The 72089-nt window shown below is 44.4% G+C and overlaps 2 protein-coding genes and 1 pseudogene across 3 annotated transcripts; all 3 read right to left on the minus strand.

The window, feature by feature from the left end:
* The window catches only part of LOC103302537 (SCAN domain-containing protein 3-like), a 5715-nt pseudogene extending 5461 nt beyond the window's left edge, over positions 1-254 (minus strand).
* A 21323-nt stretch (positions 255-21577) lies between these two features.
* AMER1 (APC membrane recruitment protein 1) lies at positions 21578-24967 on the minus strand. Its single transcript, XM_008160952.3, has one exon. It carries the CDS (start codon positions 24965-24967, stop codon positions 21578-21580), a length of 3390 nt encoding a protein of 1129 aa, XP_008159174.1.
* Positions 24968-63355: 38388 nt separating this feature from the next.
* ASB12 (ankyrin repeat and SOCS box containing 12) lies at positions 63356-65199 on the minus strand. 2 transcript variants are annotated; one of them, XM_054716204.1, is made up of 3 exons: positions 65157-65199; positions 64000-64849; positions 63356-63601 (listed from the first exon to the last, which is right to left on the minus strand). In XM_054716204.1, exons 2-3 carry the CDS (start codon positions 64793-64795, stop codon positions 63468-63470), a joined length of 930 nt encoding a protein of 309 aa, XP_054572179.1. In that variant the 5' UTR covers positions 64796-64849; positions 65157-65199; the 3' UTR covers positions 63356-63467. The 2 variants fall into 2 exon arrangements, with proteins under 2 accessions (XP_054572179.1, XP_008159173.2); XM_008160951.3 differs by lacking the exon at positions 65157-65199 and having other exon boundaries at positions 64000-64875.
* Between the last annotated feature and the right edge of the window lie 6890 nt (positions 65200-72089).

Consider the following 72089-nt stretch of genomic DNA (forward strand, 5'->3'; position numbering starts at 1 on the left):
ATCAGCATCCAGATTAAGTTCCCATGGTACAGGTTTTTTTTTTTTTTGCAGTAGTTGATGATTTTACAGTACATGATTTTACATTTACCCAGTAATTATAATTCATGAAGTGTCGTTTTACCTCCAATACTGCTGCTTTCAACACAGTAGCTGCTTTTAACAGAGTAGCTGCTTTCAACACAGCAGCTGCTTTCTACACAGTAGCTGCTCTCTACACAGTAGCTGCTCTCTAGACATGTGTGACTGGTCCTCATAAGTACATTATGGCGCCAACCCTGTCACATACACCTGTATTTGTACGGGGTGTATGTGATGGAGTTGGCGCGATGATATCATCATGCCGGGTACTCGTAAGTGGGCGTGTCTGCATGTGGGTGGACCCGCCTAAAGACGGATAGAGGAGCGGTATCTCAGTTCCTAAGACCATCGGAAATATGTGTTTTCCAATGGTCTTAGGCAACCCCTGTGAAAGGGTCTTTCGACCCCCAAAGGGGTCGCGACCCACAGGTTGAGGACCGCTGCTCTAGGCGATCTCTGATCTTTCCATCCATGCATTGCCTCACCAGCTGTGTTTAACTCACCAATTCTGGGTGGATGTTGTACGATTCCGCTCTTCCTTCTATCTGCTCTGTGAGAAGGTGCAGGGCCCATCCGCATATTCGGCACCACTTTGTCTCCCCCTAAACAAACTTTATAGGCTCCCACAGCCAGAGAGGCTGGAGTCTCAGTGTCGTGGGTTCACAGCTGAGGCAGCTGGTCCCTTGGCATTGAGGTTGTAGGGTCCCATGAGGTATCCGAGATTTCCCTGGTTGAAGGTAAGGCTGGGCTTCCGATCACAGCTGCTCTCCTCTTCAAGATGGTGTGGTCTCTCTGCTATCATTTTCTTGTTCCAGCATAGTTTAATTCAGTTCCTATCTCCTCCTTTATATTGTTATTATCAAATATATTGCAGTACTTTATGTTATAGACCCCAAAGTATAATTTAATACATATTGTTTTATTCAGTTGCTTTGTAATTTTGATGTAATTGAAGTACTATAAGACTCACCATTAAGAGTACAATTAAGTGATTTTTAACATATTTACATAGATGTGCATCCATCATTACTAAGTCCAGAAAATTTTCATAATCTCCAAAAGAAATCACCTACACCTTCCCAGCGACTCTCTGTTTTCTCTTATCCCAGCCCCTAGCAACCACTAATCTGCTTTCTGTCTTCATAGATTGGCCTATTCTGGGCACTTCACACACAAGTAGAATCATATAATAGGTGACCTTTTGTGATGGGGCAATTTAATTTAACACAATGTGTTCAAGGTTTAGTCTTTTTGTAGCATGTATGAGTATTTCATTCAATTTTATGCCTGAACAAAATTTCATTGCATAGATATACCACATATTATTTATTCATTTTTTTGTTTATGGACATTGAGCTTTTTCCACCTTTTTGCTATCATGAATAATGCTGCTTTGAGCATTTGTGAACAAGTCCTTGCATGCACATAAGTTTTTAATTATTCTAAATATGTATGTAAGAGTGGAAATACTGGTTCATGTGGTAAATTAATCAGAAATAGTACTTTGGAAACTATTTGAGGAATAGTCAAAGTGTTGTCCACAGTAGCCATACTATTTTCCATTCATATCAGCAATGTATGAAGGTTCTAATTTCTCTATATCCTTGCTAATGTTTGTTATTTACATTTTTTAAAGTATAGCCAAATTATGAGGGTAAAGTGGTACCTCTTTGAAACTAGATTTGTATTTCCCTAATGAATAACTGATGTCAAATATATTTTCTTATTGTTTTTTGACCATTTGTGTATTTTCTTTAGAGAAATGTCTATTTAAATTCTCTGTTTATTTTAAAATTTGGTTATTTGTCATTGTTAATTAATTGAAATATTTCTTTATGTATTTTGATACAAGGTCCTTATCCTATATATTATTTCCAAATATTTAACCCATTTGTGGGTTGTCTTTTTCTATTTTTATAGTGTCCTTTGACACACATTTTTCATTTTGATGCAATCCAATTTATCTGTATTTTCTTTAGTTGCTTTTTTTGATGTCCTATTAAAAAAAACCATTGACAAATCTGAGGTCATGAAGATTTACTCCTATATTTTTAGAAGTATTTTACAGTTTTAACTTTTATATTTTAAGTCTTTTATCCATTTTGAATTAATTTTTATATATGGTATTATGGTATATGTAAGCAGCATTCTTTTGGATGTAGATATACAGTTTGCCAGCACCTTTTATTGAAAACAATATTATTTTCTCTATTTAAATATCTTGGTACCTTTGTAAGAAATTAATTGACTAATTACATAGATTTTTTTCCTGAACTCTCAATTATATTCCATTGAGTATATGTATATTCTTATGACAGTACCACACAGTCTTAATTACTGTAGCTTTGTAGAAACATTTGATATTGGGAATATGAGTCCTCCAAATTTGTTCTTCTCTTTCAAGATTATTTTGGATGCTCTGATTCCCTTGAGTTTCCATATGAATTTTAGGATGAACTTTTCAATTTGTGCAAAGACTCTAATAGGGACTGCACTTAATCTATAGATCATTTGGGACTTTAATAGGGACTGCACTTAATCTATAGATCATTTGGTGGAGTATATTTTGTCTAATATTAGTATATTCACTCCCTTTTGATTATTGTTTGCATGGTATATCTTTTCCCATCCTTTTACTTTAAATCTATTTGTGTCTTCGAATCTAAATTGTGTCTCTTGTAGACAGTATGTTTATCATGTTATGTTTATCAAATGTCAGTATTTTACTTTTAAAAAGGAGAATTTAATCCAGTTATATGAAATGTAATTATGAAGAAGGTAAGATTTATTCCTGCCATTTTTTTTGTTTGGATTCATATGTCTCTTGTCTCTTTGTTCTTCCATTACTGCATTTTTAAAGTTATATAGATACTTTCTATATAAGTATCTTCATTTTAATTCCCTTGTCATTTATTTTACTATATACTTTAGTTTTATTTTCTTAGTGTTTTTCCTGAAGATTATAACTAACATCTTAATATCTAATGATATAATTTGAATTAATACCAACTTAATTTCAATACAAAGTTATAAAAATATTTTGTATCTATGTCACTCCATCCCCTCTTCATAATGCTGCTATTGTAAAAAACTACATTTTTATACATCATGTGCCCTTAAACATATTTATTATTGTTGCTTTATATAGTTGCTTTTTAAAATCTTAAAGGAGTAAAATTGAGTTACAAAGAAAAAATACATTTATATTGTCCTTAATATTTACCTATCTTATTTAATAAAAGAGTAATATGCAAATTGACCATCACTCCAACACACAAGATGGCTTCCCCCATGTGGTCAAAGATGGCTGCCCCCATGTAGACACAAGATGGCCACCACAAGATGGCCAGCAGGGGAGGGCAGTTAGGAGGGATCAGGCCTGCAGGGGAGGGCAATTGTGGGTGATCAGGCCAGCAGGGGAGGGCAGTTGGGAGAAACCAGGCCTGCAAGGGAGGGTAGTTGGGGGCAATCAAGCCTCCAGGGGAGGGCAGTTAGGTGTGACCAGGCCGGCAGAGGAGGGAAGTTGGGGGCAACCAGGCCTGCAGGGAAGAGAAGTTTGGGGGGACCCAGGCCTGCAAGGGAGAGCAGTTGCAGGGGGACCAGGCCTGCAGGGGAGGGCAGTTAGGGGTGATCAGGTCCACAGGGGAGGGCAGTTAGGGTTGACCAGGCCTGCAGGGGAGGGAAGTTAGGGGCAAACAGGCTGGCAGGGGAGCAGTTAGGCATCAATCAGCCTGGCAGGGGAGTGGTTCAGGGGTGATCAGGATGGCAGGCAGAAGTGGTTAGGGGCAATCAGGAAGGAAGGCAGGTGGGCAGTTGGGAGCCAGCATTCCTGGATTGTGGGAGGAATGTCCGATTGCCCGTTTAAACGGGCAGTTGGACATCCCTCATGGGGCCCCAGATTGGAGAGGGTGCAGGCTGGGCTGAGGGACACCCCCCATGCACGAATTTGGTGCACTGGGCCTCTAGTGTAAATATAAAACTCTAGAATTTCTATCAGTTCCTTTTTATAATTTCTATCTCTTATTTGGTAAGAACCCATTCTTACACTTTCTTTTATGAGAAAAGAAAGTATTATTATATTAAGTTTTTTAAGCATTATTTTCTTATCTCTTTGAATACATTTAAAATAATGAAATTAAAGTATTTGTCTAGTAAGTCCCATGTCTGAGTTTCCTCAGGGACAGTTTCTACTGATTGCCTTTTTTCTCCTGTATATGGGCCATACTTTTGTCTTTACATGTCATATAATATTTAATTAAAACTCAACTTTTGAAATAATATAATGTGGTAACTCTGGAAATCGGTTTCTTCCTGCTTCTCAGGGTTTAGTTTTGTTGTACTTATTATAATTGGGTTTTTTTATTGTTGTTATTGTTTCTTTTGTAAATTTTATAAACTATTCTTATAAAGTCCATATTCTTTATGTGTAGCCACTGATGTCTCTGCTCAGCTTATTCAGTGGTCAGCTCATGATTGTACAGCAATTTCTTTAAATGCCTAGAACCAATAAATAACCCAGACTTTTCTCACTATCTGTATTTTGGGGAATTCCTTCAACAGTCAGCCAAGCAGTTTACAACTCTATTTTAGCTTTCAGTTCCTACTTGTATGGAGCATCAAGGTCTGAGGTGAGAGCATTTGGCTTTCTCAGGTGTTACCTGAGCATGGACACAGTCCTAGGCATGTGTGTGGCTGTCTAGATTCTTAGGAATATGATGAAGTTTTTCAAACTCCATATGTACCTCTCAATCCTCAGCTTTTACTTTTAAACTTTTCGTTAGTCTACTGTTTGCTCAAAATATTATCCATAATCTCAGCCAGCTGCAAATTTAAAAGACTTGTTTGTGATTGTTTTCAAAAAACACTTGCACCCTCCCAGAGAGAAGACTTTAATCAGTGGGTGAGATTTGAATCAGTCAAGTAAGGGGGATCTTCCAGGATAAGAACAGAAATATAAGATAATGACAAATCTTCAGGGATAAGGCTTTGAGAGAGTTGCAGGTTTATTCTGCTCCCCTAATGCTTGGGAATGTGGGCTATTATTTTTTTTTAATGTGACTGCATAACTGGAGAGTGGAGACTGGGACTAGGGTTAATTAGAATGCCATGAAGCTCACTATTTTAATTACGACTTAGTTGTATTTATATACATATGACGTGGGTTGCTGCAAGCCTTTGGTTAACTTCAAGTATCCTGAAAATTTTACCAAGTTTTAGATTGCTCTTATGAAGAGGCAAAATTTTAGATGTCAGTTCAACCGACCCTTTTCACTGACATTATTCTGTCAGTGATTTTCAACTGGTGTGCTGCAGCAGGCATACCTGAGTGCCACAAGAGGCACATTGGCGTACTGCAACAATTTTTAAAACATGCGGTACCTGAGTAGGGTGTTTTGAAAACATGCAGTACCTGAGTGGGGTGTTTAGTCAGGAAAACTGACCTCTTTCCCCTTAGATTGTAAAAAAAAAAAAAAAAAAAAAAAAAAAATGACAACGGCTAACACAACAATAGCTGTTGGTGTGAATTAATAAAAATTATACCTATTTTGATGTAGTCCCATTTGTTTATTTTATCTTTAGTTACCATTGCCCCAGGAGCTATATCTGAAGATATTGCTTTGGTATATGTCTGAGATTTTGTTGCCTGTGGATTCCTCTAATATTGTTATTGTTTCCCATCTTATGTTTAAGTCCTTTACCATTTTGAGTTTATTTTTGTGTATGGTGTAAGTTGGTGGTCTAGATTCTTGTTTTTGCATGTATCTATCCAATTCTCCCAACATCCTTTACTAAAGAGACTGTATTAACTCCATTGTATGTTCTTGCCACCTCTGTCAAATATTAATTGAGCATAGTGAATGGGGTCGATTCTGGGATCTGTATTTTATTCCATTGGTCTATATGTCTGTTCTTGTGCCACTACCAGGAAGTTTTTAGAACAGTAGCTTTGTAATACAGCTTGATATCTGATATTGAGATCCCTCCTACCTTGTTCTTCTTTCTCAGGATTGCTGCAACTATTTGGGGTCTTTTTTTATTCCAAATGAATTTTTGGAGAGTTCATTCTAGGTCTGTGAAATATGCCATTGGTATTTTAATGGAGAGGGCATTGAATCTATAGATTGCTTTGGGTAGTATGAACATTTTAATGATGTTGATTCTCCCTATCCATGAACACGATATGTTCTTATATCTGTTTATGTCTTCTATCTCTTTTTTCAGTGTCCTGTAGTTTTCTGAGTACAGGTCCTTTGCATCCTTAGTTAAGTGTATTCCTACGTATCTTAATTTTTTGGTGCGATGGTAAATGGGATTGTTTTTTAAATCTCTCTGTAAGTTCACTATTGGTGTATAAAAATGCCATAGATTTCTTGGCATTAATTTTGCATCCTGCTACATTGTCGAATTCATTTATGAAGTGTAATAATTTTTGATGTAGTCTTGAGGGTTTTCTATGTACAGTATCATGTCATCTGCGAATAATGACAGTTTTATGTTTTCGCTTCCAATTTAGATACCTTTTATTTCTTCTTGTCTAATTGCTAAGGCTAGCATTTCCAAAACTATGTCAAACTAAATAGATACTTTTCAAAAGAGGCCATAAGGAAGGGCAAGAGACATATGAAAACATGCTCAAAGTCACTAATCATCTGAGAGATGCAAATCAAAGCGAAAATTAGGTACCATTTAACACCTGTCAGAATGGCTATCATCAACAAATCAACAAATGACAAGTGCTGGCGAGGATGCGGAGAAAAAGGAACCCTCGTGCACTGTTGGTGGGAATGCAGACTGGTGCAGCCACTGTGGAGAACAGTATGGCGTTTCTTCAAAAAACTAAAAATGGAACTCTCATTTCACCCAGGGATACCACTTCTAGGAATATAACCCAAGAAATTAGAAACACGGAGAGGAAGATGGTGGCTGGCAGGACTGAGGTGAGGGAGAAGAAGTGAGTGAGTGAGGGGATGAAAGGAGAGTGTGTGGATGTGTGGAGTGAGTGTGTGAGTGAGTGAGGGACAGTTAAATCCCTGTAGAAGCAGCAGGGACTGGCAGACCAGGGTCTATTGGACAGGGAGAGACTACCAATACTGCTGGCACTCCCCAGACTGCAGGACTCTGGCACGGAGACCATGCCATCTTGAAGGGGAGAACGGCCTCTTTTAGGAACTCATCAGCACCACCAACCAGACAGGCCTTGGAACTGCACCACGACCCATCAGCCACCCCAGCCAAAATCCTGCTGCCCCACCCCCAGACACGTGGACCCTGGGACCTCCACCTCCAAAGGTGCACTGCTCGGCAGCAGTAAGTGCATCTTTCTCCCTCCCCAGCAACAGAAATCTGGATACATTAGGTCATTTACAGGGTGCAGGCATCCAGGGAACACCACTCCATAGGCAGCATCTGGGAGCCACTGGGAGCCCCTGCAGGTATGATTTTGTACAGACAAGGGCACGTGGCCCTGCAGTAGAAATTCTGACCTCCCTCTTCCTGAATAACTGCCCACGGGCACGCCATCTGTGCAACTTCAGTGCCAGGGCTCCGCAGAGTGCCTCATAGATCTGCACTAGCAAAGACACCTCCACAGATGCTCATTTCCAACAGGCAGGCCCCTGAGCCCATCTATCCACAGAGTGCTCAGGGGAGCAGCTGTGAGACTCTGCTGGGTGTAATTTTTCATAGACAAGGGGGCACTGCCCCACAGTAGAAATTCTGAATTCCTTCTTCCTGAATAACTGCCCACGGACACCCCAGCTGTGCAACTTCAGTGCCAGGGCCCCTCAGAGTGCCTCAGAGCTCTGAGGCAACAAAGGCACCTCCACAGATGCGCATTTCCAACAGGCAAGCACCCTGAGCCCATCTATCCACAGTGCACTTGTGGGAGCCACAGTGAGCTCTCCTTGGGTGTGATATTGGAAAAACAGGGGGGCATTCCACCCCGGCAGTAGAAATTCTGAATCCACTCATCTTGGATACCTTTCCACAGATGCCTCAATTATGTGGCTACACTGTCAGGGCCCTTCAGAGTGCTTCAGTGTGCCTCGCTGGCAAATGTACTGTGGGTGCCCTTGTGAGCTGCCACTGAGAGCGAGCGTCTAGCCACCACAGGTGCAGCAGCAAAAGCTGAGTCTGCCCACCCCACAACTACAGAATTCTGGACACCACAGTCACTCCTTTCCAGAGTGAAGGCCCCCTGAGCCCCATCACCCCAACAGATGATTCCTGGGTGCCACTGTGAGTCCCCGCTGGGCACGCTTGATTTCAATCAAGGGTGCAAGACTGCAAAAAGTGGGACATGCTCCTCCACAGCAGCTGACTTCTAGACACCGCAGTTGTACCTTTACAGCTCAAAGGCCTACATCAAGACAACACAAATAGCTCAAGTAGGGAGCTACACTAGATTACCAAACCCAGGAGACATGAGATATCACACTAGTAGCACCATCCCCAAAAGAACCTGGGTAGCAAAGCAATCGGATCTACAATTAAAACATTACAGAAAAACATGGGAAGACAAAAAAGCAATCCCCAAAGGAAAGAAAAAGAGGAATCACCAGAAAGGGAGTTAAATGAACTTGAGGCTAGTCACATACCAGGAAAATAATTCAGAGTAATGGTTCGAAGGATGCTCAAATAGCTGGATGACAAATACCGACAACTAAATGAGAAGTATAAGGAGCTGAATGAGAATGTCGCCAACATGAAAAGGAATCAAGAGGAGATGAAGAAAAACATAGCTGCAATAAAGAACACAATGGAAGGCTCTAACAGTAGACTAGGAGAGGCTGAGGACCACATCAGCGAATTAGAAGACAAGGTAGGAAAAAACACACAAACACAGCAGCAACTGGAAAGAAGACTTTAAAAGCAAGAGGAGAGACTAAGGGAGCTTTGGGACAACACAAAACGAAACAACATTCGCATAATAGAGGTACCAGAAGGAGAGGAAGAGAAGCAAGGAATAGAAAACCTGTTTGAATAAATGACAGAAAACTTCCCTGATATTGGCAAGAAAAAAACCATGCAAGTCCAAGAAGCACATAGAGTCCCAAACAAGATTAACTCTAAAAGACTGACACCAAGACACATCATAATTAAATTGGCAAACACCAACAATAAAGTGAGAATCTTAAAGGCTGCAAGAGAGAGACAGAATGTTACCTACAAGGGATCTCCTATTAGAATGTCAATGGATTTCTCAACAGAAACACTCCAGGCCAGAAGGGAATGAAATGAAATTTACAAAGAGATGCAAAACAAGGGGCTGAATCCAAGAATACTATACCGAGCAAGGCTATCATTAAAAATTGAAGGTGGAATTAGGAGCTTCACAGACAAAAAAGGGTTAAGAGAGTTTATCACTACCAAGCCCGCAATGCAAGAAATTCAAAAGGACTGCTATAAATGGAAGAAAGAGAAAGGCAAGAAGAAACACAAACATTAAGGAAAAATATGACAACAAACGTGGACTTATCAATAATAACATTAAACGTAAATGGATTAAATACACAAAACAAAAGACATAGGGTAGCTGAATGGATAAGAAAACATGACCTATATATTTGCTGTCTGCAAGAGACCCAACTCAGAACAAAGGATTCACACAGACTGAGAGTGAAGGGATGGAAAAACATTTTTCAGGCAAATGGAAATGAGAAAAAAGCTGGGGTTTCAATACTTACATCTGATAAATTAGAACTCAAAGTAAAGGCCATAACAAGAGATAAGGAAGGCCAATTCATAACACTAATGGGAGCAATTTAACAAGAAGATATATCACTGGTAAACATATATGCACCCAATACAGGAGCACCCAAATACATAAAACAACTTCTGGAATATATGAAGGGAAAGATTGATAGCAATACAGTCCTAGTAGGGGGCTTTAATACCCTACTGACACCACTGGATAAACGAAACAGAAAATCAGCAAAGAAACAGCAATCCTAAATGACACACTAGATCAGATGGATTTAATTGACACTTTTAGAACATTTCACCCCAAAGCTACAGAACATACATTCTTCTCCAGTGCACACAGAAAATTTTCAAGCATAGACCACATATTAGGACACAGGCAAAGTCTCTTACAATTCAAGAAGATAGAAATTATATCAAGCACCTTCTCAGATCACAATGGCATAAAACTGGAAATCAACTACAATAAAAACAATCCAAAAAGTTCAAACACCTGGAGACTAAATAGCAAGCTATTAAACAATGACTGGGTTACCATAGAGATCAAAGAAGAAATAAAAAACATTATGGCAAAAAATGACAATGAAAACAAAACAATCCAAAATCTATGGGAAAGTGAAAGCAGTCTTGAGAGGGAAGTTCATAGCTCTACAAGCCTACTGCAAAAAACAATAAACAATGGTAATCAATTACCTAACCCTACAACTCAAAGAGTTAGAAAGAGAGCAACAAGAAAAGCCCAGTGTAAGCAGAAGGAAAGAAATAATGAAGATCAAAGCGGATATAAACAACATAGAGACAAAAAAAAAAAATACAAAAGATCAACAAAATTAAGAGCTGCTTCTTTGAAAGGATAAACAAGATTGATGAACCTCTATCCAGGCTTACCAACAAGCAAAAAGAAAAGACCCAAATAAACAAAATCAGAAATAAAAGAGGAGAAATAACAATGGATCCCACAGAAATACAAAAGATTGTTGAAAAATACTATGAACAACTCTATTCCAACAAACTGGACAACCTGGAGGAAATGGACATATTCCTAGAAAAATATAACCTTACAAAACTCAATCAGGAAGAATCTAAACATCTCAATAAGTCAATAACTATGGAAGAAATTGAAGCAGTCATCAAAAAGCTTCCAGCAAACAAAAGCCCGGGGCCAGACGGCTTCACAGGGGAGTTTTACCAAATATTCAAGGAAGAACTAAAACCTATCCTCTTAAGACTATTCCAAAAAATTCAAGAGGAATGAACACTTCCAAGCTCATTCTATGAAGCCAGCATCACCCTAATACCAAAACCAGATAAAGACAAGACAATGAAAGAGAATTACAGGCCAATATCCCTCATGAAGATAGATGCCAAAATTCTCAACAAAATTCTAGCAAATCGGATCCAGCAGTACATCAGAAAGATCATACACCATGACCAAGTAGGATTTATCCCAGGGATGCAAGGATGGTACAATATCCACAAATCAATAAACAGGAACAAGATAGGGATGCCCACTCTCACCACTCCTGTTCAACATAGTATTGGAAGTACTAACCATTGCAATCAGACAAGAAGAAGAAATAAAAGGCATCCAAATTTATTAAATCAAGATGCTGGCATAAGTAAATGTGGTAGTAGCATTTTCCCACAAACACATCAAAATTATACCTAAACCACTGAACAACCATCATTTAGAACTGCCTGAAATCTGGCTGAATGAAAGCCCTACAACTAGAGAATTAAAGAAGAAGCCATAGTGAAACTGATAGGAGGGGTGAGATGTGTGGCATTTTTTAAATCAGGAGGGCTATCTCAGCTGGGGAGGCCTCCTGTGAGGAGCAAGAGGTCTCAGCCCCACACCAGACTACTCAGCTCAGGGTTCCAGTGGTAGGAAGTAAAGTTCCCATAAAACCTTTGGCCATAAAAACCAGCGGGAAATATGGCTGAGTGCCACATTCTTGCAAGAAGGATTTTACAGTGTAGAAAGCAGAAGCAGGCTTTCTATACAGAAAAGTGACACAGAGGCTGCTGGAGTCCCAGGCAGTTCCTCATAAAGGGCCCATTCACGGACTTACTTGGATTCACTCCCTCTGAGCTCCAGCACTGGGGCAGAAGCTTAAAAGGATCCATAGACATATAGTGAGGAACTAAATTGGAGCATTGTTCTTTTGCTGAGACCTCCCTGACACAGTACTGACAGTCAGTCACCATATCTGAGTCTCCATCAACCTGGTCCACATGTTCTCCTGTCCCTGGTGACTTCCTGAGGCCCCACTCCACCCAATATGCAGCCCCACCTAAGCTATTTGCAGGGGCTTTTCCCATATGAATGGCCATCCTAGCTCAGGCTTCAGACTTTTCTAAAATCTCTCAAACAAACAGCAGTTGGCCTCAGTGTGCCCTATATCTCTCAATAAGTGGGCCCAGGCCTGGCACTAGCAGCAGCCTGCCTTGGTTCACAGCTTGGCCTCTCCTGGGCACCTCCAAGCACAACACTAGTAGCAGCCATCTACAGATCACTCTGTGCCTCATGCCAGGTGGCCCCAGGCATGGCACAGGCAGTAGCTGACTTTGTACCTCTCAGAAGGCCCCAGAACCAGTACACCCAGTGGTCAGCTTCAGACCATGCCAGATTGCAACCATACCATATCTAAGAATGACACACTAAAGGGGCAGACTTAGTGAGCACCAAAGCCTGACTGAAGGAAGTCCTGATCCATAGGGGCATCTCCTGCACAACAGCTCTTCCACTGTAGTTGCAGCTGGTTCACACAGCCGATTGGCCTGGGGGTGTCAATCCCTTCCAGTGATTCCAACAGCAATTAAGGCTCAACTACAATAGGCACGCAACCCACACTGAAGCTCACTTAGAGTGCCCAGCTCAGATGACTAGAGAGGCTTAGCCATTGGGCCCTATAGGACAACTACTACACAAGGCCACTCTACCAATTCCAGGAGACATAGCAGCTCTACCTAATATATAGAAACAAACACAGGGAAGCAGCCAAAATGCAGAGACAAAGAAACACATCACAAATGAAAGAACAGAGGAAATTTCCAGAAAAAGACCTAAATGAAATGGGAGCAAGCAAGCTACCAGATACATTCTTCAAAACAATGGTTATAAGGATGCTTAAGGAACTTAATGAGTACTTCAAGGAACTTAGTGAGAACATCAACAACACAAAAATGAATGATAAACTACCTGGAATGAAGAATAATTTATAAGAAATCAACAGTAGAGTCGAGGACACTGAGAATCAAATCAGTGAGTTGGAATATGAGGAAGCAAAAAAAAAAAAAACAATCAGAACAGCAAAAAGACTGTCACATCAGATAGCAATTATTCTCTCAGAGAATGAGACCATTTCCCATTGTGGCTATTAAGTAATTTACAATTAAGTAACTCTTCATGAGGCAATGCTCCAACTAATGGTGAAGGCCTGAATGGCAGGAGACCCATTCTCCAGGCATCTAAGTGCTCAAATTAACAGAAACTTTTCAGGCCAGAAGGGAGTGGCAAGAACTATTCAGAGTGATGAAAAGCAAGGGCCTACAACCAAGATTACTCTACCCAGAAAAGCTATCATTTAAAATTGAAGTTCAGATAAAGAGTTCCACAGACAAGAAAAAGATAAAGGAGTTCATCATCACCAAACCAGTATTACATGAAATGTTAAAAGGTCTTTAAGAAGAAGGGAAAAAAAAGATTAAAAATATGAACAATAAAATGGAAATAAATACATATCTATCAACAATTGAATCTAAAAATCAAAATAAATGAACAAGATATCTAATGAACAAAATAAACTGATGAATAAAATAGAATCAGAGGCATGAAAACATAGAACAGACTGAGGATTCTCAGAGGGGAGGGGGTAGGGGGTGGGAAGAGATTAACCAAAGAATTTATATATGCATACATGCATTATCCATGGATACAATGACATGGTGAAGGCCTGGGGTGAGTGGAATCTGGGTAGAGGGGTACAATGGGCAGGGGGAAGGACATCTGTAATACTCTCAACAATAAAGATTTTTTTTAAAAAAAGTTCTTGTTCTTGTCCAACCATATCTGATGTGCATTTTATTTTTGACCCCTTGAAGGACATAACATTACTTATAATCACAGCATCTTTGGCCATGCAGGGCATCCACTTCCTGTTGGTATTGGTTGCTGCATAGGGTCCCTTGGGAAGCCTCGTGAGGTGCTCCATGGGCTGGGAGAACCAGCAGGAGGGAAACTGTAGGGCCAGAGGAGAGCAGCCTTCAAGAGCCCATCAGACAGCAATTATTCGCTGAGAAAATGAGACCGTTTTCCACTGTGGCTATTAAGTATACAATTAAGTAACTCTTTATGAGGCAATGCTCCAATTTATGGTGAAGGTCTGAGTGGCAGGAAACCCATTTTCCAGGCATATAAGTGCTCACATCTATTGACTCATTCTGCTATTCATCATCTTCCCAAGCCACTTATTAGTAGGTGTAAATGGGAGGAGGGTAGGGCCCACCTGGCTTGGAACAATTCCCAGAGATCCAAGGCTGGAGGTGGAAGTGGAGTAAGTCTGTCCCTCCCTGCACTTAAAGGACCTTGGAGCTGGGAGGCTAGGCTGGGCCCAGTAGGATAAGGAGGAAGAGCTTTAAGAGTCTCTGACTTTGGGCCTGCTGCTAGGGGCATTGCTGGTATTCACACCCTAGCACCCATAATGTACAACTAACCAGCAGCCTTACTCAAGTGCAGTGGAAAAGCAGGAAATTTGGAGCCCAGTGATCTGTCCGTGAACTTTGGCAAGGGTCTTAAGCTAACTAAGGCTCAGTTTTCTCATCTAAAAATACAGATAACAATGTCAACCTCATAGAGTTAAGAGCTACAGATGATAATGTTAAAGTGTATATTGCCTGGAACATATCAATGATATTATTCATTCTGCACTTGGAGAATTATTAGCAGTAATCTTTATCTTCCACCACTTTTTCCATCCCAGCCTGCCCAACATCTTTCTCTCATTCTGACTTGCAGTCAATGTTCTATATTACCATGAGCAAGTCATTTCACTTCATGCCTTTATTTCCTCATTTGTAAAGCAGAGTTAAAATCATCTGCTTTGCTCACCTCTTTCAGGGGCCTTTTAGGTGATAATGAAGATTGCCAACTAGAAAGTGATACCCTCATGTCACTTGCACTTATTGACTAGGTGTTGCTCCTAGAAACCATGCAGTACAGACTAAGTCTAGGAAATATCTAGGGAGAAAAGAACACAGTCAGTAGGGTCCCATGCCCAGTCATGATGGGGCAATGGAAACTAGCAACGTGGCCACAACACCCTCCAAAAGGCTTTCACAAAGGTCTCTTATCTGTTGAGTTTACATCTGCTCTAACAGAAACTGGGAACCAAGGCAACCAATTTGCTAGACAATCCCGGCCCTCAGATGGACCAGCAATGGATCTGACTGTGGTTATTTTCTTGATGATCTAAGGAAAGTCTTAAGAAGTTCCCTCCACCAATGTCCCTTCCAGCTTTGCAAAGTAATGCTGGTGGTCTTAATCCAGCATCTTGAAGGGTTCAGGAATCTGGAGAAGGTGCTGTGTAAATGAATCAAGAGTCCAGAGATGAAACATAATTTTGGAATGCATTTTGGGGAGCCAGAGAAAACTTAGCTAAAGAAACCAAGTTCTCCTGTCTGTTTGGACCCCTTGTTTTTTAACACAAATTGTCCTAAAGCAAGGTAGATACACATATCAAAAGCCAGGGTTTAGTATACAGGATCCATTGTCAGATTGGGGGAAACTGCCTAGGGCTGTTCAGGTGTTTGGCCAGCAGGAGGCATTAACATGTAGATTGAAATGCCTTCAGCTGTCTGGCAGCAAGCAATCATTTATGCATCCTTTTCAGGTTTTGGGAAATGCCCTCAGCCACTCCAGAAGACTCAGCCCTGCTGACATGCTGGAATTAGCTTCCAGCAGCAAAGAACTCCCCTGGTGGCCACCAGTCACAGAACAGGAAGTGCTCTTACCCCTCAGCTCATCCAGCAGGCCCAATGTATTAGTCATGTGGGGTACCACCCCAGGCCAAATGAGTCAGAATCAGGGTGGAAAATGGTGGACTTAGGTGGCTGAAAATTTTTCATGGGTCTGAGGTAGCCCAATCTTCTAACTTGGTTATGAAAACTAGTGTAGTCAAATCTATGTCCATGCCACTCATATATTATTGATAGAGAAACTGAGACTCAGAGGTGAAATTGTTTAATCCCCCATAGATTAATGAGGGGCAAAAATTAGGGCATAAACCCAGGCTTCCCTGACTCCAGAACCCCTGTGAATTTCAAATGGAACTAAGATCCCTCCTCCCCAAGAAAGTGTTGCTCCAAAAGATCCCAGAGCAAACCTGACTTTCTTCCTCCTTCCATGAGCAGCCCATGGCAGAGTATTCAATTTCTATAAATTATCAACTCCCCTCTCAGGGGGTTCTCTTGATAATTGGATTTATTTTGGCTTTGCTTGACTCATGAGGTCCTGGAGGCCACCAAGCTTCTTTGCTAGTCTGGAAAGGGGCCTCAGGCAGCCCTCCAATTGTGTCTGTGGCAGCACTGTCCACAGCACTTTCAAGCAATTGCTATTTCAGGCCTTCTGGCTTTGACATGGCAATTGGGAGGAACTCAAGAAAGCCCACCATCAAGTGTCAGACACCCTTACTTATCAGGGGCCAAAGACAAGAATCTGGATTAGAGAAACCAAAGCCATTAGCACAATCACCTTCTCCTGGTTGATGGCACAGGTAGGCCTTCTTGATGATCTAAGGAAGGACATGATCCCAAGGTGACTGGGTTATTACTATGGTACATCTCTGGTGCCTACCAGATGAGATGTCCTACAATAAGAGGCAGAAGCCACATGCTCCCCACTCAGCCCCATGGCTGAATAGTTGAGGCAAGCAGCTGCCTGGCCAGCCTCTCATCTCTGCCCATAGCGTGGTGAAGGATGCCATTCCTATAGCTTGGCCTGAGAGTCCCACCATTAGACACATCCTTTTGATGGGGCCATCAGTAGGAGGTTCACCTCCTTGTTGCCTCAATTTCCCTTTAAGGACAAAGCCAGAAACTATGGAACACAGGCATGTTGCTATGGAAAAACAACAAGAATGCACTTTAGTGACTGGGGGGTCCCCCCTGAACCCAGTTTATTAGCATTCAGCAAAAGAAGTATGTTGTTACAAATAGGAAGTGCATAAAGATATCCAGATGTCAGTGAGAATTAGGATTGGAGAGGTCACAATCCAAGCAACTCCATGATGTCTCAGGAATAGAGAAGGGGAAGCTAGGGCACATCTAGGGGTCATGCTCCCTTTTCGCAACTGAGAGAAAGACCTCTTAAACCTGGGATTGGGATTTACTGCAGTTCCTAATTTCTTCCCTCTGTCCCCCAGCCATTTTATTTAACATGAGCTAAATATACATTCCTGGTTTCTTCCCTCCCACCCCACCCCAGACTACAGCAGGGAAAATAAGCACCAATAGTAAACGGGAATAATTAAAGCCCCGCCTCTCAGTAAGCCCAACCTTTATACATATACATGCCATGTGAATTTTCTTCTTTGGAGTGACTATAGGATGAAAAAGTGGGGATCAGGCCAGTAAGCCATCACCCTGACAGTCACTATTTCCCAAAGTACCATCCATGTGTGAGCTGGAGGAGGGCAGGGGAACAGGAATGGTGGTAAGGGGAGATATTTCCCCAAAGCAGCATGAGGGGTCAAGGAGGTCCCCAATGTCTCTTCTGGGTGAATGTCCCAATCAACCGAGCTCCTGGTAAGTCCTATGCAAGGGTTTCCTCAAGAAGATGGCTAATTCCTGATGATTCAAACATCACTGCCATCTGTCTCCCTCAACTTCCTGGGGAGACAGGATGTGGTTGAAACCCTCTGCCCTCCCCAATGAGTGGAGAATATTCCTGTCCCCAAAATGTTCCTTTGGAAAAACTCAACATGACAAACAGTACAACATGAGCACTCTGGTTTCAAAACAAAATCACAGAACATAAAGAGTAAAAAAGAGAGAGTGAGACAAAGACATGAGTACTTCCAGAAAGTCTACAAAGAGGAAAGGGGCAGGGTCTATAAGAAAAAAAAATAAAGCCATAAACAACACGCTGTCTACCAGGTTCCATATGCCTGGCATTTGTCTTAGTACCTGGGCATCTTCTGCTGCCCCTATCATGGAAGGAGGGGATGGACAGTGCGATACATCAGGGCTGGGGAGAGGGGGAGAGTGAGGGCTCTGGGCAGTTGAGATGCCAGCCCTCTGCACAAGCAGCAGCAATTTTTGTGTCATCATTGTTTTGTTTAAAACTGTAAACAGCACCACTTAAAAGTAAAATAGATCAGAAAAGAACGACTGATAAACATTGTTTTCCATGATTATAAAATGCAAATAATACAAAAATAGATAATTGACTTTTGATATATTTATATTTATATATATATATATATATATATATATATATATATATTAAAAACAACTTGAATGCAACATAGACATGGGTAAACTTGAAGTCTCCCTGCTAATCCCCCCATGCCTCCCTCTAGCAATTGGGTCTGGGGGCTGAGGGAGGGCAGGTTGGGTGGTGGCACTGGCAAGGGTGGGTAAGTTGTTGGCAGCAGGATATGGGAAAACATAACCTGCATGTGAGAAGCTACCTTCCTCCTTGGTATAGCACAGAGGAGGGAGACTAGTGTTGACCAAAGCCTTTGGCTCAGGAGACTCATAAACTGGTGCCCAAGCTGGGCAGAGCAGACCCTATCTGGGCAGGGCTTCCTCAAAGGTGCTAAAGCACTGAGAAACTGGCAGCCCTAGGAGAGGCCTCCTGGGTGGCCTTGTCCATCCAGTCACTGGTCCCCAATGGACCAGTCTCTTTTGTGTATTATCATGATCAGAGCTGTCTGGCACTAAATAAGCCTGCTGGGTATAGAGATGAGGGCAGCCACCTCTACTCAAGTCATATCTTCCCTTGAAGTCTCATCCAAAAGCAGTATCCCAAGACCTTGCAATGCAGACATGGTGTTTGTCTGGTCACAACCTAAGTATGGACTGGACATTGACACCTATATTCAGGTCATATTTGGTGTCAGCCAAGTAAGCACTGTTCTATGCTTGGGAAGAGGACTGGAGCTTGGCTGGCTCTCCCAGTGTCACCCTGCATTGCCATCACATGTCCCTAGGCAGGTCTTTCTTCCTCTTCTACCTGCAGCTGGAATTTGGCCAGGAACTACTTGGATCCAGAATGAGATTCTAGAGGAGTCTGCTTCTGCAGCCATGACCTCTAACTGCCCCACTCCTGGTAGTGAGGATCCTATCCCTGGGCTGGCCAAGACAGTGAAAAGACTTGCAGGCAGCAATGTCCAAATAATAAGCTGCTACTCAGTCCTAGGCCTCACTCTGTGGTATGCAAACTTCCAAAGCCCAGAAAAGTATGTCTGGGCTTGATGCCCTCTTGTCACTGAGGGCAGCTCTCAGCCTTTGGCTAAAGGCTGAGCAACTAATTTTTCTCTTCCCAGATAGGCTGGTGGCCCAGTGAGTTCTGGAGGCTAGTGATGGCTCTATTACCTGCTGTGGTTGCCACAGTCCACATTCAATCAAGAGCTTGAGCTGCCCTAAAGCACAAGCAGAGGCAGAGGAGGCCAATTGGTGGGTTTTTCCCTATTGTAAAGGCATTTGGTGAGTGTTTACTTCCTGACAAAAAGTCAGGCAAATTTCAGCCCCATATTCCTAGGGCAACTTTGGTGGACAGGTTGGAATTTGGGCACTTCTCTGCTGGAATGCTGTGCTTGGTGTAAGGAGGGCCTTCCTCACCCTATTTCACTCTCCAGCTCCATAACTGATACATTTCTTCATGATGCAAAGTCAGCCTAGAGAGCTGGTCTGGGTCCCTTGAGTGGTAGTATTAGTGCCATGCAAACTTATGTGATGCTTCCAGGGTTACAGCTACTACCAGCCAAGCCTGATTTGGGGGGAGGGGCACTGGGCCAACCCCAATCTCAGAAATGGTGACAAAGATCAGTACAAACATATCTCCTGGCAAAGGAGCAATTTGCATACAAAGTAACCTTTGTGACTGGAGAGGGGAAGGCAATGGCATCTATTCCCAAGCCAAATTGCCATCTCAGGAATTTCAGGAGCCCTGTTGATCTCTTCTCATAACAGGCAAGGAAATGGGTGGGGGTAAGTGCAAGAACAGGCGTGGCCATGGGAGGAGCAAGGATCATAATTTGGGTGGGTCAACACATCTAGACAAAAAAATGTTCCATATGCTATTTCCAATAAAGAAATTTAAAAGGAACCCTCTCATATTGGTGATTGAGAGGCTGAGCCTGGTAAGATCAGCCTGCTGCAACGTCTTCCTGACAGCAACTTTTCCCCACCAGTATTTCCAAGCTAGTTTAACAGAAAAGAGGATGCCATTCATTCCATAAAGGGCTTGAACTGCCATGTAAATGAGCATCTTGAAGCTTGGCAGAGGGCAGATCAAAGTCTTTCCTCTCAAGAAGCCTGGTCCTTTGATGATGCTAAGGACTTAGATAATTGGAAAATGAAAACTCTTGAGTCCAGAACAACAGCCTAGATGCCTTTGTTATCCTCTCTTGGGAGTGCTAATCTGGAGCCTCTTCACAGCATATAAGTGAATGGGAGGGCAAGGCATAAGGAACTTTTTGTGTTTGGGGGAAGAAGCAATTTTCCCTTCTAAGAAGCTGGGTTGCCTCGAGCTCTGCAAAATCTGAAATTCTCTTTCCCACTGTCTGGGACAAATGTACCTTCATTTCCTAACCTTCCCTTGGAACCTGCAAAAACCCTAACTCCTATAGCCAAGCCTAATTTAGGCTGCTTCTCTTCTCATATCTCAATTAAAAGAATGTATTCTTTGTGATGACATTATGAAAATTTCCTTTGGAGGAAAAACAGAACCAAAATTTAAAAGCACCTGCAACTCCATAAGTCACAAGCTTAAGAGAGGAAAAAGAAAAAAATCCTATCATTCCAGAGCTCAATACTTACAGCAGTGTCTATAATAGAACCCTATTTTGTCTCCTGTTTGTAACTGGATTAATTTGATCAATCCATTAAGGGGATTAGTATTTTTTTCCTTCAACCCAAGCTATGGCAGGCCAGGTTTAAAGGCCCCCATCTGGTTATGATGCCAAAGTCCACAGCAGTAGGCAATGAAATATATGCCACATGATCCTTTCTAAGGACAGCTAGCTGGGACAAATATAGTCATTTGATGTAATGGTGGCAGCTACGCCAAGACAGGATGGAGTGGGGAAGGGGAGGGTCTGTACCATAATTTCACATTACTAACAGCAAACAAGCCCCTTGTCCCCACATAGAAGGCAGTGCAGACCTGGCTGTTCATCATTCACTGGACAGTGGGGGGTGGCAGGGGGCACTAAGGGTTCAGCCTCTGTCAAGGATGCATGCTATATATATACTCACTAACTTGGCAATTGGAATAGGCACAAAATTACAGCATCCCAAACCTTACATGGGTCACAAGAAGAAACCCCGAAAGCAAAAACTGGAGCACAGCAGCAGCAGCCTCCTGGGGCAGATATACTTGAGCTGAATGTGGCCACAGATGGCAAAAGAGGGAAGTGGGAAAACGAAGGTGAAAACTCATAGGAGCTTTCCTTGGCCAAAAGGATTTTCAAGTTAAACAGCAACCCCCATCCCCAAACCCCTCTGCCCAATCCCTGATCCCCATTCCCATGCTCAGGCCCCATGCGCCCACTCCAGAATTGATAATGACTGCTCAGCTAGGTTTCCATTCTGGTGGAGAGGCACAATGCTCAGCCTTCTCCTTTGACAGATCAAGGCTGGAAGCCCCATACTGAATGGGCTGAGGCTGCAGAGGCTCAGGCTGGATCCTGGGTAGCTGAGGGATGCCATGGGTAATGCCCACAGGCTTGACCTGGGGCAGAGGGCTGGGACTGAAGCCTCCAGAACTGGAGGAGTAACTGGGCTCATCAGCAGGCAGCAGCTTATCTCGAGGCCTGGCCCTTACACTCTGGGAGTCCTGTGGCTGGAGCTTATAACAAGGGCCCATGGGAAGGGGTAGGTGCGAAGGCCGAGCTAGTTGAGGCCCAGATTCCCCTGCTGCCCTTGACTCTGGCCCTGATACTGACAGCAATACTGACATAGCCACAGGAGGTATGCAACAGGCTGCCTGCCTACATGGAGACTGGCTAGAAGGCCCATCCAACTGACTGGTACTTATCCAGGCAGGGCCTGTCCCCCCTGGGAGAGGACAGGGAGCCCACGCAGGCCAGTCATAGGCCCCTGGAGGTTCAGTATAGAGGGACAAGGGACTGTCTCTGCCCCATTCTTCCTCTTCTTCTTCATCTGAATCTTCCTGTTGAGCCTGAAGTTCATCGGGGTCCATGTAGCCCTGAGCAAGGTGAGAATTAGATAGCTCCTGCTCCAGGGTCTCTGCAGTATCAAGGGAGCGACTCCTCCTGTTGAGGGCCATGGCAGCAGGTAGGGGTCGTGGGTGCATGCCAGGCAGTCCCAAATATCGAGGGAGACTACTCACACCCCAGGGCAGACCTTGATAGAATCGGCTGCGGTAGTTGTTAAAGGCATGTTTCTGGTAGTAGCCCAGTTCAAAAGCTTCCAAAGAGGCTGCAAGGTCCTCATCATTGTGTAATTCAGGATTCTCTTCACATTTGCCTTCCCCATCCCGTTCTACATCAGCAATGTCAAAGGTCACCATAGGGGGCAGCTCAGGGAGGTTTTGAGTAAAGGATGAGTCAGAGTCAGAGCTACAGGACATGCTAGAGAAGAGGTTCCCATTGCTGGTGAACTCCACAAGGGCTTGTGAGAAACTCACGGTGGCATTCCCTTCCTTCTCAACCTCCTCTTCCTCTGGCTCTTCAGGAGGTGAATAAGTAGGGTAGGCCCTCCGGGGAGATCCTCCAAAATTTGCTTCTTGCATGTCTGGCTCAAACATAGCATCACTCTGGAAGAGCTGCATCAGGCAGGTACTTTGATCCTTCTTGGAGCAGGTTCCCTCAAAACGTTTCTCCAGAGGACGGAAGTCCCTCCAGTCTGGCTCACTGCTTGCAGTGGCAGGAAAAGCCGACGTGGTTCCTCGGTGTGAAGTCTGAGAAGCCCCTGATGCCCCTACCACCAGGCCCATCACTGATGGGCCTAAGGGTCTCATCTGATACTCCATGATGGGCTTCTCTTGCCGTACCTGGAGCTGTCTAACTTGGGTCTCTCGACCACGAGCCTTTCGGGCCTGGGCCTCCCTAGCACAGGCCTCTCGGGCACAAGCTTCCCTGGCATAGGACTCTCGGGCTCGGGCCTCTCTCACATGAGCTTCCTGGGTGTTGGCTTCTCGGGCAAGAGACTCCCTTGCATGAGTTTCTTGGGTATAGGCCTCCCTGGTGTGTGCCTCCCGGGCCTCTTGGGCTTCGAGCTGCTCCCGCCGAAGTTCCCAATACAACAACTGCTTCTGTATGGTCACTAGCCGTTCTTCTTCTGTCTCCATTGTCCCAGGTGGCCGAGAGGAAGAAAAGGGCTCAATGTTCAAGAAGGGGTCAAATATCTCAGAGCTGCGACCATGGAGGTCATATAGGCAGTCATCCCCAGGTGGGGAGTTCTCAAGACTATCATCTGGCTCATAGAATTCATAGAGGGCATCTCCACTGTAGCTGTCTCGGGGCAGGCAATCCCTGCGGATAAGCCCCAGAGCCTCTCCTGAATCATCCTCAAATCCAGGTGTGGTTGAATCATAATATCCCTCATCACTATTGGGGGCAGATTCTTGCTGATCACTCTGAGGAGTCAAAAGGTCTCCAGGAGCTAGGCAAGGATAAGACCGAACTGGGTCAAACAGCATGTAGCCCTGGTAGCCTGGTGAAATGGTGGGATGGTAGCCCAGATTCATATTGGGTCTTGGGTACATCTGAGTACTTGCCCACAGATATTCTAAGTCATCATCTTCTGCTTTCACTTCTTCTTCCTCCTCCTCTAATTCAACCTCCTCTTCCTCCTCCTCTTCTTCTTCATCATCATCTGGCAAGGCCATCTCCTCCCCACCTCCTTGATAGGTAACCAGGCAAGAACTTCGCTTGGTCCCATCTCGGTTGGCCCTCTGGCCTCCAGAGGCCATGCTGTCTGTCATACTGTCCATGTCCTGCTCTGCTATGATGTCACCACAACCCGTCAGTGAGTCAAAACTTTTAAGGGATGTGACATCTCCAAAGAAGAGGCTCAGTTGGTCCCCCACAGGGCCATTGAGTAGATTTATATCTCCTACCACCACCTTCTCCCCTGTTTCTGAGTTCTGAGGCTCTTCTGGGACACTGGCTTCAGGGGAAGGTTTGGACTGCAAGAGTGCTGAGGCACAGACCCCCATGGGTTGCTCGGGATTTTTATAGGTTGTCTTTTCAGTGGCTGCTGGAGAAGTCTCTGATTCTGAATAAACTTTTGGTCCATGGGCATCTTGGGGTTTGGAATTTTCCTTTCTTGGGTCTTGAAGGGTTTCCTCAGCATGGGACAGAAGGGCTGAGCTCACGTTCTCATGAGGCCTGGCTCTGGCCTCCTCAGGTCCCTTTGCTCCTAGCTCACTTTGCTCAGCACCAGAGACCTTATTCTTCCGGTGACGGCGAATACTGTTGAAAAAACCTTTCAGGCCTTTCTTTGGCTTGGTCACAGAGGAAACCTTCTCAACCCCAGCTTTCTCTATGGCTCCAGCCACAGACATCTTACATTTGGAACTTGTCTCCAAAGCCCCATGGGCACTCTGAGAACTGGGAAGTTGGCAGGGTGACTCAGGCAAAGGTAAGGAGAGGCCAGTTCCTTCACTGACAATGTCTTCTTGGCAATGGGCTGCTTCACTCAAGCCATCATGGGTCCTGCTCTTGCTAATACCCTTCTTGGAACTGCTTTTCCCAGAACCTTTGCTCCGTCCCCCTCCAAAGAAACTAGGCAGGGTACAGATGCCCTTCTTGCCACCAAAGAGTTTCATTGCAGTTTTCTTCAGCCTACCTGGGCCAGATGAGGATGGCTCTGACCCTGGCCCTTCTATTGTCTCAGCTGCCTTGTTCTTGGCTCCTTTCTCCGACCCTTGGTTCTGGGTATCCACAGAGGCTGCTGCTCCCTTGGTCTGAGTAGCTTCATCTTTTTGGCTCTCCATGTTGATGGGGACAACTCAGGTATGTTCAGCTGAAAATGCAGCCTTCTGGCTTCTGGGCTCTATTATAACATCATCAGTCAGGAAGCATCATAGTTGGGCCTGGAGGAGATGATAAAGATAAAAACAGAGACACAGTATTGGTGAGCAAGCATCCAGGCAGAGTTTGTTTTCACAGGTGTCTGTGGTTTCAGACTTGAGTGGAACCAGAAAGAAAGAAAATGCAGGGAAAAACTTAATGCACTCCATGTGCTTGGCTTGCTGCCCCAACCTCCTCTGGGCCTCAAGACAGCAAAACCCTATAGTGAGCAATAGGCAGTCATCACCCCTATCCTCTTTCACTGGGCAGGGGGAACTGCAGATGTGAGAAAGGTCCAGTGGTGCTAGTGGATGTGGGAGGAGTTATCAAAGGGGATATGTTAGGGAGAGGCAGAAAAGGCAAGAGGTAGGTCAGCTCTGATGACAAAGAATTTTTGAAAAGAATCTGGCAAAAATAGCTCATTGAGTCCTCACTGAACTCTGTGGGGTCCAAACATCGAGTTCATATTAGCCCAGATTCTCACTGACATTTTTCCTGGGGCAGGAAAGATAAGTATACCTGAAATTTCACCTCGTCTTTACAGGCTCCCTAAACTGCTGGCAGGACCATGCTCTAGGACCTTCAGAAATCCAGAGTAGGAGCCTCAGACCCACATTCCAGAACTGCAATCCAGGATCTGCTAAGAATGCATGGTGCCCTTGAAGCAAGGAATTCTCTGGGCTTCAGTATTCTCATCCGTAGAAGCCTAGCAATACCTCCCCCATCGTGGTTATGTGTGGGGTAGGTCTAGGTCAGATTCTATTGACTCTCTTGCTGGGGAGATATTTTAATATGGCCCTTAGTCACTGGAATCCCAAATTCTACTTTAGAACCATGAGGCAGACTGTTTCTTCTCCACTCCTCTCATTATTTTGGCCCTCATATAGCTCCCCCGTGTATAAAGGGAACTCCTTGAAGGCACAACTCCACATGAATCATGTTCCTGGCCTGGGAATGAGGCTCTCAACATATATTTAAATAAGTAAACCTAGACTCTGTAAGCTCTACTTTAGGGAGCTGCCCAACCCCGTCCTGATGTATGAGCTGTATGAGAAATTCACGCCCAGGGCACTGCAGCCACATGAGCAGCAGACACGTGAGCAGCCCACTCCTGTCCAAAGAACAGCAGCCCCACGAGCATCCCGCCCCAGGCCTAAGAGCAGCAGCCTCACATGGCCTGCCCCTGTTCAAGGAGCAGCAGCTGTATAAGTGGCCCACTCCCCTGTCCGAGGAGCAGCAACGATGCGAGCAGCCCACGCCATCTGAGGAGCAGCAGCCACAAGAGCAGCCTGCCCACATTTGAGGACCAGCAGCCCCACGCAGCCCGCCCCCATCCAAGGAGCAGCAGCTGCACGCAGCCCACACCCTGCACCTGTCCGATGAGCAGCAGCTGCGCGAGCAACCTGCCCCTGTCCAAGGAGCAGCAGCCGCACAAGCAGTCTGCCCCCATCCGAGGAGTAGCAGTGGTGTGAGCAGCCTGCACCCATTCAAGGAGCAGCAGCCGCCCAAGCAGACCACCTACGGCCAAGCAGCGGCAGTCCTGTGCAGTCCAAACTGGTCTGAGGAGCACGCAGCCTGCACCTGTCTGATGAGCAGCAGCTGGGTGAGCGGCCCACCCCTGTCCCAGGAGCAGCAGCCGCACAAGCAGACTGCCCATGTCCGAGGAGAGGCAGTCCTGCGCTGCCCGCACTGGTCTGAGGAGCAGCAGCCACATGCAACCTGCACTTGTACAATGAGCAGCAGCTGAGTGAGTGGCCCGACACCATCTGAGGAGCAGCAGCCACACGTGCAGCTCACTCCCACCTGAGGAGCAGCAGCTAAGAAAGCAGCCCATCCCCCGTCGGAGGAGCAACAGCTGCATGAGGAGCCTGCACCCTTATGAGGAGCACCAGCCTGGCAAGCAACCTGCCCCTGTCCAAGAAGCGGCAGCCTTATGAGCAGCCCGCCCCATCTGAGGAACAGCACCAGTGTGCAGCCACCCCTGACCCATGGAGCAGCAGCCACATGAGCAGTCCACCCCTGTCCAAGGAGCAGCAGCCCCACGAGCAACCCACCCCCCATCCAAGGAACAGCAGCTGTGCAAGCAGCCTTCCCCACCATCCAGAGGAGACACCACTGTTGCGAACAGGACCCACCGGAGGAGCAGTTGCCAACTGAGGAGAAGTCACTTCAGCGACCACCTGAGGAGCAACTGCAGCCCAAGGAGCCACTGCCACCCAAGGAGCAGCCCCTGCATGACTCTACATCTATATCAATTGGTGAGACCAAAAATGGGTAGACAAAGAAACCCCCAAAGGAAAGAAAAGGAGGAATCGCCAGAAAAGCAGCTAAGTGAAACAGAGGCAAGCAATATGTTAGAAAAAAAGAATTCAGAATAAGGGCCATACAGTTCATAAACCGGATGGGTGAAAAAAACCAACAACTTATGTAAGAATCAAGAAAAAATGAAGAGTAATATAATTGCAATAAAAAACACCATAGAAAATTTCAACAGTAGACTAGGAGAAGCAGAGGACTGAATTAGCAAATTAGAAGACAGGGAAGCAAAACACACCCAAACTGAACTACAATTGGAGAAAAAAATTAAAAGACAGGAGGAGAGCCTAAGGGAGCTATGGGACAACATGAAACGAAGCAACATATAAATAATAGGGGTGCCACAACAACAGGAAGAGGAACAAGGGTTAGAAAACCTATTTGAAGAAATAATATCAGAAAACTTACCAGATGTGGAGAAGAAAAAAGTAACACAAGCTCAGAGAGTCCCAAACAAGATGAACCCTAAAAGACCCACATCAAGACACATAATTACAATGGCAAATGTTCAGGACGAAGAGAGAATACTAAGGGCTGCAAGACAGAGACAGAAAGTTACATACAAGGGAGCTCCCATTAGATTATCAAATGATCTCTCAACAGAAACACATCAGGCCAGAAAAGAATGGAAGGAAATTCACAAAGTGATGCAAAGCAAGGGATTGAATCCAAGAATACTCTATCCAGCAAGGCTATCATTCAAAATTGAAGGGGAAATAAGGAGCTTCACAGACAAAAAAAAAAAAAAAAAAAAAAGCTAAGGAAATTTATCACTACCAAGCTAGCAATGCAAGAAATGCTAAACTGACTGGTGTAAAAAGAAGAAATAAAAAAGTAAGAAAGAACACAGGCACAAAAAATAAAAATGGCTACAAACAATTACCTTTCAATAATAACTTTAAATGTAAACGGATTAAATGCTCCAATCAAAAGACATCGAGTGAGTGAATGGATAAAAAAACATGACCCATATAAATGCTGTCTACAAGAGACCCACCTTAGAACAAGGGACTCACACGGACTGAAAGTGAAGGCATGGAAAAATATCTTTCAGGCAAATGGGAATGAAAAAAAAGCTGGTGTAGCAATACTTATATCTGACAAAATAGAGCTCAAAGTGAAGGCCATAACAAGAGATAAGGAAGGCCATTTCATAGTAGTAAAGGGATTGATACAACAAGAGGATGTAACCCTGATAAACATATATGCACCCAATGCAGGAGCACCCAAATACATAAAAAAACTCCTAGAAGATAACAAGGGAGAGATCGAAAACAATACAATCATAGTACGGGACTTTAATACTCCACTGACATCACTGGATAAATCCAATAGACCAGTGGTCGGCAAACTCATTAGTCAATAGAGCCAAATATCAACAGTACAACGATTGAAATTTCTTTTGAGAGCCAAATTTTTTAAACTTAAATTTCTTCTAACGCCATTTCTTCAAAATAGACTCACCCAGGCTGTGGTATTTTGTGGAAGAGCCACACTCAAGGGGCCAAAGAGCTGCATGTGGCTCGTGAGCCACGGTTTCTCGACCATGGCTCTAGACAAAAAATCAGCCAAGAAACAGCAATCCTAAATGACTCACTAGATCAGATGGACTTAATTGACATCTTCACCTAAAAGCCACGGAATATACGTTCTTCTCAAGTGCACATGGGACATTTTCAAAAATAGACCACATATTGGGTGACAAGCAAAGTCTCCCCAAATGCAAGAAGAATGAAATCATATCAAGCATTTTCTCAGACAACAATGGCATAATATTGTAGAAATAAACTACAATAAAAACAGCGCAAAAAATTCAAACACTTGGAAGCTGAATAGCATGCAATTAAACAGTGATTGGGTTACCAAGGAGATTAAAGAAGAAATTAAAAACATTCTGAAAATTAATGACAATAAAAACACAACAATCCAAAATCTATGGAACACAATGAAGCAGTCCTGAGAGGGAAGTTTATAGCGCTACAGGCCTACCTCAAAAAAACAAGAAAAAATGATAATAAATCATCTAACCTTACAACACAAAGAATTAGAAAGAAGGCAACAAGAAAAGCCCAGAGTGAGTAGAAGGAAGGAGATAATAAAGATCAGAGCAGGAATAAATGACATAGAAACAAAAAACAATACAAAAGATCAATGAAACCAAGAGCTGTTTCTTTGAAAGGATAAACAAGATTGATGAACCTCTAGTCAGACTCACCAAGAAGCAAAGAGAGAGGACCTAAATATACAAAATCAGAAATGAAAGAGGCGAAATAACAACAGACCCCACAGAAAAACAAATGATTGTTAAAAAATACTATGAACAACTCTATTCCAACAAACTAGACAACCTGGAGGAAATGGACATATTCCTAGAAAAATACAACCTTCCAAAACTCAATCAGGAAGATTCTAAAAATCTCAAAAGGCCAATAACTATGGAAGAAATTGAAGCAGTCATCAAAAAGCTTCCAGCAAACAAAAGCCCGGGGCCAGATGACTTCACAGGGGAGTTTTACCAAACATTTAAGGAAGAACTAAAACCTATCCTCTTAAGACTATTCCAAAAAATTCAAGTGGAAGGAACACTTCCAAGCTCTTTCTATGAATTCACCATCACTCTAATACCAAAACCGGATAAAGACAAAACAATGAAAGAGAATTACAGGCCAATATCCCTCATGAAGATAGATGCCAAAATTCTCAACAAAATTCTAGCAAATCAGATCCAGCAGTACATCAGAAAGATCATACACCATGACCAAGTAGGATTTATCCCAGGAATGCAAGGATGGTACAATATCCACAAATCAATAAACAGGAACAAGACAGGGATGCCCACTCTCACCATTCCTGTTCAACATAGTATTGGAAGTACTAACCATTGCAATCAGACAAGAAGAAGAAATAAAAGGCATCCAAATTGGAAAAGAAGTAAAACTGTCCTTATTCACAGATGACATGATACTGTACATAGAAATCCCTGAAGACTCCATCAAAAAATTATCAGACTTAATAAATGAATTCAGCATTGTAGCAGGATACAAAATTAATGCCAAGAAATCTATGGTATTTTTATACACCAATAATGAACTTACAGAAAGAAAGACTAAAAAAGCAATCCCATTTACCATCGCACCAAAAAAAAATTAAGATACCTAGGAATAAACTTAACTAAGGAGGTAAAAGACCTATAGGCAGAAAACTATAGGACATTGAAAAAAGAGATAGAGGAAGACATAAACAGATGGAAGAACATACCATGTTCATAGATTGGTAGAATCAACATCATTAAAATGTCCATACTACCCAAAGCAATCTACTTCACATTTGGATTCCATATAGATTCAATGCACTCCCCATTAAAATACCGATGGCATATTTTGCAGACCTAGAACGAACTTTCCAAAAATTCATCTGGAATAAAAAAAGACTCCGAATAGCTGCAGCAATCCTGAGAAAGAAGAACAAAGTAGGTGGGATCTCAATGCCAGATATCAAGCTGTATTACAAAGCCAATGTTCTCAAAACAGCATGGTACTGGCACAAGAGCAGACATGGAATAGAATAGAGAACCCAGAAATCGACCCAAGCCACTGTGCTCAATTAATATTCGACAAAGGAGGCATGAACATACAATGGAGTCAAGACAGTCTCTTCAATAAATGGTGTTGGGAAAATTGGACAGATACATGCAAAAAAATGAAACTAGACCAACAACTTACACCAGACACAAAAATAAACTCAAAATGGATACAGGACTTAAACATAAGATGGGAAACCATTAAAATACTAGAGGAATCCAAAGACAGCATAATCTCAAACATATGCCGAAACAATTTCTTCACTGATACTGCTCCTAGGGCAATGGAAACTAAAGAGAAAATAAACAAATGGGACTACTTCAAAATAAAAAGCTTTTGCACAGCAAAAGAAACCATCAACAAAACAACAAGAAAGTCCACTGAATGGGAGAACATATTTGCCAATGTTATCACCGATAGGGGCTTAATCTCCAATATATACAGGGAACTCATACAACTTAACAAAAGGAAGATAAACAACCCAATCAAAATTGGGCAACGGACCTAAATAGATACTTTTCGAAAGAAGACAGAAGGAAGGCCAAGAGGCATATGAAAACATGCTCAAAGAAACTAATCATCTGAGAGATGCAAATCAAAATGACAATGAGGTACCATCTCACACCTGTCAGAATGGCTATCATCAAAAAATCAACAAATGACAAGTGCTGGCGAGGATGTGGAGTAACAGGAACCCTCATGCACTGCTAGTGGGAATGCATACTAGTGCAGCTACTGTGGAGAACAGTATGGAATTTCCTCAAAAAACTAAAAATGGAACTCCCATTTGACCCAGTGATCCCATTTCCTGGAATATACCTCAAGGAACTAGAAACACCAATTAGAAAGGACATATGCACCCCTATGTTCATAATAGCACAATTTACAATAGCTAAGATTTGGAAACAGCCTAAGTGCCCATCAGCAGATGAGTGGATTAAACTAGAAACACCAATTAGAAAGGACATATGCACCCCTATGTTCATAGCAGCACAATTTACAATAGCTAAGATTTGGAAACAGCCTAAGTGCCCATCAGCAGATGAGTGGATTAAACAATGGAATACTACACTGCGGTAAAAAAGAAGTTCTTACCATTTGCAACATCATGGATGGAACTGGAGAGCATTATGCTAAGTGAAATAAGCCAAGCAGAGAAAGATAAATATCACATGATCTCACTCATTTGTGGAACATAATGAACAACATAAACTGATGAACAAAAATAGATCCAGAGACATAGAAACATTGATCAGATCATTAAACCTCAGAGGGAAGGTAGGGGAGGGTGGGGGTAAGGGGGAGAGATCAACCAAAGGACTTGTATGGATGCATATAAGCCTAACCAATGGACACAGACAACAGGGGGGTGAGGGCATGATGGGGGGAATGGGGGGAGTAATGGGTGAATAAGGACAAATATGTAATAATGAAATCAATAAAGAAATTTTAAAAAATAAATAAATATATAAATAAGTAAACCTAGTGCAAGGCACAACTTTCTGGTCTAGGCTCACAATCCTCCAAATGTCCAAATTCCAGAGATGGAATAAAAAGAAGGGGAAAAAGCTACCACCTACCTCTAACTACAATACATGTTCCCCCTCCAGGACTGATGCATTCAATTTCAGTCACTACAGCAGGTCAGTGGCTGCATCAGTGAGCAGTCTGCTAAAATCCAGTAACCCTTCCCTGAAAAGTCCCTCACCACTATGTCCCTCCTCTATAAGTAGCTGCTAGCAGACAGGGATCCGGGAGAAGGGAAGAGAGGCAGAACAGCTGCTGGGAGCCAGAGAGAGAGGTAAGCACCAATTGAAGTAGAAGCAGCTGTCTAGCCATCATCCCTGTGATTGGTTGCTACCATAAAAAGAGTCATGCATTCACCTCCAGTGGGAGACAATGGACCAGCACTGGGAGTGGATAGAGCCTCTGACCTCATTAGAGGACCCCTCCTGGAGCCTTGATCCTGTTTGGCAAAGACTAATTTTGTACTTTGAGCCTTTCTTGGCTTGATTTGAATCATCAGTGTGATCAGGCTTCCATCAGGGGCACTCTGCAGAACTGAATACTAAACTTGGAGCAAGATAATGTCTGGTTACGTTGAAAATAAAAGAAAAAAAACTCATCTGATACCCTCTCTGCAGAAATTTGTATTGCCATCTGCTCAGGTTAGGGTATTTTTGCTGTGTGACATATTTTTACGTGACATTGTTCCAGTTTAGTCCTGCAATTGATAGCCCCAGTAGACAGTGCAGCCCCCATCCTGCAAATACATAATCATACATAGACACACAATGAGTCAAGAAACCTGACCTCAGGGTCTGATGGGTGCAGGGGCCCTATCATATATTTGACCCCCCTACTTTCCAAAGAAAAAACATCTGTTTTTACCTCAGCCCTGAAATTACTGTCATTATGGTGTGGGCATGAGAGATGGGGTGGCAGTAGTGCAGTTGTTGGTGAAACTGTATTCCCCTTTGTGGAATTCATGAAACAAACCTCTAATAACATTTGGTAACTGATAGACATTGAACACAGTAATGCAAGGCGAGACAAGAAGGGGAACTCCCAGCCCTTGCTTTGAGAAATTCCTATGCTAACTGGTAGAGAAATCTATATGTAACAATCTGAAAGCACAGCATGATGCAGGCCTAAAGGAAAAGCCCCTATTATGACTTAAGCTTTGGTGGAAGGTTATAATTCTTCATACCTTGTTATCATATCCCAGGATAAATTTGAAAGGCAAAAAGACAGACCCTGGGCTCAGAAAGCTACACTGAAGAGGAGACATTCAATCTGAGTAGAAAAGGCAGTGATTTAGGGGGAGAGATGGGTGAGACTAGTAAGTTTGAATTGACATCAAGGAAGACCACAGGCCAAGTGAAAAATAGTATGGGCCTAGATTTCCTTGTGAATCAAAGGCTGAATTGTACTGCTGGGTTTAGAGCCATGGGGCAGTCCCTTTGGACCTTCTGCTGCCCTATTGCTGTGCTCCATTGGGGTAGAGGACAGCCCATTGCTCTCTATATTATCCTCTTCCCTGCCACAGGCATCTGTAGTATGTTTTGAAAGTAACCATGGGTCACAGACTGGCGTCCAGGCAATGCTAGGGGATCCTGACTAGGCCAACGCACCTTCTGTGAAGTGGAGATCAAACCAGCTCTCCTACCTATCCACCTCCATCTACCCAGTCCACGTCAGTGGTGTGGGGGTTAGATGGGATAATGGACACCAAAAGCACTTTGTAACCTGTAAAGTACAGTGCAAATGAGAAATAATGGCATTCCTGTTATTATTACCACCTTCCTGGTCAGGTCCCAGTTACTTAGGAAGTAGCAGACCATGTATAAAAGGCCACTCCTTTGGGTGAGTAATTTACTGTAGGGAGCCTGAGGGACCACCTGTCTTGGCCCGCACTGAGGAGGAGCCAGGTGTGAGGGGATTTTAAAGACATGTGTGTGGATTTATACAAAGTCCTCTCCTAAGGGCAGTTTAAAAAACCCTGTGATTGTGTAGTTGGAATGAGTGAACTAGGCAGGATTGTGTCCTGGAACTGAGATTCTCGCCCTCTAGCTTCAGGCCTTCTTTCTAACGAGGCCCAAGGTTGTCTCTGCTGGCAAGAGCCAGCCTTGAAATTGTGCTATCTCTTATTTCCCTGCCTAGTTCTTCCCAGGGCCATGTTCTCCCCATAGCCACTCACAGTGTCTCTGTCTGCTTTCCTCCAAGACAGTAAGAAAGTAGGTGGCAGTAATGACAGTAAGGGGCAGTAGCCCCCTAACCCAGGCCCACCTAGCAACCTTTGGCTCCTTGCTACTTTCCTTGCTACCCCTCAAGGTCCCAGTGCTGTCCCTCCATGGGCTATGCTGCCTTTACTTAGGGCCATACAGTTCCATGTCCAGGGGAGTGAAGTGGGGCAGAAGGCAAAGGGGACAGCGAGAGACAGATCTTGCAGTTTCCTCAGGCTGGGACTGACTCCCATCTTGGTTCCTGCCAAGAAAGTGGTCCTGCCAAACACAGGGCCCTGTAACGCTTAGGTTTTTCAACCTGTGTGGCTGTCTTAATTTCAGGTAGACTGTTGGGTTAAGGGAACCCTCTGGATAGTTTATGGCCCTGGATAAGAGCTATTTGCTGCAGCTGCTGCTGTCATGGCAGGATGTGGGCTGTGTCCATTCCTGCTCCCAGGGCCAGCTTCAGTCCATTCTGGGACCAGTGGAAGGCTGGCTACTTGCAGAGGAAGGCCCCCTCCTCTCAAAACACAGGCAGGACACCAACCACAAATCTGTCTCAGGTACCCTTCTTGGTGAGGAGGAAATAGCTGCAGCCTGAGCTTTGTACTTTCCAGCTCAGCTTCCTGGGGCCAGCTCAGCCAACTTAGAGAAGGCCAAGTTCAAGGAAGAAGTATGTGGATTTATGCAGTAGCTCCAGAGACATTGCCTCAATAAGCCATAATGCCTCAAATCCTCCAAGCAGTTTTCCTGGGGGCAAGCCCACACTGGGCCCACCCTATCATTGTGCATGGAGATGGGCTGAGGAAGGAATGGAGAGGAATGAGGAAAGAATGGAGCCCTGCCACTGCCCTCCACCCCTGAAAGTCAGCCAGTTCTACACTGTAATCAGCTCTGCTCGACCTGGGAGAAATCAGCAAGTTCTTTTAGTTCCTCAACTGAAAAATTGAACCTATTGAGATGTCTACCTCTTCAAGTTATTGTAAAGAACAAAACCAATATACATTAACCCTTTGCACTCGCTTGCTTTTTTCTCAATTCCTTTATTCTACTCGGGATTTAATTTTTTAAATACCCCAGATTTTACAAAACGCGGCAGTAGAATAAAAAACTGGAGTTTCTTTTCATACAAACTTATTTATTTGGATTTTTTTATATTTCAAATTATTGATACATTCCATAACCATCACACTCGACATCCGAGTGCAAAAGGTTAAGTATCAAATACAATGCATTATATAGCAGAGGTTAAAAAACATAGCAATGAATTTTAAAATAGTTATTCAAATTCTAGTTGGACAATTTGTAGCATCAAAACTACCTCAGGCAGGGTTGAGTAGGGTGCTTCCCAAGGCTCTGTGGATAAGTCACCAAACCACCTTGGACCTCAGTTTCCCCAAATGGTAAATTAGGGCAACCTTACAGGAGGCTTTAGTTTCTCTTTTAGCCAAACTTTGCTATTCAGGCACCAAAAAGTTGCCTCCAGTCAGCTACTGCCTAACAACTCTGGAATATCTGGGAATTTCAAGTAGCCCAGGCCAGAAAGGTCAACAATTCAAACTCAGCTAAAGTACCAATATCAAAGGAAATGCAAATTAACAGATATCCTGCACCCAATTCAGGGTACTTACCAGTTTATAAAGGGCTCCCTACTCCCTCATGCACTATTTGCCCTTCTCATAAATTCCCCTGATGCGGGGATGGTAACTCCTTGTCACAGAGAAGGAAACTGCCTAGACTTGGAAAAAGATTTACCTAAGGTCATACAGTGGGATAGTGACAAATCCACAGCAGCTCCCAGGCCTCTTGAGTCCCATCCACGACATTCTGTGCTGGCCCCCAATCAAATGAGAAAGACTGAGAGCAAGGATTGTTGTGCAGGAGCACATCACACAAGAGCCATCATCTCCTCCTCCCCTCTCATCCCTGTCCCAGCCCAGGTGAACCTTTTCTCTGAAGCATTTCCAGTTGTCACTGGTTGCCACTGTTTTGGCCCCATCTAGCACATTCCAAAAACCCTACTGACCAGAATCCAAGAGCTGCCAACTCAACCAGTGGCTGCTCTCCTCATCAGCAACTTCCTCACCCCGACCCTCACTACCAAACCATGACACATGTTCCTTTACTCTGTTTCCCTTGAGAAATAAGCTTGAGAGGCCAAAACAAAGGTTCAAACAGAAACCTGCCAACTGGGATAAAGATGCAAAATTTGAGCTATTGTTTAAAGAAAATGATCTATGAGAATATATGAAACTTAATCACCCATTTCTAAAGCCCACAGACAAGGTCCACTCTCAAAACCATTTGCTCAGGGCCTGAAGGGAGGGATACCTAGATTGGCACCTTTTGGCAAAGCTATAAGGTTGCTGGCAGAACCCCACCCAAGCTATCCCCGCAACAACCCCTCCACTAATTTTCAGCCTTTCTGTTGAGGGGCACCTCCTTTCAAGAAGGCATCCCACCAACTCTAGAGGCAAGCACAGACCTCTACTGGACCTCTCTCCCCTGCTCCTATTCACCCACCATCAATCAGTCTCTCAACTGAGTTATTAACATACTCAGCCTTGGGTAATTCATTCAGAAAAGCCTCAGTATGTCCATTCATCTCTTTGGGAAGGACTCTCCTTCATCCTGTACTCACTACATCTGCCACAGAACAGGAGCTCAAACAACAATGGTTCAGTTGAATTCCAATTCAGCCGAAGTTTGTTAGCCCAGAACTAAAATGCCAGCTTTATCCCTTACAGGCTGTGAGGTTTGAGAAAATTGTATAACCTCTCTGAGACTCAAATGCCTTATATATAAAATGAAGAAAATGTTACCTATTGTGCAGCGCTGTGGTAAAGATTCAAGATGATAAATGTAAAGGGCAACTGGCTCACTAGATACTAAGCAGATGTTCAATAACAGACCCTGTTGATGGAGCTTCTTGCAGCCACTTTCTACTCTAGCTCCTCAGCTGCTACCCCATGTCCTCTAAAGATGACACAAGCCTTTTAGCTGATCTCCCTCTGGACACACTGCATGCCATAAAGCTGAATTCCCACCCCTTGCCTCCCCCCTTCCATCTCATCCATCCTGCACACCCTTGCCAGATTCAGTTTCTTATAACCTTGATTTCAGCACATCACCCTTCTACTTACTAAATTATTTCACATTGCCTACAGAATTTGGGCCAAACCCTTTTGCCTGACCTTCAAGATTTGCTCTCCCTGCATGCCTCCTCCAGGTTTCCTAGCCTTACTCCTCTGCCTCTTAGGTCCAGCCCCCAATACACAGGGGCTTCTTCATTCTGGGAGATGTGGTAACCCAAATATCACCTCTCCCAAGAAATGGGCTTTCCTAGTGTGTCTTCTTAGTGCACCAACTTTCTCCTTAAGGTTCCCTGCCCAGATTGCCTGGAACAACAGGAACTCTTAGGGCGACCTACTTGCCACTCCCCTCTGAGGCTCCCAAACCTCCGTAGAGAGGAATGTATCTGAGATGGATGACTTGCCTGCAGAGTAAGGCTTCTGCTACATTAGTACTAACACAGCAAGGGTAATACTGGAGACAGGAGACAGGCACCACCCACAGCCCCATCCCAGTTCAGATGAAAAAACAAGAGAGCAGGTTAACCTCAGGCAAACAGATGTGATAGGCAGCCAAAGGAAGCCTGCAGAGGAGAAAATAGGCCAATTGAACAATGGAGATCCCTGACTTTCTTATGTATCCACTCCCATGTATAAACCATAAACCATGTGAGAGGCCAGTTAAGGCAACTGAGGCTTGACAGGGGACTAGGATCAGTGTGCTTTGAGGAAGAAGCCTTGAATTAGGGGATAGGAGCTTTGTGCTTCTGTGTAAATTGGGCAAATATCTTCTTTGTTCTGGGCCTCAGTTTTCCCATCTAGAAACGGGAGATTGGACCAGGGGTCCACTTGCCCCAGGTTTAGTGAGAATCTGGGGGAAGGGTAGTCCTGTGCCCACATTTATAGTATCTGCTGAGTCAGGAGGCTTGGTGGGGGCATGTGATTTTGGTGGTTTTAAGCTTTTCTGGGAGGCCTGGATCCCTGGCTTGTTGAGCCCAGTCCACCACTGCAAGACCAAAATGCACTGTGGCCCAGCTTTACTTTTCATGCATGTACCCCACAATACTACCCAACATATTACTCTTTCAAAATGCACTAGGCCTGTCCTGTGATTATTTTATGTTTGTCCACAGAGGAGAGGTACCACAACAGGTACAGTACAGCCCTCTTCCCCCTGAGAAAAGCTTCAGCCCTAATAGGGCAGGCTGAGGAGTGCTGTCTGGAGAAGGGGGTTTAGTATGTGATTGGAAGTCACAGGGGGAAAACCTGCAGGAGATGAAAGCAATGAAATCTCTACAACAAGAAATGCAGATCAAAGGGTCACAAATGCCCCTGCGACACTATCATGCCTGCCTCTTACTCTACCAAGATTCCTTGAGCAATTTTCACTATTGCCCATATTATCCTCTAATCCCAAAAGGGGAGGTTCAGGGGAGCAATGCACCCTCATTCAGCTGGCACCTGCACCTCTGCAGTGGTCCTGGTTTCCCTCCCTGCCTTGCCATGGATATACTTATACATGCACAGGTTTGAAAAATAAGACCAAGGAGAGGAGATGAAAGGCTCTGTGATTATTTAATTCAGAGAACTGAAGTTGGAGAAATGGTTTAACACATATGAAACCTCCAATGGATTGTTAAGCAGAAGAGCAATGGTGCCAGTTGCCCTCAACTCCACCCCCAACACACCACACACACACACACACACACACACACACACACACACACACACACACCACAGTTTAAGTATAGCAAAAGAGGCTCAGATTAGCTCTGAGAACTTCCTGGCAGAAACATGGATAAAGTGATACAGGAAGACAATGAAATGCTACCTCTGGGGGTTTTACCTTTATCACCTATCTTATCTGCCTAGACAGGATTCCAAGCAGGGGAACTTATGGAATAACACTGGGAATGCCCTCTTCTAGCCTCAAGTAGACTATCTGTAAGTGAGCGGGCTGGAAGCCCCTTCTTCCTTTTTGGTTTTGTAAGCAAGCCAGTGACCTGCCAGGCTTGCTGCTATTCTTCTCCTTCCCTATTCCCCTGGAGCAGCCAGCTGAGCAGGGGTGTTCCCTCCTCTACCACCCCCACACACATTTTCTAAGAGTGTAAATGTAATAGTTCTTAAGGAATTTTTCACACCTCCACTATGCTAGAAGAGAATCATTGGACTGGCAATATCTTCCAACTACTTCCCTCCCTTCTGAAAGTTTTAACCCCCTTGACAGACTGCAGACCAAGATCAAGAAGCACAAGAGTCATGTTAGGGGAGGAGGGGCTCCCAGATGGGGCCCCCAAGCTAACCCAACACCCCTTCACTCTTGAGAAATGGGTGAGGTGAGATGAGGGGTTGGTTAATGAGATGTGTTTTGAATGGAGGCCATTGGACACAGTGGGATACAGTGGAATAGCCACTGCACAGGAAGCAGCAGCCTATCCCCCTATTTCTACATGCTGTGTGACTTTAAGCAAGTCCCAGTTGGTTTCCAGGGCTCAGGATACCCATATATAAGCACATAAGTCCAAACTGGCACTTCATGAAGGCCTGTACAGCTGGAAGGAAGGGGATCAGCAGAGGCCTGAGGGACACTTAGGCTCCACCATGTTGGTATGTAGGCTCCAGGCTCTCTCCTTCCCCCTCCCCAACCCCCACAAGGCAGAAGGGATATGGTACAACTTCCCTCTAGAGATAGCTACCCCCCAGTTCTACTTCCAGATCAAAAGTTGGCCTCTTACCTGCCCATCATATGGCATGCTTCTAATCTTCATCTAAGACTTCACACTAAAACCCTTGCTAAAACCCCAATTTATTATGGCATATTTACACACATACACACACACGCACATACCCCAAAACCTAATTCCCCATTCTTTGATGGTCCCTTTCCCCATGATCAGATCCCCATTCCATACTCTGGCATCTGGGAAACCCCACCAATGGGCACCAAACATCTTAGAGTCATACAATTTCAACCAGAAAATACCCAGTCACCTCACTTAGCCTGCTTGCCAGCAACACCCCTCCTATTCCTCATTTTGCTTATACCATTACTCTTTGCCTTGCCAAACCCCTCTACTTTCTGGAAGCTTTCCAGGATGATCCCCCTGCATACAGAGATCTCCTATCTCACCATGTTTTGCCTCTAAGCTCACGAGCCAGCATCCAAAAGTATGTGTGGTCTGGGGTCTGGACAGTCCAGATCCTGTGCTTGCTATTGAAGAGATATATCATGATTTTTGTTCTTACAGTTTCAACCCATCCCCCTTTTCATCCTCATTAGGCATACTCAACAAATACCTGAACCTTGAGTATCATTTCTCTAATCACTTTCATATGGATCAGGACAAGTACAAGTTGCAGTGGTAAAGGTCTTCTTGAAAGCTCTACAAAGAAAGCAAGTCCTTCTGGAGCATTTCTTAACTGCTTTGCATTGCTAAGCTTTGATGGGGTTGTGGCAGAGTTCCGGGTTGTATTTACCCCTCTGAGGGGTTATGAGACAACTCAACACATCCATGTTATCAGAGACAAAGTAGAGGCAGAGAAACTTAATTATAGTCTGCCTACTATTATAATTTAGGCCCCAAAATGCCCAAGGGACTCAGGCAGCTTGGAAGAGAACTCTGAGAAAGAAGTCATCATGGATTGCAAGGGACAGGCAGGAAAGGCATTGAGAAGGCCCCAGAGCTAAAGCCAGAGAGGAAAGAGAACTTGGACATGTAGGGTGAGTGAGTTTGGGTATGGGGAAGGGAGTAAAATAGGTTGCATATGTTAGGAGGCTGTTGGTTGGAGGCAGGGCTGAAGGCTGGTCCAGCCCTGGGCTGAAGATGCCCAACTGCAAGTTAGGGGGGTTTGTGTTGACACTGGTCAAGGTGGGAGGAGATGAGAGTAGTATGGTATCTGCAGTAATTGCAGGTGTCACAAAAGTCCCCAGCTGGCCTTCTTCCCAAATGAGGGATTTACTGGGTCTCATTGTCTCCTCTCAAATGGTTCTCCACCCTCAGAAGTTGGTCAAAAGTCCATTAAGAGCCTGCTAAGCTCCTGGGTTGCTCCCTCTCTCCTGCTTCTCAGGAAGGCCTAGAGTCCATTGCCAGAGGCACACCACCTGCAATGACTGGGCAGTGAAAGAATGAACGAAGGAAGGTGCACTGGGGTGGGCTCTGCTGGAATCACCAGGTGTGGGGTGGGGATTCCAAAAGCTCAGTGCCCTCCACCTGCCTATACCCACACAGATACAGCAGGCAGCTGCAGAGGGAGGCTTTTTTGTGTGCGGGACAAGACTCACCTTAACCCTGCAGCCCAGGCCAAGAAGAGCCTGGCCAAAAGGAGGCCAGCTCTGTGTGTCCAGTACAGCTGCCAACTGAGGAGCCTGGTCTGTGGTTGCGTGGCAGGCATAGCCGCTCCCTCATGGCCAGGGAGCCTAGGCAAAGTCAGGCAGTTACCAATGTCAGAAATGTCTGCAGCAGACAATGACAGCGGCCTGGCGGGCACAGTATTTGAAGTAACTGTGAAGTTGGAAGGTTTGGTGTTTTCCCTACTACAATAATTGCTTGCTCAGCCTCTGACACAGAAACCCCTTCCCAGCATCGTGCTTATCGTTATTTTTGAACAGGAGAGGCTGGAGAGAAAAATTGAGGCCAGTGCCTACCCCTCCCCCCCGCAAACCCCCAGTCCCAGGGGGAAAGGAGGCTCGGCCAGGGAGGAGACAAAGGGGCCTTGCAGTTCTAACCCAAGGACTACCTTGAGCTGCAGCTGTATCCCCAGGTCCAGCAAGAGCCTGATTGCCAGTCTACTGGTCCGCCTGTCCCCAGGGGCGGGCGCCAGATGTGCCTGGAGGCCCAAGGGCAGGGGGCACAGCTAGTTGGGGTCACGAGGCCGAGCTTCCGAAGGGAAGTGGTCAGCTTACAGGCCAAACTGAGATCCCCCAGAGAGGAGGCAAACAATGTAGATACCCCAATCGGACCTAAACCAGCGCGTTGGCTGGGTCCACAGAGGGAAGAGGGAGGAGATGCGCAGAGAAGGAAGGGGAGGGGCAGCAGCCGGGCTGCTGGAATGAGCGATTCCAGCTAATGTGCTGCAACAAAGCTGCAGAGCTCCGGGCCTACAAAAGCACCTCTGGGGGTGCTGGCTGGCGGCTACCCTCCAGGAACTTGCAAGGCAGCACGTGCGGGCCTCCTCCCCGTCTCCCAGAGACAGGGCCGAGGCTAGCCCGCCCGCCTGCCCGCCCTCTTCCCTCACCCCCACCCCCCGCCTTGGTGGCCCACGTCCAAGGGACTTTGTTCTGGCCCTCACCGGACAGTCCTCAAAGCGGATTCCAAAGGGGAGCAGAGAGCGGCCTGGATGCCTACCGGCCCAGCCCTAGAGCTCCTCTCTGGGCGGCCAGACCTGAGCACGCGGAACTGCACCACACCGCAGGCTGGCGGAGCCTCCTGGCTACCCCCAACGCTTACCCAGCCGGGTTCGTTTTCCAACCCGATTATTATCTGCTGCGCCGCCCTGGCCCCGGCTGTATCCTCGGCTGCCGTGGCTGAGAAGGCGGCCACCGCTGCTTCTGCCGCCGCTGTGGCTCCAGTCACCTCCTGCGCTGGCTCCCCTTCCCCAGACTCAGGGCTGCTTTCCATGCCCCCTCCCCCGCAACTCCACAGCCACAGGGTGGAGCGTCCGCGCCCTGATTGGCAGGCATGTGGCCCAATGGCCAATGTGGGAAGGCGTGCCTTGACCCGCCCACTGTTTTCCTCCCCACCTTTCTCTTTAAATGCAAATAAACCTGAGTATGGTGTTGGCAAAGGACTAGGAGGGTGCAGAACCCCTCGCTGGGACTCCTCACTCCCTCCCCAAGCCAGTGGAGTGGCTGCTTGGGGACACCCAGAGCTCCTGGTGCCAATTCAGCCCCAAAAGGGCTTGCTGGAACCCTGGAGCTCAGTTTCGGTTTTGTATGAGTCTCATTTCTGTGGTCGCAGTGCAATCCTTCTGTGGTGCCCTGGCTGCCACCAGGCAATTTATTCCAAAGCAAGAGACAGGCCGAGAGAGGCAGGTCAGAGTGGCTGGGGAGAGCCAGGGGGAACTGCAGAGCCCTTTGGAACCTCGCCAAGCCCAACCTTAAGGCGTGGAGAAGGCGCCGCAGCCCAGGCTTCCAGGCCTCTGAGAGGAGGGACTCACCTGCCAGGAAAGCCAATTGCAGTGCCTGCGCCCCAGCTTCATCTGCCTCTTCGGCACACCAGGGCCTTTAGGGACCATTCTAGGCCAACTTCCACCCTTTTACAAAGGGCATGCTGCTGCCCAAAGTTGGGGAGGTGCATTCCCAAGGTCACCCAGTGCACCAGCGACAGGGCAGACTTGGAATTCAAAACTCAGGGCCCCTGCTGTCCAAGGCTGCTTTCATTTTTCTTTTCTGGAAAGATCTGTTTTCACAGTTTGACCCTCATCTAAATTTCCCACCTTTCACAGAACTGGAGGGGATTCCCAAGGTCTACAGAGGCCCCCTCAACCTTTTAATGGTAAGCCAGGCTTTGTACAGTTTCCTGTCCCTGAAAAGTCTAGATATTGAGAACAAAAAAAAAAAAAGAAAATCTGTGTGAGCCCAGACTGGAGGTCTCAAGGCTGAGGGCAGACTGAGGAGGCCTGTACTAGTCTTGCCAGCTGCAGTGTCTGGAATGTGGCAGGGGGCCAGCCTGAGCTTGGGTCTCTAAGTAGTTTGAGGGCATTATGTGGCATTAGTGGCTGCCAGGGCCAGGTGAGCTGAGGCAACAAAGAATCCAGTCATACTACTAGTTCAAGAATATCCAGAAAGCCCAGCCCTAAAACTCTGTGAATGTCTTCAAACAGACGTTGGGGAGGACATGCAGGGGATTAGATGGCCTGCCATTTTTGCATTGTAGGAGGAGTGTTCTCTGCTTCTCTACTGGATCCTTTCTGCCTTAAAAAGATTCAGCTGCTACACTGGGAAGAGGAAGATTGCTGTCTCTGTATGTGTGGTGCACAGGAACTGACATTGCTGCTAGAGCTGGGATCTGGCTCCAGCTCTGCCTTAGACTTGAAGTATGACCTTGACCAGTCTATTTTATTCTCTGTGCCAGTCCATCACTCCATCTCCACAAGAAGAGGGTGAGACTTGTCAAGCTCCTTGATCTCTTCCAGCTCTGACAATTCAACTCAATTCTTTCTATAATATTCTGTAATGTTCTATGACAGTGGTCGGCAAACTGCGGCTCGCGAGCCGCGGTTTGCCGCTCTGTTGACTAATGAGTTTGCCGACCACTGGGATAGGGGCTTAATCACAAGGAACAACAACAGCCTGTAATTATTGGAATCAAGAGTCTAGGTCAGTAGTCGACAAACTCATTAGTCAACAGAGTGGCAAACCACAGCTCACGAGCCGCATGTGGCTCGTGAGCCGCAGTTTGCCAACCACTGTTCGATGACCTTCATGACATTCGTTACATCTCCAACAAAAATAAGCAATTTGAACATCAAACCTTCTAGTCCAAAGTCTAAATAAATGACAGGGAGGAGGGAGCTGCCACTGGATGGCTCATTATGGGACTTTTTTTGGCAAGTACTTTCTTCATAGCCTGAGTTTCCCCGTTGATTGGCTGAACTATATTATTTCCTGGAGCTGTGGTTTCTTGCTTTGCAGAGTCCTGATTCTCAACTGTTGAACTTAATTTGGAGGTGTCTTTTTTCCAGTGCCTCCTTTATAGGCTTCCTCACTGCCTTGTGCCTCTGGTTGCTTTCAACCTGTTCACAATTCACCCAGAACCTTGATTCATGAAATAGGCCAAAGATTACAATTTGGAGAAGACGGTTTCCAAATCTTAAGCCCAGGGAAACACAGGTCCAGGATAGTGTCAGGGAGAGAGATGTGCTAGATGGGTTTAAAATAATCCTGAGGTGAGGGGGCACTGTTGCACTGCTCTTGTCACAGGGGCTAGTCCTCTATGTCCTCTGCTCAGCTGCTAAACATTCCGCCACACCAGTCAGCTTTGGGACTGACAGATATTAAACATTGGGTTGGGCCTAAAAGAAATAATAGGCTTCAGGAAAATGAGAGTAGTCTTTGACATGCTAAAGAGGTCTACCAACTGGTCCTGATATTTCTAAGTCTTGGGAGAAGATTATGTATGTACACATTGTTGTGGAATTGGCACAAAAGAAGAAACAGTTGAGCACTCAGAGGTATCAGAAAAGATGCCTTTAATCAAAGCAGTGCTGCTGGCTCAGGAGATTCAAAGACCCAAAGCCTGAATGGCTAATACAATAAGATTGCTCCTTATATATTCCTGAGTTTCTTTGTTTCCTAACTACTAGTCTTCTGTGGTAGGTTTTCACAGCTCCTCCTGAGTCAGTTAGAATGGGGAAGTTAGATTGTATCTAAATGCCTAACCTGAATGGCACCAGTGACCTCCCTCTAGCTAAGCTGTTAACATCCTTGGTTTATGGCCCTTGTAAATTGGGAGTATTTAGGTAAATAGGTCTTGCAAGACCAGACAATTAAGGAAGGGGCAGCGACTTGATTATAGGCTAACAAGAATGTGCATTAGGATACTGATTAACTAGGTACAGAGTCAGGCTGCTAGCCCCCTACATTCTTTCACAATGTAAAGGGGGACAGGATGTGGGAGGGAGTGGCACAGCACCTTGTTTGTATCGCCCACTCCTCCCCAGGGACAATATAAGGTAAATCCAATTGTGGGCATAAACTTGTACCTCTAAATGCCTTCTTGAAGAGGGAGCTCTACGGGCCCCCATTCCACATGCTGACTGACACATGATCAACTTCTTTGGTCACTGCTGGTGGGGAACAAGAATATTTTCATAAGTTTTTTTCACCTACAAAATGGAGATAATCCCTCTGCTGCCCAGCATCTTGTGACTGCACTAAAAAGCCCATGAGAACAGACATACAGGATATCTGGAGGCAACTTCATAAACTCAAGTAGACAGACTGATCAACTTGACTACAATTCTCATTTCTTCACCAAAGATTCTATGGGCACCTCCTCTTTGCCAGGCCTGGTGATAGGCATTGGGAAGAGGGGATACAGTGCATCCTAGCATCCTAGCATCCTAGGAGAAGGGTGGCTCTGAGTATGGAGTTGTGAAATGAACTGAAAACCAGACTAGAAGACTGACAAAAGTGATCTAGAACATTGTGGATTAAGTGATTCCTTCTCCCCAGTTCGTGAGGGGCATCAGACTAAAGTTCCCTGGAGGATGGCTTTGGTGATTATGTCAAGTCAGAGAAGTAGAGGAAGGATTCCTGCTCAATCCAAAGCCCATCGGTGTGAGAGGGTATGGCAGTTTGGCAAGACATAGGATTTTGGACCCTTGGGGCTGAGTATTTGTATAGGGAGAGAGGAAGAGCTGGAAATAATGGTAAAAAGATAGGCCTGGGGCCAAAGTGTAAACGACAATGACTGTCCAGCTAAATTGAGGCTCAGGTAGCTGTTTGTCTTTCCCAGGAAAGTAAGCAGTATGTGTAATGGCTCTGCTATCAGACTGCCTGGGCTGGGATGATGGCCCCACCACTTAGGAATGGTGTGAAGTGGGCAGGTTATTTCACCTCTCTCGGTTCCATTTTCTCTTCTGAAAAATGGAATAAGTAATAGTATCCATGTCACAGAGTTGTGATGAGAATTAAATGAATATTCCATGTGAGTGTTGGGCACAGAACCTGATACATATGAAGCTTTCAATAATGTTAGCTGCTGCTGCTGCTGTTATTGTTGTTGGTCTGCTTATGATCCAATGCACAGATATTCAAAGTTATAGAACTCATAATATGACTTTGAAACCACTTTTTGATATAAACACACATGAGCCTGTGGTTCCCTATACACAGATTCCTTTTGATTGTGCAGAGCTAGATTGTTTGTTAGGGGAGAGCATCTTTGTCCATCTTTGTAATATCAGCACCCAACAAAGGGTTTAGCACAAACTAAGTGCTAAGCTTATATTTGCTGAACATAGTAAAACAACGCATCTTCAGGTCTAATGTCAAGCTTAGTTTCCAGCATCCACCAATGAAGTGTGATGTTGCCACTCTCTGAGCTCCTCCTTTATGCCAGGCCCTGTGTTTGGTGCCACACACTTAATGGTGAACTAGACATAGCTTCTGGCTTAAGAGCAGTCAATGTGGTGGAGGAGGCACACAACCCATCAGACCAATGCCCTGCAGTTTTCAACTTGGGCAAGGCACTGGAGAGTGTGGCCATCCACTGAACTGAGGAATATAGGAACAGGATTAGCAAAACATAATGATTCTATTTAGGACATTCTGAGCTTCACTTGTCTGATATCACCTCTAGACCTTTGCACTTGTTGTTCTTTCTGCCCACAATGATTTTCCTCTGAATAGTAACATAGTTTGTGCCTCATTTCCTTCAGATGTCCACTCAAATGTTGTTTTATTTTACTGAGACTATGCCTGGACACTTGTAATATAAAATAGCAATCTACATTCCTACCACCTTCACTTTCCAGTCCCTTAATAGCCTTTTTACTTATCTATAGCATTTACAAACTTCTGGTACATTATTTTTATTGTTGTTTATTTATTTATTGTTATTTTATTCTCTTATTTTATTTTACTGATTAAGGTACTACATATGTGTCCTTATCTCCCCATTGCCCCCCAACATCCCCCCCCCAATCATGCCGTCACCCCTCTGTTGTCAGTGTCCATTGGTTAGGCTTATATGCATGCATACAAGTCCTTCGGTTGATCTCTCCTCCAACCCCCACACTCCCCTACCTTCCCTCTGAGGTTTGACGGTCTGACCGATGCTTCTCTGTCTCTGGATCTATTTTGTTAATCAGTTTATGTTGTTAATTATAGTCCATAAATGAGTGAGATCATGTGATATTTATCTTTCTCTGACTGGCTTATTTCACTTGGCATAATGCTCTCCAGGTCCATCCATGCTGTTGCAAATGGTAAGAGCTCCTTCCTTTTTACCACAGCATAGTATTCCATTGTGTAGATGTACCAAAGTTTTTTAATCCACTCATCTGCTGATGGGCACTTAGGCTATTTTCAAATCTTAGCTATGGTGACTTGTACCGGCCGATAAGAACATAGGGGTGCATATATCCTTTCTGATTGGTATTTCTATTTTCTTGGGATATATTCCTAAAAGTGGGATTACTGGGTCAAATGGGAGTTCCATTTTTAGTTTTTTGAGGAAACTCCATACAGCTTTCCACAGTGGCTGCACCAGTCTGCATTCCCACCAGCAGTGCACGAGGGTTCCTTTTTCTCCGCATCCTCCTTTGCACTTGTCGTTTGTTGATTTGTTGATGATAGCCATTCTGACAGGTGTGAGATGGTTCCGCATTGTCATTTTGATTTGCATCTCTCAGATGATTAGTGACTTTGAGCATGTTTCCATATGTCTCTTGGCCTTCCTTCTGTCTTCTTTCCAAAAGTGTCTATTTAGGTCCATTGCCCATTTTTTGACTGGGTTGTTTATCTTCTTTCTGTTAAGTTGTATGAGTTGCCTGTAAATGTTGGAGATTAAATGCTTATTGGTGATAACATTGACAAATATGTTCTCCCATGCAGTGTTCCTTCTTGTTGTTTTGTTGATGGTTTCTTTTGCTGTGCAAAAGTTTTTTGTTGTTGTTGTTTTGTTTTGTTCAGGTTTCCACTTGATCTTTATTTTATTTATTTTTCATTTTTTATTAAGGTATTATATGTGTACATGTCTTACCATTGCCCCCCCCCCATCCCACTCCCACACATGCCCTCACCCCCCAGTGTTTTGCGTCCATTTGTTATGCTTATATGCATGCATACAAATCCTTCGGTTGATCTCTTATCTCCCTAACCTTCCCCCTGTAATTTGACAGTCTGTTTGATCCTTTACTGTCTTTGTATCTATATTTTTGTTCATCAGTTTATAATGTTTTTTATTATCCATAAATGAGTGAGATCATGTGGTATTTTTCTTTCATTGACTGGCTTATTTCACTTAGCATGATGTTCTCCAGTTCCATCCAGGTTGCTGCAAATGGTAAGAATTCCTTCTTTTTTATGGCAGCATAGTATTCCATTGTGTAGATGTACCATAGTTTTCTGATCCAGTCATCTGCTGACGGGCACCAAGGCTGTTTCCAAATATTAGCTATTGTAAATTGTGCTGCTATGAACATAGGGGTGTATATATACTTTCTGATTGGTGTTTCTAGTTTCTTAGGATATATTCTTAGGAGTGGGATTACAGGGTCAAATGGGAGTTCCACTTTCAGTTTTTTGAGGAAACTCCATACTGTTCTCCACAGAGGCTGCACCAGTCTGCATTGCCACCAGCAGTGCACGAGTGTTCCTTTTTCTCCGCATCCTCATTTGCACTTGTCGTTGTTGATTTGTTGATGATAGCCATTCTGACAGGTGTGAGATGGTACTGCATTGTCGTTTTGATTTGCATCTCTCGGATAATTAGTGACTTTGAGCATGTTTTCATGGGTCTCTTGGCCTTTTTCCTGTCTTCTTTCGAAAAGATTCTATTTAGGTCCGTTGCCCATTTTTTTATTGGATCATTTATCTTCCTTTTATTAAGTTGTATAAGCTGCCTGTAGATGTTGGAGATTAAACCTTTATCAGTGATAGCATTTGCAAATATGTTCTCCCATACAGTGGGCTTTCTTGTCGTTTTGTTGATCGTTTCTTTTGCTGTATAAAAGCTTTTTATTTTGATGTAGTCCCATTTGTTTATTTTATCTTTAGCTTCCATTTCCCTAGGAGCAGTATCAGTGAAGAAGTTCTTTCGCCATATGTCTGAGATTTTGCTGCCTGAGGATTCCTCTAGTATTTTTATGGTTTCCCATCTTATGTTTAAGTCCTGTATCCATTTTGAGTTTATTTTTGTGTCTGATGTAAGTTGTTGGTCTAGTTTCATTTTTTTGCATGTATCTGTCCAATTTTCCCAACACCTTTTATTGAAGAGACTCCATTGTATGTTCATGCCTCCTTTGTCAAATATTAATTGAGCATAGTGGTTTGAGTCAATATCTGGATTCTCTATTCTATTCCATTGATCTATACGTCTGTTCCTGTGCCAGTACAAGGCTGTTTTGAGAACAGTGGCTTTGTAATACAGCTTGAAATCTGGTATTGAGATCCGACCTTCTTTGTTTTTTTTTTTTTTTCTCAGGATTGCTGTGGCTATTTGGGGTCTTTTTTTTATTCCGGATAAATTTTTGGAGAGTTCTTTCTAGGTCTGTGAAATATGCGGTTGGTATTTTAATGGGGAGTGCATTGAATCTATACATTGCTTTGGGTAGTATGGACATTTTGATGATGTTGATTCTACCAGTCCATGTACATGGTATGTTCTTCCATCTGTTTACGTCTTCCTCTATCTCTTTTTTCAGTGTCCTGTAGTTTTCCATGTATAGATCTTTTACCTCCTTAGTTAAGTTTATTCCTAGATATCTTAATTTTTTTGGTGCAGTGGGAAATGGGATTTTTTGTTTGTTTGTTTGTTTGTTTTACTCTCACCTTCTATAAGTTTACTTTTGGTGCATAGAAATGCCATAGTTTTCTTAGTGTTAATTTTGTATCCTGCCACATTGTCGAATTCATTTATTAAGTCTATTAGTTTTTTGATGGAGTCTTTCGGGTTTTCTATGTACGGTATCATGTCATCTGCAAATAAGGACAGTTTTACTTCTTCTTTTCCGATTTGGGATCCCTTTTATTTCTTCTTTTTGTCTGATCGCAATGGCTACTACTTCCAGTAGTATGTGGAACAAGAGTGGTGAGAGTGGACATCCGTGTCTTGTTCCTGTTCTTAGGGAAATGGTTTTAGTTTTTGCCCATTGAGTGTGATGTTGGCAGTGGGTTTATCATATAAGGCTTTCATTATGTTGAGGTCATTATGTTCTATTTCTCAGACGAGTTCTATTCCCACCTTGCTGAGAGTTTTTATCAAGAAAGGGTGCTGGATTTTGTCAAATGCCTTTTATGCATCAATTGGTATGACTATGTGGTTTTTATCTCTCAATTTGTTTATGTCATTTATCACGGTTATTGATTTGTGGATATTGTACCATCCTCGCATTCTTGAGATAAATCCCATTTGGTCATGGTGTATGATCTTTCTAATGTAATGCTGAATCTGATTTGCTAGAATTGTGTTGAAGATTTTAGCATCTATGTTCACCAAGGATATTGGCATGTAATTCTCTTTCATTGTGTTGTCTTGATCTGATTTTGTTATTAGGGTAATGATGGCTTCATAGAATGAGCTTCAAAGTGTTCCTCTTGGATTTTTTGAATAGTCTGAGGAGGATAGGTTTTATTTCCTCCTTGAATGTTTGGTAAAACTCCCCTGTGAAGCCGTCTGGCCCCAGGCTTTTGTTTGCTGGAAGCTTTTTGATGACTGCTTCAATTTCTTCCATAGTTATTGGCCTATTAAGATTTTTAGAATCTTCCTGATTGAGTTTTAAAAGGTTGTATTTTTCGAGGAATCTGCCCATTTTCTCCAGGTTGTCTAGTTTGTTGATATTGAGCTGTTTATAGTATTTTTTAACAGTCCTTGTATTTCTGTGGGGTCTGTTGTTATTTCGCCTCTTTCATTTCTGATTTTGTTTACTTGGGTACTCTCTCTTTCCTTCTTGGTGAACCAGGCTACAGGTTCATCTATCTTGTTTATCCTTTCAAAGAATCAGCTCTTGGTTTCATTGATCTTTTGTATTGTCTTTTTGGTCTCTATGTCATTTAGTTCTGCTCTGATCTTTATTATCTCCTTCCTTCTGCTCACTCTGGGCTTTTCTTGTTGCAATCATTCTAATTCTTTAAGTTGTAAAATTAGATGATTTATTACCATTTTTTCTTGTTTTTCGAGGTAGGTCTGTAGAGTTATAAACTTCCCTCTCAGTACTGCTTTCATTGTGTCCCATAGATTTGGGATTGTTGTATTTTCATTGTCATTTGTTTCCAGGAACTTTTAATTTATTCTTTGATCTCTTTGGTATCCCAGTCATTGTTTAATGGCATGCTATTCATCTTCCAAGTGTTTGAGTTTTTGGATCCTTTTTATTCTAGTTTATTTCTAACATTATGCCATTGTGGTCTGAGAAGATGCTTGATATGATTTCAATCTTCTTGAATTTGGAGAGACTTTGCTTGTGATTCAATATGTGGTCTATCTTTGAAAATGTCGCATGTGCACTTGAGAAGAACGTATATTCCGTGGCTTTTGTGTGAAATGTTCTGAAGATGTCAATTAAGTCCATCTGATCTAGTGAGTCATTTAGGATTGCTGTTTCTTTGCTAATTTTTTTTCTAGAGGATTTATCCAGTGATATCAGTGGAGTATTAAAGTACCCCACTATATTTGTATTGTTGTTGATCTCTCCCTTGATATCTTCCAGTAGATTTTTTATGTATTTGGGTGCTCTTGCATTGGGTGCTTATCTGTTTATCAGGGTTATATCCTCTTGTTGGATCAATCCCTTTACAATTATGAAGTGGCCTTCCTTATCTCTTGTTATGGCCTTCTCTTTGAGGTCTATGTTTTCAGACATAAGAATTGCTACACCAGGTTTGTTATTTTTTTCATTTCCATTTGCCTGAAAGTTATTTTTTCATCCCTTCACTTTCACTCTGTGTGAGTCCCTTGTTATGAGGTGGGTCTCTTGTAGACAGCATATATATGGGTCATGTTTTTTTAATACATTCAGCCACTCAAGTTCTTTTGATTGGAGCATTTAGTCCATTTACATTTAAAGTTATTATTGATAGGTCCTTGTTTGTAGCCATTTTTATTCTTTGTGCCTGCATTCCTTCTTCCCTTTTTATTTCTTCCTTTTCACCAGTCTCTTTAGCAGTTCTTGCATTGCTGGCTTGGTAGTGATAAACTCCCTTAGCCTTTTTTTTTTTTTTTTTTTTTTTTTTTTTGTCTGTGAAGCTCCTTATTTCCCCTTCAATTTTGAATGATAGCCTTGCTGGATAGAGTATTCTTGGATTCAGTCCCTTGCTTTGCATCACTTTGTAAATTTCCTTCCATTCTTTTCTGGCCTGATGTGTTTCTGTTGAGAAATCATTTGATAATCTAATGGGAGATCCCTTGTACGTAACTTTCTGTCTCTCTTGCAGCCTTTAAGATTATCTCTTTGTCCTGAACATTTGCCATCACAATTATGACCTCTCTTGGTGTGGGTCTTTTTGGGTTCATCTTGTTTGCGACTCTCTGTGCTTTTTTCTTACCCACATGGGGGTAGTTTTCTGATATTATTTCTTCAAATAGGTTTTCTAACCCTTGTTCCTCTTCCTGTCGTTCTGGCACCCCTATTATTCATATGTTGCTTCGTTTCATGTTGTCCCAAAGCTCCCTTAGGCTCTCCTCCTATCTTTTTTTTCTCCAATTGTATTTCAGTTTGGGTGTGTTTTTCTTCCCTGACTTCTAATTCACTAATTCAGTCCTCTGCTTCTCCTAGTCTACTGTTGAAACTTTCCATATTGTTTTTTATTGTAACTATATCACTCTTCATTTATTCTTGATTCTTACATAAGTTGTTGATTTTTTTCATCTATCTGGTTTATGAACTGTATGACCTTTATTATGAATTCCTTTTCTGACATATTTCATGCCTCTGTTTCACTTAGCTGCTTTTCTGGCAATTCTTCCTTTTCTTTCCTTTGGTTGTTTCTTTGTCTACCCATTTTGGTTCTCACTGGAGTACCTAGGTGTCGAGTTGTGTGTGGGCTGCCCTTTGGGTGGCAATGGCTCCTAGGGCATTAGCTGCTCCTCAGGTGGTCGCAGCAGTGGATGCTCCTTAGTTGGCAGCAGCTACTCTTTTGGGTGCTGTTCGTAGGAGTGGTAGCTCCTCTGGTTGTCTGGGGTAGGCTGCTCGTGCAGTTGCTGCTCCTCAGACGGATTTGGGCTGCACATGAGGCTGCTGCTCCTCGGATTGGGGCGGGCTGCGCGCAGCTGCTTCTCCTGGAATGGGGGAGGACTGCTCATGTGGCTATTGCTTCACAGATGGGGATGGACTACTCACGGGGATGATGCTCCTCAGGTGGGGGCAGGCTGCGCACAGCTGCTGCTCCTTGGTCTGGGGCAGGCTGCTCATGTGGCTATTGCTCCTGGGACAGGGCTGGGCTGCTCACGAGCTGCTGCTCCTCTGACCGGGGTGGTCTGCTCACATGGACTGCCTCTCCTTGGATAGGGGCAGGCTGCTCGTGCAGCTGCTGCTCAGATGGGAGTGGGTTGCTCACACAGTTGCTGCTCTTTGGACAGGGGTGTGCTGTCCACGAGGCTGTTGTCCTCAGATGGTGGTGAGCTGTGTGCACAGCTGCTGCCCCTCAGACAGGGTTGGGCTGCGCAGGGCTCCAGCTCCTCGGACCGGGGTGGGCTGCTTGGGCAGTTGCTGCTCCTCAAATGGGGGTGTGCTGCTCGCATGGCTGCTGCTCCTTGGATGGGGACAGGCTACTCACCTGGCTGTTTCTCCTCTGAAGGAGGCAAGCTGCTCATGAGGTTGCTGCTCCTGGGAAGAAGGTCAGCTGCATGTGAGGCTGATGCTCCTCGTACGAGTGGGAGGGGCTGCTCACACAGCTGCTGCTCTTCAAATGGGATCGAGCTGCTCGTTTGGCCGTTGCTCTTCAGACAGGGATGGGCTGCTCATGTGGCTGCTGCTCCTCGGACGGGCAAGGGTTGTGTGTGGATGCTGCTCCTCGGACAAGGGTGGGCTGCATGCATGACTGCTGCTTTTCAGATGGGGGGCACACTGCTCACACCACTGCTGTTACTTGGACAGGGTTAGGCCGTGTGAGGCTGCCGCTCCTCAGCCTGGGGCGAGCTGCTCTTGGGCCTGCTGCTCCTTGGACAAGAACAGGGTGCTCATGTGACTGGTGCTCATGTGGTCACAGAGGCCTGGGCTAAAGCATTGGGCCAGTTACAGGGGAGCGCTCTCTGGAACTCACAGGAGCCTGCGCCTGGGTTGGCTGGAGTCTCGGTGACCGTGGGACCACAGCTGAGGCAGCAGGTCCCTGGCAGAGGTGGCTGTAGAGTCCCAGGTGATATCTGAGGGCATCCTGGGTGGAGGTGAGGCTGGGCTCCCAGTCACAGGATCTCTCCCTTCAAAAAGGTGAGGCCTCTGAGGAAGAGCCGGCCTCTCCGGGAATGTTTGCAGTGGTAGCAGAGGCTGCCTAGTTAGGTGAGCCCTGTGAGCCTGCCCCCAAAGGTGCTGTGGGATCTATCTGTGCCTCACTCCCCCCCACACACACACCCCACACGACCACAGACTCCTCTTTTGCTCCCTCACTAACTCACACTCTCTCCCTCACTGCCGCCTTCTTCCTGACTCCATAGTTGGGTCTGTAGTTGTATTGACCCTTTCATGGATGGAGTCTCCTCTCCGGGTGTCTGGGTATGTGGCTCACTCTCTAGCACATTGGCCAAACAGGATAAAATTCACCTCGACAAGACACGACATAAAGGGAACAAAACACAAATGTACTCGCAACACCAATAACCCCAATATAAGTGACCACCAGAGAAAAGAGAATTAGGGGAGAGAAAAGAGAGTGCAAATGATATTGAAGAGAGAAAAGATGGTATGAGAGAAAAGAAACCGAAGGAAAAAGAAGAAAAAAGAAAAAAAATCTTATGTAATAAAGAGATATATGCAAATTGAACATCATGCCCTTGCACAAGATGGCTTCCCCCCTGTGGTCACAAGATGGCCACCACAAGATGGCTAGCAGGGGAGGGCAGTTGTGGGCAATCAGGCCAGAAGGGGAGGGCAGTTGTGGGCGACCAGGCCAGCAGGGGAGGGCAGTTGGGGGCAACCGGGCCTGCAGGGGAGGGAGGGCAGTTGAGGGGGATGAGGCCTGCAGGGGAGGAAGGGCAGTTGGGGGGAATCAGGTTGATAGGGGAGGGCAGTTGGGAGTGACTTAGCGTGCAGGGGATGGAGGGCAGTTGGGTGCGGATGAGGCCTGCAGGATAGGGCAGTTGGGGGTGACCGGGCCTGCAGGGGACAGAGGGCAGTTGGGGGGACCAGGCCTGTAGGGGAGAGAGGGCATTTGGGGGAACCAGGCCAGTAAGGGAGGGCAGTTGGGGGTGACCAGGCCTGTAGGAGAGGGCAGTTGGGGGTGATCGGGCCTGCAGGAAATGGAGGGCAGTTGGGGGTGTAGAGGCCTGCAGGGGAGGGCAGTTGGGGGCGACCAGGCCTGCAGGGGAGGGAGGGCAGTTGTGGGGGACCAGGCCTGCAGGGTAGGGTGGTTGGGGGGACTGGGCCGGAAGGGGAGGGCAGTTAGGGGCGACCGGGCTGGCAGGGGAGGGGAGTTTGGGGTGATCGGGCAGGAACGGGAGGGCAGTTAGGGGCAATTGGGCCAGCAGAGGAGCAGTTAGATGTCAATCAGGCTGGCAGGGATGTAGTTAGGGAGTGATCAGGCTGGCAGGCAGAAGCAGTTAGAGGCAATCAGGCAGGCAGGCAGGGGAGCAGCTGGGAGCCAGTAGTCCTGGATTGTGAGAGGGATGTCCAACTGCCGGTTTAGGCCCGATCCCTAAACCGACAGGTGGACATCCCCCGAAGGGTCCCAGATTGGAGAGGGTGAAGGCTGGGCTGAGGGACACCTCCCCAGTGCACGAATTTTGTGCACTGGGCCTCTAGTGTGTGTGTGTGTGTGTATGCATATGTATATATATATGTGTGTGTAAATATATGTATATATACATATATATGTGTATATATATACATATGTATACATATATATGTATACATATGTATATCCCATCTAATAAAAGAGTAATATGCAAATTAACCACCACTCCGCTACACCCCACAAGCCACACCCACCAGCCAATCAGGAGCAAATATGCAAATTAACTCAACCCAAATGGCTGTAGCCATGGAGCGAGCAGGATGCTTGGGTTTCCCCGGCAATGGAGGAAGCCAAGCTTTCTGCACACCCTGGTGGGCCCAGGCCTCCACTCAAGGCTAGAAAGTTTCAATTATAGAAGATAAATAAATTCCAACAAAAATGGTGACAGCCATGGAGCTGGAGAGAGCAGGAGGCTTGAGTTGCCCCCGGCGAAGGAGGAAGCCAAGCTTCTGCAGCCCTGGCCTGCCTTGGCCTCTGCTCAAGGCTACAAAGTTTCAATTATATGAGATAAATAAATCACAACAAAAATGGCTGTGGCCACGGAGCAAACAGGAGGCTTGGCTCCACTCAAGGCTACAAAGTTTCAATTATAGAAGATAAATAAATCCCAGATACCAGGGCCTCCACTTGGGATGCCAGGGGGCGTGGCCGGCCCGCTAACCACCACAGACCCCTTGCCCAGGCCGCTCCACACCCCAAGGGAACCCCCACCCTGATCCAGGACACCCATCAGGGCAAACCTGCTTGCCCCCACCTGTGCACCAGGCCTCTATCCTATCTAATAAAAGAGTAATATGCAAATTGACCATCACTCCAACACACAAGATGGCTTCCCCCATGTTGACACAACATGGCTGCCACAATATGGCCAGCAGGGGAGGGCAGTTGGGAGGGATCAGGTCTGAAAGGGAGGGCAGTTGGGGACCATCAAGCCTGCAGGGGAGGGCAGTTAGGGGTGACCAAGCTGGCAGAGGAGGGAAGTTGGGGGTGACCAGGCCTGCAAGGGAGGGCAGTTGTGGGCAATCAGGCCAGCAGGGTAGGGAAGTTAGAAGCAAACAGGTTAGGAGGGGAGCAGTTAGGCATCAATCAGGCTGGCAGGGGAGTGGTTAGGGGGTGATCAGGCTGGCAGGCAGAAGCAGTTAGGGGCAATCAGGCAGGCTGGCAGGTGCGCAGTTGGGAGCCAGCAGTCCTGGATTGTGAGACGGATGTCTGACTGCCAGATTAGGCAGTCAGATATCCCTCAAGCGTTCCCAGATTGGAGAGGGTGCAGGCTGGGCTGAGGGACACCCCCCCCCCGTGCACGAATTTCATGCAACGGGCCTCTAGTATATACATATATATGTATATATATACATATATTTACACACAAACACACACACATGTGTGTGTGTAAATATATGTATATATATATACATATATATGTATATACTAGAGGTCCGGTGCATGAAATTCGTGCACGGGGGGGGGGGTGTCCCTCAGCCCAGCCTGCACCCTCTCCAATCTGGCACCCCTTGAGGGATGTCTGACTGCCTATTTTGACCCGATCCCTCTCACAATCCAGGACTGCTGGCTCCCAACTACTCCCCTGTCTGCCTTCCTGATTGCCCCTAACTGCTTCTGCCTGCCAGCCTGATGACTCCCTAACCACTCCCCTTCCAGCCTGATTGATGCCTAACTGATCCCCTGCCAGCTTGTTTGCCCCTAACTGCTCTCCCCTGCAGGCCTGGTCACCCCTAACTGCCCTCCCTTGCAGGCCTGGTCCCCCCCAACTGCTCTCCCCTGCAGGCCTGGGTCTCCCACAACTGCCCTTCCCTGCAGGCTCGGTCGCCCTCAACTTTCCTCCTCTGCCAGCCTGTTCACCCTTAACTGCCCTCCCCTGCAGGCTTGATTGCCCCCAACTGCCCTCCCTTGCAGGCCTGGTCCCTCCCAACTGCCCTCCACTGCTGGCCTGATGGCCCACAACTGCCCTCCCTTGCAGGTCTGGTCCCTCCCAACTACTCTTCCCTGCTGGCCATTTTGTGGCAGCCATCTTGTGTCCACATGGGGGCAGCCATCTTTGACCACTTGGGAGCAACCATCTTGTGTGTTGGAGTGATGGTCAATTTGCATATTACTCTTTTATTAGATAGGATATGGAGAAAACACCAGAGAACAAAGAGGTAAACCAAACCATACAAACACCAAATTCCCAGTGAAGAGGGTGGGCACAGAATCTTATATAAAGGAGTATTCATTTATTAAGTCCATTAGTTTTTTGATGGAATCTTTGGGTTTCTTATGTACAATATGTCATCGGCAAATAAGGATAGATTTACTTCTTCTTTTCCAACTTGGATGCCTTTTATTTCTTCTTCTTGTCTAATTGCAATGGCTAATACTTCCAGTAATATGTAAAACAGGAGTGGTGAGAGTGGGCATCCCTGTCTTGTTCCTGTTCTTAGGGGAAATGGTTTTAGTTTTTGCCCATTGAGTATGATGTTGGCGGTGGGTTTATCATATATGGCTTTTATTATGTTGAGGTATGATCCTTCTATTCTCACCTTGTTGAGAGTTTTTATCAAGAAAGGGTGTTGGATTTTGTCAAATGCTTTTTCTGCATCAATTGATATGATTATGTGATTTTTATCTCTCAATTTGTTTATGTGATGTATCACGTTTATTGATTTGTGTATATTGTACCATCCTTGCATTCCTGATAAATCCTACTTGGTCATGGTGTATGATCTTTCTGGTGTATTGCTGGATCCGATTTGCTAGAATTTTGTTGAGGATTTTGGCATCTATGTTCATGAAGGATATTGGCCTGTAATTCTATTTCATTGTGTTGTCTTTATCTGGTTTTGGTATTAGGGTGATGCTGGCTTCATAGAATGAGCTTCGAAGTGCTCCTTCCTCTTGAATTATTTAGAATAGTCTGAGGAGGATGGGTTTTAGTTCTTTCTTGAATTTTTGGTAAAACTCCTCTGTGAAGTTCTCTGGCTTTTGTTTTCTGGAAGCTTTCTGATAACTTCTTCAATTTCTTCCATAGTTATTAGCCTACTGAGGTGTTTAGATTCTTCCTGTTTGAGTTTTGGAAGGTTGTATTTTTCTAGGAATATGTCCATTTCCTGCAGGTTGACCAGTTTGTTGGAATAGATTTGTTCATAGTATTCTTAAACAAATTTTTATATTTCAGTGGGGTCTGTTGTTATTTCTCCTCTTTCATTTCTGATTTTGTTTATTTGGGTCCTCTCTCTCTCTGCTTCTTGGTGAGCCTGGATAGAGGTTCATCAATCTTGTTTATCCTTTCAAAGAATCATCTCTTGGTTTTGTTGATCTTTTCTATTGTCTTTTTGGTCTCTATGTTGTTTATCTCTGCTCTGATCTTTATTATTTCCTTCCTTCTGCTTACACTGGGCTTTTCTTTTTTATTTTTTTTATTTTATTTTTAATTTCTTTATTGATTAAGGTATCACATATTTGTCCTCGTCCCCCCATTCCCATCCCACCCCCCTCCACACACATGCCCCCACCCCTCTGTTGTCCTTAACCGCCGGTTAGGCTCATATGCCTGCACACAAGTCCTTTGGTTGATCTCCCCTTTACCCTCACCCTTCCCTAACCTCCCCCCGAGGCCCGACAGTCTGATTCATGCCTCCTTGTTTCTGGGTCTGTTCTTGTTCATCCGTCTATGTTGTTCATTATTTCCCCTAGATGAGTGAGATCATGTGCTATTAGAAATACACTTATAAGAACCGAAAATGAGACAAGCAATAATGGTTATGGTGACAGGCAAATGAATCGGTCTGTAGTGAGTTTCTTTCTGGGCCAACAGTTCTTTTGAGACCCAATTTCAATGTCCAACAGTTCCTTATGTGTACATGTCAGCCATGACATTTCAGTTCTGGATGGTGGACAAATGGTGGTAATGCAGGTCCGACTCTGTCTGGTATGGTCCTGGGCAATCTGCAGTTATGCACAGCTGCTAACTGCTAGTATGGGAAGGCCACATCAGCATCATCCATCTCTGGACTGCTTCTGTTCTGTCTTCATGTCTAGAGTAGTCCTGTCGATTCCTCTCTTGCTGGAATCCACATGGTCTCGGAGTTGTTTTCTGAAAATATACAAACATATTATTGACCAAAAGTTAATAAAGGAATATTTTCTATAAATTTGACTGGGGATCCTTTTTCAATTTTTGCCCAAATGATTTTCCTCTGGCTTGTTTGGTCACCTTGTGTGTTTTTCATGGGTGTCTTGCTTTTAGCCTTACAATTAATTTTCTAAAGTATTAATTTTCTAGATGTAATTTACTTATAGGATATTTTTCCTTACATGATATTCTTCTACTATCCCCTCCTTTTTTGATTTAAATGTTAGGAGGCTTTTGAAAATTTTATAATGTAGTCTTGATGGCTTTTAAATTTTAATTTTTTGCACTACAATATTACTGTTTTAGGTTCATTATATGGTGCACAATTTTATCGTGAGATGAAGTACCAATAAAAATTTTAGTTGACACTTTAGGAACACATTTTTGTCCAGTACAATTAATTTTTCTAGAATATTCGCTTGATTCAACTAGCCAATTTAAATTTGCATGAAAACTTGTCTACTATTTTACTGTCAAATTTATTACTCTAACAATAATCTTGTTTTACCCTGTAAATATTGGTGGAAGGGATTATTTGCCTTCTTGAGTAGGTCCTGAGCATTCCTGGTGGTAGGCTGGATTTAGATATCGTAAACCCACTTCCCCACACCATGGGTACAAGACAACTCAAACAATTCTTGTTGGAGTGAGAGGGCAGCTGCTGCCTGCCAAGTCTCTGTCGGTCACCTGGGTCCTGATCTGAGCTGGGCATGGGAAGCACGAAGCAGCCATGGGGGCAGGAGACCTCCCTCAGAAGGGGCTAGCATTCAGGCCCCTGCAATGTTGGGGGGGTGAGGGTCTGTGCCCCACCTCTGTTGATCCCCAAATTCTCTCCTGATGGCCCCTCTGCGACTGTGCCTGTCTTAGGTTGTTCCTTCCTTGAGGAATCTTACCCGTCTCTGGCTAACCAGCCATCCTCCGGTGCCAAGTAGGGTGACATGAGGTTCAGTTTTGTCTCCTTGGTAGCCTATGCCCCCGTGGCCTCCATGCTACACTGGGCTTTTCTTGTTGCTCTCTTTCTAACTCTTTGAGTTGTAGGGTTAGGTAATTGATTACCATTGTTTCTTGTTTTTTGCAGGAGGCTTGTAGAGCTGTGAACTTCCCTGGCAGATTAAAGGGAACGAATGAGGGAAAGTAGAAGGTATTTCTTCCTTTCCTATTGTTTGGGCAGCATCTCTCTTCTATGGTTCTAGCACCCGTGGACAGACCTTTGATTCCACTTTCCATCAGGTCATCCCTGTCCCTGGACTCTGGACATACTTTCCCCCTCACCCCTCCAGCCTAGGAGTGGGTTTGGGCTCCTGATGCCCTTAATATCTTGGTTACCTTCCCGTCCTGTTCGGATTCTCTGCCTATCAGCTATGTAACCAATTTCTTTTCTGCATTAAATTCTGTCATAAACACTTGGTAGTTTATTTTCCCAGTTTGATCTTGATTATAAATTGGACTAGTGGGAATGCAACCGATGATTTATGGTGAGTGAATGTGGGTCTTCTTGGTCACTTCACTCAAAATAATAAGGAATTGGGTGACAGCCCCTAAAAAGGTGCCTTGCAGCAGCCAGAGAAATGGAGGCAGGTACAGGGTTGAGCAAGGTAATGCTACCCTTCCACTTAGTTTAATTCTTCAGGACCTTGCTTCTAGAACAACACGACTCCAAATTCTCTCAAGAATTTTGGTGGACAAGTGTGGGCCATTGAGTTATTTTTTCATTTTTTATCTTACAGTGGTCAGAACTCATGCCTGTCAAATGCCAGACCATTACCATCCTTCCTCATGGCCAACCAGACCACTAACCCCCAATCAACAACCCCCCCCGCCCCTTACACACACACAACAGACACCAGAATTTATTTTGTAAATTATTTTATTGTGGAGGATAATACAAGAAAGCAGCTCCAAGTGAGTGGGAGGAGCTGTAGTGCCCTTCAGTTATCTGGGTCCTCAGTATGTTTTGGGGGTATCATGGGTTTCTGGATAGGTTGCAAGATTACAATTGGTGTTTGAGGTAGCTAATCAACACAGGAGGAATATTCAGCTGGTCAATGGCTTGTGGCTTGTTGACCTGGCGCAAAGCTCTGCGGATAACTAAACGGGCCTGCGATAGTAGTGTTCGTGGAGTGGCTGCAGCAAGGAGAAACAGGTCATGAGAAGCAATCCTCAGGGCAATTCTCCCTCCAAAGGCTACATTCACACTGCCCTTGCTTCTGTAGCCCTAAATGCTCTCTTCTTTTTAAGAAATGTCCCCCACCCTCCTTTCAATGTACAATAGCAATAGGGATCCACTGAGGACTAAAGAGGGCAGTGCCAAAACAAGATATCAGGTTACTGCTATCTTTCTACCTTTTCTTAGTGATCTTGTCCCTAACAAGGAATATGTAACCGCTTCTCCACTGGGGCTCCAGTAGAGGAGGAAGATGGTGTTTTCTGCAATTCATTTCAGAATGATTGGTTTGGGGATAATTTGGGGCCCTGAGACCGTCACACCAGAACGCTATAGGACTGACCTGCTTGACACTCACCTCTGGCCTGTAGCAGTAATATGGTGCCTTTATCATTTTTCCAGTCCAGGTCCAGGGGGACAGATGGAAGGTAGATGTTCGCACCAAAATCAATTAACAGCTGAATGTACTCGGGATCACAATTATGGTGGAGGCAGATTTCAAGGAGGGTGCGTGGCTGTGGGACACGAGCTAATAGGTGCTGGTCGGTACAGTTGTAGTCAGGATCTGCCCCATAGAGCAAAAGCAGGCGGAAACAGTCAAGGTGCCCATAGACTGCAGCCAAAAAAAGGGGACCAGAAAATGAAGTTATGTTTGACACCCAGACTGGTAGTTTAACCTTGACATTTGGATCTGCACCATGGCCTAGGAGTTCCTGCAGGATGGCAACAGCACCATCACGTGCGGCTGTGAGTATGGGAGAGCAGTTGTTGTAGACACTTCCACTAGGACAGGCGCCAGCTTCCAAAAGCTCATGCACGCAATCCAGATGGCCATGGCTGACAGCGGTAAAAAGTGGTGTCTGTGCCTTGATGTCCAAGCTATCAACGTCAGCACCATGGGCCAGGAGTACCTGCAAACAACTAAGGTGGCCATAAGCAGCAGCCAAGCGCAGGGGTGTCCCAGGAACACCCCAGCCACTCCTACTGTTGATGAAACGTTTGTAACACTCTTGGCGCAAAAGCTGGTCCAAGGTATAGGAGTCATTTTTGTGTACTGCTTCACGGAGAGCCTGCTTCTCCCTTGTATTTGTGTCCTCTTCCTCCTTGTCAGGCTGCAAGAGGGAGAAGATTTTGCTGATGTCCATGAAGTTCATGTTGGCTTATTAGAGCAGAACCATTCTCATTATGAGGAGGAGAATATGCCAGATCTGTGGATGCCAAAAATGGGAAAGAGTCTGACAATCCCCATCAAAAGCCTGGATACCAGCCCTTGCCCCCCACCTTCACCATCAGGCTCTTCACTTATGGGTCCCCTGCTTATAACACCTACTCCACCCTATTTCAGGGCACGGAGATGGCTGCCAAGACATCAGATATTTTCACAGCTTGGTGTCTTTGCCTTTGCTGTTCTGCCTGCCCTTCAAATTCCTACTTCTGGGAAGCCCTCCCTAATCAGCTCCTCTGCTCAGGGTTTCCAAAGGATCATAAGTAGACTTCAACTATGAACTTTCTCACCACATTTCCACTTATCTGTGCTTCATTACTGTGTAAACTCCAGGTTGAGGACCCCTGTATTCATCTTGTATTCCTCCACTTCTAGTAGAACGTACATCATGGCTGGGAATTTGGTAGATGCATCTTCCTTAGTTTAAAATGTGGGAACTAATGATGTGGCCTTGGTCTGGCAGTTGCTAGGCCAACAGAATGGTGCTTTGTGATGTTAAGCTCTCATCCCTGAGCATTCTTATATCAATTATATTCCTTAGCCTTGTAGATAAAGGTCAACCTCTTCAAAGTCCCTCAGACTCATGCCCCATGCTTCAGACAACAAAGTTACTTAGGAAATAGATAGAGTGACATTCAATGATTAAATAAAGAGGTGGCATTACAAGGAGTACACTTCAAGTAAAATTAAGTCAAAGGGATGCCAGGAAATAGTTGAAGTTTCCAGGGCAAGTCCTATTCTCTGGTGACAACTGGATTCTGCCTCAGGATTACTTCAATTCAGGAGTCCCTTTAATTGTCAGCACCTTCTTGAAGCCCATGGCTTCCCCATCCTTCTGTGTCAAGCCTTTTCCCATACTCTGTGCCCCACCTAGCCTAGAGCCCTGCCTCAACCCTCAACTCATCTCTCTATATTATCTCCAGACCCTAGGAAATCACCCATGGCACAGTAACTGACTCAAACTAACTCTTTGACCTTAACAATAATGTTTCTAGTGCTCCAAAGTCAATCACCCAACTCCATTTGTAATGTCATCAGCATAATATGATAGGTTTTTCAGAACTTGGGTCTCCCTACTCTCCCATAACCTGTAGTCATGGTCTCAGGGCCACACACTTCCTTTTATCTACTATCCACTTCCACCCCACGTTTTTAGTCTGAGACCTCAAGTACACACCTCAAAAAAATTTAGGTGGGTTGGTGGGGTCTCCCAGGTGAGTGGGGTTTCCCTCAACTTTAGAACCTTCCTTACAAGCATCAAATTCATATATGGTCTTGTTATTTATTTATTTCAGGGTGAAATTATAAGAAGAGAATTTTAGAAACCAGGCAGACCTAAGCTGGCAACTTAGCACCCTCATTTCCTAGCTGAGTAACCTTGCGCAGGACTCTTCCCTCCTTTGGTACTTATCTACAAGATGGAAATAATATTCCCTGGCCTCATGAGTCTGCTAAGATGAAGAGAGCTACAATATGTTAGGTCTTTGAAGATGAACTTCCTCTCTTTGCACCTTCAACCTCCTCACTGGCTCCTCCCTCTCAACCATCTTAGGAAACAAAACAAAACACTTATATGGTCATTTGTCCCAACTAGATACTTTTCCATTCATCTTTTTATTTTTCATCTACATATCCAAAGAGTTGTCTACTGTCTACTTTCCCACCTCTCATTCCCTTCTCTACAATCTTCAATCTGACACCACCTACCCTCAATCACATACTGAGATAGTTTTTTTTTTAAAAGTCACCCTTGTGGTTAAATCTACTGACTACTTCTCAGATCTTTCCTTCTCAGACTTCTGGGACATCTTTCCTCACTGACCACTTACTCCTACATAGTCCTCTCTTGGCTTCCTGGTCAGCACACTTTCCTGATTTTTCTCCCCTTTTTTTCTCCCCTGATAGTTATGTTTTCTTATTTCTCTCCTTAATCCTCTTTTTTCCAGCCCCATAGTTGTAGCTCTCACATTTATTCTGATGGTTTCAAGTTTATCACTCCAAGCTCTCCCTTTGGCAAAAAGTGTTTAGTCACTGAGTTTCTTCAGGCACTTCAAAGTCAGCAGTATCATACTACAACTACCACCACCACTACCACAAAACTTGGTCTATATCTAAGTTCTTTACATCCACCTGGTCAACCAAACCAAAAACCCAAGACTCATTTCAATCCTTTTATCTCATTGTCCCACTCCAATCCAATTAGTTATCAATTCCTGTGGATTTAACTTCCTAGAGACATCTATAGACCGTCGCTGTCAGGCCCATCCTCATTGCCAGTAATTTGTTTAGGCCCTTATCATCTTTTGCCTCAATTCTTATAGTAGTCTCCTAGCTAGTTTCACATTTCAATATTTTCTCCACATTGTGGCTAAAATGATTCCTTAAAGATACACATCTTATCAGCCCAGATGCCTTAGCCTGGCTCAGAGGTCCCTCATGGGAAATTTTTGACCCACATCTCCAGCCTTACTTCCTGCTAATCCTCTACTTATGCCTCAGGATTCAGTGATAAGAGAAGAGAAATGATGGCTCTTCATAAATATCATGTTTTCTTCTGTCACATGCATTTTTTTCTGATGGATTAGTTCCTTCAGAGTCTGTGCTTTTATAGCACTATAGAAGTCATCACACTGCATTATAACTCCTTCTAGATGGGTCTCTTTTACTCCCATTGCCAATTGAAAAGCATTATAAAGTAGTGGTAAAACATGGTCTGGCATTCTGCTTTAATCCCAGATCCACCACTTAGTAGCTGTGTGACCTAAGGCAGATCACTTAATCTCCCTGTGCCCATTTCTTAATCTGCATAAAGGGGACGATAGTAGTACCAGTCTTAGAGGGTTGTTGTTAGGAATAAATGAGTTAATACATATTAAGTGTTTAGAATAGCACTTGAATATAGTACTCAGTATTTTTACTGTGATGATGTTATCACTTAAGTCTTCTATGACTATTGATCCCTACCTTAAGTCCCATAATTTCAGAGCTGTAATGCACCTAATAAATCATTTAATTAAATTGTTAAATCTAGAGATGAGAAAATCAAGGCTCATAGGAGAGCAGAGACTTTCCCCCAAGGTCATATGGCTGATATTGTCACTTGTTTCATTAGCAATATACCCAGAATAAACCTACAATCTTGTGATTTTCAAACTTATTTCACCACAGTGGAAGAGGTAATACTGTATTATCCCCATTTTGTGGGTGGAGGAAACTGAGACCTGAGAGGATAATGGGTTTGCCAGGTGCCTTACAACAAGGCAATAGCAGAGCCAGAAATAGAATACAGGCTTCCCTACTCCTCATCATGTTTTTCTATTGCAACTTGTAAAAATGAACACATGACTCTCTCCCTTGCCACAAGCAGATTCATATTGCAGTTCCCAGAATCCTCAGCCTTGAGGGCTATGCTGAATTCCAGTGACTTCATTCATGGAATGTTTCTTTACAAATCATTTTTTTTCTGACAGACAGCAAGGGTGCCCTTCTTAATATTCTAGGGGTGGGGCAGGAGTTGTATTCAGGGAGATAAAGAAGGCAGGGAGTGTGGAGGAAAATTTGAAGCTCTCACCAGGTCATATCATGAGCCCACAGCAGAGTCTAATGAGCCTCCAGAGGGAAATCAAGCCATGGCTCCTGGCTAGCTTGAGCACTTGAGTAGATTGTGCCTTAATAGATGGGATAACAAAATCTAACTACTCTACTTGTATAACCCCACCTTGTTGTGCTTTATTAATCAATAGTTATTATGTGACCATTCTGTACCAGGATTTCTTTCCCGATCCCCAAAGTGCCGGGGAGTTCAAATCTTCGTGTGTGTGTGTGTGTGTGTGTGTGTGTGTGTGTGTGTGTGTTATTGGCCTCTGTGGCAATCTGGTTAAATCTCTGGTCCCATTTCAGAATGAATTTTAATATATAAAATACAATATATAGGATTAAAGAAAACAAATTATATTGAAATACAGCTATTAAAATATTTTTAAAACTGCATGATATAGTAATAAATGTTCCTTATAAATACATTAAATAAGAAGATCTAATAATTTCTATATTGGTGATAAGCATACATGACAAATCCAGAAATCTGTCATAACTGTAATATGAAATGTCTGTCATTTCTTCTCATGACCAAGTTACATGAATTAGTAATACTACTGCCATTTGCTACCTATATTCATCCTTGAAGAAATGGTAAATTTCTAGTTAGAGATTAGGGGGATAAAAGGTAATTGTTTGTCCCATCTATGTTTTGGATCCTTTGAATTCTAAGGCCCTCTTGAAAGTACATTAATCCAGTTTAAGAGCTCATAAAGGAGAATGGCTAGTTTCTGTGGGCCCTAGAGGAATCCCCTAGGCACTATTAGATTATTTTTAAGAATCACCTTCCTCCCCACATCCAGAGAAGCTCTGTCTGCCCTTCTGCCCTGAGACCACCCTGCTGCACCTCCACACAGACTCACAAATACCACACAAGGACATGAAGACAAATAGAAAAACTTCCTGAATTGTATAAGGGCAGTTTATCTAAGAAGTAGGTCTATTTGGACCCCAAAGCTTAGGCAGACACATCCCCTTAGGGCAGACATAGCAGGTAGCCATCAATGTATCCCTGGTTCCCTCTGCAGGCAAGGTTTCCTATAGAAGTCCCAAGTGCCCCCAGAAACCAGACCCAGTAGGAACATCCCATGAGCTTGCAGTTTCACTAATCCATGGAAGTGTTGTGAGATCCTAGGTTCCAGGTACTCACCGGGCTTCTGCCTGAAACTGCACTGCCCACAGTTACCACTGCTCTTGCATCAATGCGAAGCACTGGACCCTGGTGGTCCCTCCTTGGGAAGCCCTTACTGCCCCAAAGCTGGGTCAGGAGAGACTCTCAGTTCCCACTGTTAACACTGCCTGAAGGCTAGGTGTTAGCCCTGGACTGACTAGGTCCAGGGTGCTAATTTTAGGTTGCCCTCCACCTCCCAGGGCCGTGTTATCTTACTAGTGCCATTTCGGGAGTGATCCCAGCCAGAGGAGGCGGGGCGTGTCCACAAGGAAGTGCTGGAGGGACTGACTGACAGATAGACAGGTGCCTGGTGAGGCCAGGGCTCAGGCCCCTAGTGTTTCCCTGTGTATCCCTTTCCTACCATTCAAATGGGCTACACGGCTAGACCCCTGAGTTTCCTTCCTCTGGGCCAGGGATCTCTTTTTTCTCTCCCTAACTTATTTCCTTTTACTTTTTGGAAGGTCCATCAACACATCCCCTTTCCCTCCCCCTGCCCCCACCTCCACTCCCAAGAGAAATGAGGAAAGCAGAGACCTCCATAATGAAATTTGTATCAGAAAAGTTTTCTGAAGTTTAATAAGGTCCTGATAATTTACAATGACCTCTCAGTCCACTAACACTCCATGCTCAGCCTGAAGAAAATGTCCACAGCCTTCCCACTCCTCATACTTAAGGCATCAAACTAGATGAATGTGTCCAGAACTGGGAACCTTGTAAATAGCTCTGCTCTTAATAGTATCATTTTATCTCCTTGGTTGACTTTAAATGAAGTGGTAGGGAGATACCTTTAGAAATAGTCACATTGTCTATATTAGGTGTCAGCCAAAAAGAAACTGGGAGCCAGCTTCTACTTTTCTCTGGGAGGAAATGCCAGCCTAGCATTTGGTATATAGACCACACCACAAATAATCTAGTCATGCTCATAAACTCAATGGAGAAACTATCAAGCAGTCACTATTTGCAAGGTTATAGATGCAGGAAGAACATAAATAAAAGTAGGATACGGAGTTTCTGAAAGACTTTGCAGTTTATCAGGACAATCAGACATAGAAACAATTATATTTCACATACTGCAAAAATGCCAGAACTAAAAGTTGCTTATAGTTACCTTGTGTTCATTTTAATTCCCCAATTAGCCCAGGAGATTATTGCAAAGTTCTGTGTCCCTAAATGCCACCAAAAATAGTAATACCTTGACTTTTCCTGCAAAGAGATGCAAGTATATACAGAACACTTGTCCCAAGACATCAGAGTCCTCTTTCCTTTCCAATCACCAAGGAAGAGAAGGTTCCAATCAGGGAAAATGAAAAGCCTGTGAGGGAACCAGAGAAGTGTTGGGATAAAGCACTAGCAGTCCTATTTCACATGACTACTTTGGTATTAGAATCTACACATAAATTCTAATTAGAAAGAGATTTTTTCACATTTATGAGAAATGTTCATTGACTCCTGCTTAAATGCTTCCAATAGTAGGGTACTCTCTGCACCCAGAAGCAGCACATCTCATTATTACACATCTCAGTTCTTTTTTCTGCTAAGCCTGTATCTGCATCTATGTACCCCTGAGGTTATCTGTTGATCCTATCTTCACTCACCCTTAAGACCTCAGAAAACAGTCACTTTCATTGTCCCAAAACAAGCCCTTTAGGGGCCTGAACTCAGGTATTCTATCCTTCATGTCACCTTATCTCAGGAAAAGCAGTCCAGCTCCTTCAACTATTTCTTTCAAGCTGCTATCTATTCAGTACCTTCCCCAGTCTTGTCGACCACACCACGAAATAATCACATATCCTGCTTACACATTGACAGCACTAGGGAGTGCATAGAAGAACAGATTACTCCTTTAGGAAATGCCAATGTCCCAGTGGAGTCAGTGATTCTGAGATCAAAAACATAAAAAAAAAGAAAAAAAAAAGTTTGCTTCAGCTTTGTTTAAGCAGACATTTTTATTTTATTTTATTTTTTATGTTTTTGATCTCAGAATCACTGAATCCACTGGGACATTGACATTTTCCAAAGGTAACCTGTAGCTAGCTGTTCACTGTCTGAAGCCTCATGCAAACCTCATTAGCAGCCAATAAATAAAGTATTATGATGTTAAAGATGACACAGTAGGGCATAATTCTTTTTAGAAAAGATTAGTAGGATTTTTAACAGCAATTTTTATTGAGATAAAATTATCTATTCACATGCAGTTGTAAAAATAACACAGAGATCTCCTGTATACTTTACCATTTCCTTTAATGGTCCTTGAGTATACCACCACAAGCAATATACAGCATAGTTCTATCACAATAAGAATACCTCATGTTGCCTTTTATTGATTTTTAGAGAGAAAAGAAGTGAGAGGGAGAGAGAGAGAGAGAGAGAGAGAGAGAGAGAGAGAGAGAGAGAGAAATATTAATGTGAGAGCGACACATCGATCAGCTGCCTCCTGCAGGACTCCTACCGAGGA

This window comes from Eptesicus fuscus, chromosome 1 (genome assembly GCF_027574615.1).
Source record: "Eptesicus fuscus isolate TK198812 chromosome 1, DD_ASM_mEF_20220401, whole genome shotgun sequence".
NCBI lineage: Eukaryota > Metazoa > Chordata > Mammalia > Chiroptera > Vespertilionidae > Eptesicus > Eptesicus fuscus.

Bases quoted from the DNA above. Each gene is read 5' to 3' on its own strand.
- AMER1 (XM_008160952.3), bottom strand. From the start codon at position 24,967: ATGGAGAGCCAAAAAGATGAAGCTACTCAGACCAAGGGAGCAGCAGCC.
- ASB12 (XM_054716204.1), bottom strand. From the start codon at position 64,795: ATGAACTTCATGGACATCAGCAAAATCTTCTCCCTCTTGCAGCCTGAC. The intron at 63,602-63,999 runs GTGAGTGTCAAG...TCCTTGCTGCAG, and splicing joins ATTACTGCTACAGGCCAGAG to CCACTCCACGAACACTACTA.